The 72,089-nt window shown below is 33.2% G+C and overlaps 5 protein-coding genes, 1 long non-coding RNA gene and 1 pseudogene across 6 annotated transcripts in view; 3 read left to right on the top strand and 4 right to left on the bottom strand.

Annotated features, from left to right (window-relative positions):
* The window catches only part of LOC120165804 (protein DGS1, mitochondrial-like), a 4,956-nt gene extending 2,302 nt beyond the window's left edge, over window positions 1–2,654 (top strand). Inside the window, 7 exon segments of the mRNA XM_039175242.1 lie at window positions 248–339; window positions 717–784; window positions 858–886; window positions 979–1,102; window positions 1,482–1,592; window positions 2,257–2,357; window positions 2,495–2,654. Coding sequence (XP_039031173.1) covers window positions 248–339; window positions 717–784; window positions 858–886; window positions 979–1,102; window positions 1,482–1,592; window positions 2,257–2,357; window positions 2,495–2,615 — 646 coding nt within the window. The 3' untranslated portion in view covers window positions 2,616–2,654.
* A 10,729-nt stretch (window positions 2,655–13,383) lies between these two features.
* LOC120165759 (translation initiation factor eIF-2B subunit gamma-like) lies at window positions 13,384–17,091 on the bottom strand. Its single transcript, XM_039175204.1, has 13 exons — window positions 16,940–17,091; window positions 16,733–16,828; window positions 16,557–16,634; window positions 15,645–15,725; window positions 15,348–15,567; window positions 15,218–15,276; window positions 14,775–14,824; window positions 14,590–14,677; window positions 14,248–14,508; window positions 14,057–14,143; window positions 13,869–13,973; window positions 13,592–13,708; window positions 13,384–13,483 (listed from the first exon to the last, which is right to left on the bottom strand). The coding sequence occupies exons 1-13, from the start codon at window positions 17,003–17,005 to the stop codon at window positions 13,412–13,414; spliced, it is 1,380 nt and encodes a 459-aa protein (XP_039031135.1). The 5' UTR covers window positions 17,006–17,091; the 3' UTR covers window positions 13,384–13,411.
* Window positions 17,092–17,279: 188 nt separating this feature from the next.
* LOC120165763 lies at window positions 17,280–22,698 on the top strand. Its single transcript, XR_005519858.1, has 3 exons — window positions 17,280–17,290; window positions 19,438–19,440; window positions 22,602–22,698. It is a non-coding gene; the product is annotated as an uncharacterized LOC120165763 (long non-coding RNA).
* LOC120165762 lies at window positions 18,311–19,161 on the bottom strand (annotated as a pseudogene).
* On the bottom strand, window positions 22,366–23,654 carry LOC120165760 (60S ribosomal protein L7-4-like). Its single transcript, XM_039175205.1, has 5 exons — window positions 23,325–23,654; window positions 23,133–23,230; window positions 22,996–23,053; window positions 22,637–22,716; window positions 22,366–22,580 (listed from the first exon to the last, which is right to left on the bottom strand). Exons 1-5 carry the CDS (start codon window positions 23,496–23,498, stop codon window positions 22,400–22,402), a joined length of 591 nt encoding a protein of 196 aa, XP_039031136.1. The 5' UTR covers window positions 23,499–23,654; the 3' UTR covers window positions 22,366–22,399.
* A 13,923-nt stretch (window positions 23,655–37,577) lies between these two features.
* On the top strand, window positions 37,578–40,866 carry LOC120165823 (GTP 3',8-cyclase, mitochondrial-like). The gene is made up of 7 exons (XM_039175261.1): window positions 37,578–37,750; window positions 37,966–38,532; window positions 38,628–38,795; window positions 38,899–39,090; window positions 39,215–39,283; window positions 39,577–39,661; window positions 40,506–40,866. The coding sequence occupies exons 1-6, from the start codon at window positions 37,679–37,681 to the stop codon at window positions 39,658–39,660; spliced, it is 1,152 nt and encodes a 383-aa protein (XP_039031192.1). The 5' UTR covers window positions 37,578–37,678; the 3' UTR covers window position 39,661; window positions 40,506–40,866.
* A 1,036-nt stretch (window positions 40,867–41,902) lies between these two features.
* LOC120165781 (dof zinc finger protein DOF3.2-like) lies at window positions 41,903–42,995 on the bottom strand. Its single transcript, XM_039175227.1, has 2 exons — window positions 42,868–42,995; window positions 41,903–42,733 (listed from the first exon to the last, which is right to left on the bottom strand). The coding sequence occupies exons 1-2, from the start codon at window positions 42,892–42,894 to the stop codon at window positions 41,918–41,920; spliced, it is 843 nt and encodes a 280-aa protein (XP_039031158.1). The 5' UTR covers window positions 42,895–42,995; the 3' UTR covers window positions 41,903–41,917.
* Window positions 42,996–72,089: the final 29,094 nt, after the last annotated feature.

Raw genomic sequence — 72,089 nt, 5'->3', positions numbered from 1 at the left:
AGACAAATGGGCCTCCATATGTACAAAACGATGAGTACACTCATCACTCTAATCTTTGCTTGTGATATCAAGAACAAAGGAAGTTGGATTCTAGGTTGCTTGAAGTTTGTTTTATTTGGCTTTAAATTGTCTTCCACTCCACTATTTGATCTCCTTTTTTCTATGGTGATTGGATGTAATGAAGTTCTTTTCATTCAAGAGTAATTGCTATATTATTGAAAGCCATAGCTGCTTCCATGGTTTGCAGAATGTTATTGGCCTTCAGTGAGGAAACAAAAGGTAAAAAATTCCCAGAGAATGCATCAGATAAGGAAATGCTTGAGATTGTTATGTTAAGGTGCGACTTTCTTTCTAATATTATGGTAACACTAGCCATGTTTGCACTTAATGACTTATGATGCACACCTTAAATGTAAAATTTGAACTTGTTCTTTTGTTCGGTATTTTACCTCTATGAAAGCTTCAGGTACAAAAGTTGCTTCAGATAAAAAAACATAAGTAATAGTAAGTTCTTATAGATTCCAATACATAAGAAACCTAGGATTCTCGATTTTCACGCTTTTCTGTTCATAGACAATATTTTAGAATAACTATGTTCCTTGGATTGCTAATCTGATATATTGCTTTAACTGAATTGCCATGCAGTGCTGTATATCTCTTAAGTTTGCCAAGATTCTTCTTTGAGAGACTCTAATTCATTGGGATTTATAACGTAGATATGAAAATTATTCATCCTATCCAGAATCTTCTCCATGGAGAGCTTGCTCGTGCTCTGCTCATCCAGGTAATGCTCGTTTTTACTACACAGTTGCTGCCTTTTGTTCTGGTTGCATAACTTTATGCTTTTTCTAGTGCAGGTTCAGAAGCTGAAACTAGATGTTGAGATGTATGTTCAACACCAGCTTTTTCCTACATAGTTGCAATCTGGTTTATTTCAATTCTCAATGTTCTTACTTCTTAAGGTGCTCATTGAACTAGGGCAATGCTTGAACTGGATCAGATTCTCAGAGCAAATGAAATCAACTTTGCAATCCTAGCTGCCTTGCCAGCATTCTTTCTGTCTCTTGGTCTGATAGTAGCTGTGCGTGCATGGTTTAGACAGGTCTGAACACTTTAAAGCTATACAATATCTTAAGTGAATTCTGTTTGTTGACGACTACATGAAGAGACAAGATGCTAGGTATATATATATACCTTCTAAATGGTTCTGTCTCTTGGTCTGATCGTGGCCTTGCTTGCATGGTCTAGGCAAGTTTGAACACTATACAAATTTATATTGCCACAATTTCAATCCAACCTTGAACCTCCAGCATATATATATGCCTTCTGAAGTTTAGTGTATTTGACTGTCAGTTTCTTTGTCTAGAGTAACTAAAGCTAAAGTTCCATCAAAGAGCATTTCCACAGCGTTCCATTAAACAAATTCTTCTTTCTTTTGTGTTTCTCGTGCATATGATTATCTGGTTTGTTATTGTATTCAGGATACTAAAGCGGAAGGCAGGGGGAGAATCGCTCGTATCCAAAGGAGGCTACTTATTGTGGAGGTTGAGAGAACAATTTTGCAGTACCAGGCTTACCTTGACCAAGGGCTGGTAAGAACCTCACATCTCTGTTTGGTGCTTGGATGCTCCTGATTAATTTCTCTTTTCCCCTCATCCTCGTAGGCTTCTTTTTATTATTATTTATCATCATTTGAAAAGCAAAGGGCCTTGATGAAATTTAGATTCTGGCCTAGCCATTTACAAGATCTTGACTTTATTTGCATTCTCAACTGAGACCAAGTTCTAACTAGCTTTAATGGCCTTGTGGTAAGGTCGGAGATCGAGTTAACTGAAAGCATCTTTCTCTGAGACCAAGATCCGAGTGGTTGTGTTGTTTTTGCTTTCTGAAAGCATTTTCGCCCTCCATCCTTTTCCCATTGATCCCTCTTTCAAAATAAGTATATCATCTGCTATCCAGTGTGATTTCATGTGCTCGATATGTTTGTGCATTTGTGCTCATGGATTAGGCACCAAGAACGAAGCTTGATCTGTTAGAAGAACCTTTATTTAGTTCAAAAGCTCTATGTACTTTTACTTTTCTGCATTCGGTCTCTCTGGTGACGAATTAAAGTACCGCTGATTTGCAACTCTTTTTGTGTGACTAATCTGAAATTCCTTTTGCTTCGACTCGATGCTGCACATCACTAGCTCTTACTCACATCTATGTTCCGAAGGGTGAAAATGGATGTAACATATTTAATGGTCTCTTTCGCAGGAAAACGATGCACAATGCATGTTCGGGCTGTTGATTTATTGTCTAGATCGCTTATACAATTGTGTCAGAAGACATGCAGAGGCAGCTGGTGAATGACAATGGTTAGTGATTTATCTATTTCTTGAACTATTTAAAAGTTAAACTACGTCTCCCGTCTCTTTTCAGCTTTTCCGTTGTATAACGATGAAGTTGAACCAAAGATGGCAACTAACAGATAATATATAAATGCGATGAACAGCTTGAAACAGGATATAATTGAATTGGGAAAGCCTGGTCTTCAAACTTCTCACAAGCTAATCGTGACGGCACGAATGGAACGCTTGTACGACTGTTTGCTTCCTTCCATAAAACGCCAGTAGATCTTTACCTTTAGTCCGAAGGGCTAATGCAAAATTTCCTTGGCCGTTGGTTCAAATTTTAGGAGATTGTTTAATTTTGGTCCGAGTTTTCCTAACGTTACTCGGATTTGGATGTGGATGTCATACGAATATATGTCCAACATGTGGTGTATGACAGTTTCTAGGTCATGTCCTTATGCCCATGTGCGTATGTGCCTAAAATGGTCTCGAACACAAGGACCACTCTTTTTTAATGAAATGTTGTTTCAATCGAGTTTTTATTTGAAAATTTGTGATTAAATAAATTCTTAAAATCGAAAAGATATCATTATTATTTGAAAATTCTAAGGTCAATTTTTTAAGGTTTATTTGATCGTGAATTTTAAAATAAAAATTCAATTGAGATAATACATTTGGGGATTTATTCGATTATGGATTAATTCGTGGCACTTGTAAGAATGTACATAAAATAAATTCTACAAGTGCTTGTAGGGTCAAGTGGTAGAAAAATGGATGGTTTTGGATTGGCAAAAGGCATCAAAGGTTGTCCAACTTTAAAAAAGAAAAACGAATTTTGTCTTGTGCGTTTTTCTTTATCATTGTAACCTTAAATGGTTGTTCTTTGTTGAATCAAAATAGAGTAAAAACTCTAATTGATCTAAAAAAAAAACTCTCTTTAGAATAATCTCACAAAATTGCAAAAGGGAAGAACTCTTAAGAAAGCTTTCAAATGCTTATAATTAAGCTTTGATTGTTGGATGATAAAACTCAAATACAAGTAGGGTATTTATAGGTTACAAGAAACAATCTAAACCACTCATTAAAATAAACACTAAATAATCTAAATCATTGAAATTAAAACATGAGAAAAATACTTAATTTTCACCTAACTAAATTGATGTAAGCAATGACATCAAAACTAAATTGATGTAAGCAATGACATCAAATTAATTTAGGTGTGAACATATAGGCTAATATTGAATTTTCAACACTCCCCCTCAATGTTAGCCTCCATTCTTTGAATCACGCCATGCTGACGACGGAAATGTTCAAACTTTCCAACACTCAAGCTTTTTGTAAACAAGTCAGCAATTTGCTCATCTGTCTTGATTTGCCTCATCTCAATCTCTTCTTGCAAAACTTTTTCCCTAACAAAGTGGTAATGTACTTCCACATGTTTAGTTCTTGCATGAAAGACAGGATTCTCCGCTAGCCGAATTGCCGATTGGTTGTCACAATACAACGGAATTGCATAATCTACTGGTTGATGTAGATTATTCATCAACTGTATCAACCATGTACTCTCTTGAGCTGCCATTGCTGCTGCTCGATACTCAGCTTCAGTGGTTGACAATGATACCGTTGGTTGTCTTTTGCTACACCAAGAAATTGTTCCGGAGCCAAGCTTAAACACATACCCAGTTGTTGATCTCCTGGTGTCATGATCTCCTGCATAATCAGCATCACAATAACCAACTAACTTGCAGTCTTCACCTTTCTTGTACAAAAGACCATAGTCAATTGTATTCTTCACATATCTCAGTATTCGTTGAACTGCTTCCAAATGAGGCTTCTTTGGATTTTGCATATACCGACTCATCACACCAACTGCATAAGAAATGTCAGGTCGGGTCAAGGTTAAGTAGATCAGACTACCTACCAATTTTCGATACATTGTTGCATCTTCCAAATCTTTTCCTTCATGTGCACACATTTGATATTTGGTTCCATTGGCGTTGAAGTTGACTTGCATTCGAGCATTCCAAACCTCTTCAGCAAATCTTTAGCATATTTCTGTTGACATAGAAATATTCCTTCGTGTGTACGATCAACCTCTAGACCAAGGAAGTGCTTAAGTTGTCCAAGTTCCTTCATCTGGAAACGAACTGATAAATTCTCCTTCGTCTGAAGAATTTCTGCCTCATCATCACCGGTTATGATTAAGTCATCCACGTACACTAGCACGATAGCTAGCTTACCTTCATTGGCTTTGACAAACAAGCTAGAATCTGCAGGTGTTACTGAATAACCACTTTTCGTTAGAAATTCAGCAATCTTACCATACCACGCCCTAGGTACTTGTTTCAATCCGTAGAGTGCTTTTCGCAGCTTACACACATATTCAGGATGATCTTGACTCTGAAAACCCATTGGTTGGGTCATGTAGATCTCTCGATCTAGCTCTCCATGAAGAAAAGCATTCTTTACATCCATCTGCCACAAGTTCCAGTCTTTGTTTGCTGCAAGTGCAAGTAAGACTCGTACGGTTGTAAGTTTCGCCACTGGACTAAATGTTTCATCATAGTCTAATCCATACTGTTGAGAGAAACCACGAGCTACCAATCGCGCTTTGTACCTCTCGATTGACCCATCTGGACGGCGCTTTATCTTGTAAACCCATTTGCAAGATATGGGTTTCACATCTTTTATCTTTGGTACAATATCCCAAGTTTGATTTTGCTGAAGTGCATCGATCTCTTCTTTCATAGCTGTCATCCACTCAGAACTCTTCGATGCTTCTTCGAACGTCTCAGGCTCCGTTGCTTCTTCAATTATGGCTGCATTGGCATATTTGGGATTTGGCCTTCGTATTCTTGTTGACCTTCGAAGTTGAGATTGTGGAATTGATTCTTCTGTTTCACTAGGCCCACCTTTTTCGTTTGGTTGTTGATACACGCCAGTTTGCCACGGATTCTGAGTCACTCTTTGTTCGACATCATTGCCATTTGGATCTTATGATTCATCTGAACTTGTTTGAAGTTGAACATCATGCTCCCCCATCTTTTGTTGTAGTTTGTCTCCAAATTCTCTCGAATCTGGCAACACCTCCTTCTCTAAGGACCACCAAGAAGATGCTTCATCAAATACCACATTTCGTGACGTGTAGCATCTTCCACTAATTGGATCACAACATTTCCACCCCTTTCTCTGGCTGTCATATCCCACAAAGATACATCTAACAGCTTTCTTGTCAAATTTGCTCCGTAAATGATCAGGAACAAACACATAACATACACAACCAAATACTCGAAAGTAGCTAACTGTAGGTTTTATGTTCCATAGTTTCTCAAAGGGTGAAACAAATCCTAACCTTGGTTGAGGAAGTCTGTCGATCACAAAGGCTGCAGTCCTCATTGCTTCAGCCCAAAACCTTCCAGATACGTTCTTTGCATGTAGCATACTTCGACAAATTTCTGCAAGATGCTGGTTTTTTATTTCCGCTACACCATTCTGTTGTGGCGTGTTGGCACAAGTGTACTGATGACGTATTCGACATTCCCTTAGGTATTGAGAGAACTCGTTTGATCTATATTCTCCTCCGTTGTCTGTGCGCAAGCAGCATATCTTCTTTCCCACTTCTCCTTCAGCTGAGTCTCTGAACTCTTTAAACTTTGAGAAAGTATCAGATTTTTCTTTCATAAAGAAAACCCACACATACCTGGAGAAGTCATCAATGAATGTTACCATGTACCGCATACCGCTAATTGACTGTTGCTTAACCGGTCCGAACACATCAGAGTGAACCAACTCCAAAGGTTCTTTTGCTTTAAACTTCGACTCGTCATATGGTAATTGGTGTGCTTTACCATACTGGCATCCCGCACAGACCGTGTCTGTTCTCACGTCTAGTTGAGGAAGCCCCTTAAGCATCGACCTTTTCACCATCACACTTAGCTTGGAATAGCTAACGTGACCTAACCGCATGTGCCATAGATCTGATGTCTCATTTTTCCTTATCCTGTCCACATATGCAGACTCTGCTGACATCACGTAAATTGATTCCAAACGTCGTCCCTCCATTGTTGGTGTTTCTGTGATTTTGACGTCACGATAAACCTTCACGTCTTGGGGACCAAATAAGACATAATGGCCTGATGATGTTAGTTGAGCCACAGATAGCAAATTTTTCTTCATTCCTGGGACATGGTAAACATCTTGGAGTTGCACCTGGTTAGTATTATATCGAGGAGTAACTATTGTCTTACCGATGTGAGTTATCGGTAACCTTGAGTTGTCAGCTGTCACCACCACACGACCTCCATTGTACTCAGACAGGTTTTGCAACTTCTGTTTGTCACCCGTCATATGATTTGAGTAGCCAGAATCTACGATCCAATCATTCTTGTAGTCAATCCGTTCTGGTGTTGTTACCGTTAGAGCTAATTCTTCTTCCTCCGTAGCAAATAACGCTTCAGCATCCCAACCATCTTCACTATTCTCCTTCGAACAAGAAGTAGCAGTATTACTTTCAACAGGCTTTTTCTTGGTCCAACAGTCTTTTGCCATGTGGCCCATCTTCCCATAATTGTAACACTTGCCATCGAACTTTCTACTATTACCGCGATTCTTGGAAGCTCCCCCTGAATGAGGGCCTCCCTTTCCTTGGTAATTTTTCACCTTGTCACCATCCTTTTTAGATCCATTGCCAGTATACCGCTGAAAAGTGCCTCTGCTTTTGCTGGTGTAGAGCGCTTCCTCTTCACCCTTCAACGAGACTCCTCCCATTTGCTTGGCCATGGCTTCTTGACCTGCAAGCAAATTTTCGAACTCAACAAGCGATGGTTGTGTCGGCCATCCCTGTACAGCGGTAACAAACCCTCGATATTCGGGTCTCAAACCATGGACAATTATTCTTTTTATCCTGGCTTCCCCAATAGCAGCTGTCGGATCTAATTCTGAAATTTCACGGTATATCGACTTCACCTTGTGAAAGTATTGGGCAACCGCCATGTCGCGTTGCGCCATTGATAGAAGTTCATTCTCGAGAAGTTGCAATTTTGTATCATTCCTCTTCGAAAAGAGTGTAACAAAAGTGTCCCATGCTTCCTTTGGTGTTTTAGCATCCCGGATGTGCTCCAACATTTCTTCTTCAATTGTGGTCTTTAAAGCAAACATTGCTTTGCCTGCTTTAATTTTCCACTTTCGCAAGATTCCATTGGCATCTTCTGTCGCCGGTTGTGTAACTTCATCACCACCGACAACCTCCCAAAGGTATTGACCTTGTAAGTATGACTCCATACATGTTGCCCACGTGTTGTAGTTTTTGTTGTTGAGCTTCTTGATTCCTCCAACTACTTGAAGATCACCCATCTTAACGGCAAGGCTTTGACTACACCGAACAAGCTTGAGTAACAAACGTGCAGAGTACTAAATTACTCTAAACACAAAGAAGCTCCACAAGGTTTGTAATAACCTCGACAATAACTCAAGAAATATTTTCTAATGTGGAAGATCAGTTAAAAACTGCAGCCACAGAGCATACTCAGAATTTCAAGAGATCTTAAAAAACGTGGCTCGGATACCAATTGTTGAATCAAAATAGAGTAAAAACTCTAATTGATCCAAAAAAAAAAACTCTCTTTAGAATAATCTCACAAAATTGCAAAAGGGAAGAACTCTTAAGAAAGCTTTCAAATGCTTATAATTAAGCTTTGATTGTTGGATGATAAAACTCAAATACAAGTAGGGTATTTATAGGTTACAAGAAACAATCTAAACCACTCATTAAAATAAACACTAAATAATCTAAACCATTGAAATTAAAACATGAGAAAAATACTTAATTTTCACCTAACTAAATTGATGTAAGTAATGACATCAAAACTAAATTGATGTAAGCAATGACATCAAATTAATTTAGGTGTGAACATATAGGCTAATATTGAATTTTCAACATTCTTTATTCCCATATGTAATGGAGTAAGAGAGATATAAGATAGTAGGCTGTCCCCGACACTAAATTGAGAACAGCTTACGTAGGAGACTTCCGAATTATAAATTTAATTTGACTTTTTGACCGATATTTTTAGTCGTCGACCAACAGATCCGATGATTTGTGCTGAAGATAAGGGTACTTTGTTTAATGCTGTTTAAATTGGGTAAATTATACCATTCATCACTCAATTATTTTCTCTCTTCATTCTGGTCACTAAACCTTGAAAATTTTCAATTTAATCACAATCAAAAATCCTAAAAGACACGTGTAACAATTATAGAATTTTTATTTTTATTAAAAAATAATTATAGAAAATCCAAAACCTCGCCTCCGCCGCCATCGCGTTCTTCTTCTTCCAAAACAGAGTTCATCACACCCACGTCCTTTGTGAACAATGGTTACTTCTTTCATATTTTGTGAATATCTAAAGCAAACAAAGTGAACCAATGTTTTCCCATTTGGGTAGACGGCGAATACACTTGTTCCGATTTTCTTGTTGCAGAGAGAGCACATACTATCACTCGAGAATTTCAGCACACCTTTTCTTTGGTTGTAGAGTTCGTCTTTCACATATGATAATTTTCAACAAACCCACGCCCTCCTACGCATTAATTTTCAAGTCAATTTCACAAATGATACTTTCATATATATATATATTCAAACAGACTTTGTCTTTGCATCTTTAAATCTTTTAAACAGGGAAAAAGGACATTTGTTGAAATTGCTTGTACTTGGAAGGAAGAAGAAGAAGAACAAGACATGGAGAAACAAGTTGAGATTTTGATTTTGTTGTTCCTTTGCTGACGAGTCTTAAGTTGAAAGTGAATGAACAAATGAGAACCAAAAGAGGGTACACATTTATTGAAGCCAACAGGGCTTGGTTGCCCAAATTTCTGTTGCTTTGGGTAATGGTGATTTCAGCCAAGAAAATTGGTTTTGAGCTTTTGTTTTTCTTAGTTACAGAGAAGGGGGTGAGTTTTGTGTTTAAAAGAAAATGGTTTAACTGCAGCTTATTCCCTGAAGTCTGTAGAAATTGAACCTTTTAGAGTTTAGTGATTAAAATAGAAAAGAATAAAATAGTTGAGTGATAAAATAGTATAATTTACCCAATTTATAACGGTAGGAATTAACGAAACTGTTAGTTAATGACGAAAAACGTTAGTTAAATGATCACATTAAATTTTTTTTCGAACTGGAAGGTCACATTGATCCAAAAAAAAAAAATAGGGGTCACATTAATTCTTTTTTTTTTTTTTTTTGAAAGTTGGAGGGTACTTGATGTCTTTTTGCCTTTGATTTGAATATTGTAAATGAAGAAAATAAGTGTAAAAAGGAAATTTGCTCTTTGATTAAGGTTCGGTTTAGCTCGATTGTTTTTTTTAGTATGATTTCGAGTTTGAATATTTATATTCTCAAACTATAAACTTTATTTTAAATTGGTCTTTAATTTTTTGAACATTTCAATTTTATTCTTAAACTATGACTATCATTTTAAATTAGTCCTTAAATTTTTGAACATTTCAATTTCATCCTTCAATTATGATCCTATTTTTAAATTGATCCCCAAACTTTTTTAAATATTTTAATTTCATCCCAAATATATAATTAGCTTCAACTATAATTTAACATAATTTTTTTTCAAACATATAATAATATAACCTTGCTTGCCGATTTTAAGTCAAACTTTTAAAATACAAATAATTTCTGAATTATTAAATCATTTCTGCTCAACCAAAGAGATGATTTCGGTAGCTCCAACTTTCTTCCTCAAATCCGTAGTTAACTTGACAGCATCAAATCCTTCTCCGATCACCACCACTTTCTCTCTCTCTCTCTCTCTCTCTCTCTCTCTCTCTCTCTCTCTCTCTCTCATTACCTTCCAATCGTTCACCCCTGTTTTTACGACATGATACGAAATCCCATATGTGTATCACTCACCCTCTTGTTTTGCAGCCACCTTGAGTGCCTCGCTCCTGCATTTTTGGCACTTCATGCTCACTTTCAACACCACTGTTTGCTGCGTATTATTAAACACGGGTGTCGGACAGCGTTCGAATAAACAATTCGATTGCATAAACCAAACATTTTTCTAAAAGAAAGTGTTCACCTTCATATTGTTGCTTGTTCTTCAAGGAAAATGTTACGGGGAGGATATCAAACTCAGCAGCTAAGAAGGAACAATGAGTTTGTATGCAGTAATTCCTCATTTATATAGTGAAATGCAATGACTTGGTCCTTAAGTTACCTTCAATTCAGAAAACAAATCTAATCTGGCCCTTGATCCATGTTTTTCATTATTTGACTGTCATGGTGCTGACGAGACGATCTACGATGCTGAATTTAATTCATCTTCCATGTTATCAATAACCGTGAACTACCATATCAACATCGGTAACTATCATGTCAGCACTGTGAACTATCATGCCGATATCATAACTGAAAAAAATGAAAAACATTGATTGAAGGGAGACATTCAACTAAAAAGTAACGTTCTCTTATTATATTAGGGATACTGAATATTTAATTTTTACAACATTCTTTTTATAATCTTTTAAACTAAATGAAATTATATTATTTATACGCGGCACTACAATCATTTTAAATTTTAATCATACTGTACAAATTATAATACAGTTATGTTTACTATTGTACTTTTATATTACATTTATACCAGTCTAAATCATATTTTATTATGAAACCCATATATTATAAATTAGATAATCATAAATTACAAATAAAAGTCAAACATTTTCCGGTAAATTATGCATGAATTTATTTAAACAGAAAAAAAAATCTTTTCAATAAAAACCCCATTTGTATATTTACGTAAGAAACTAATCGTTTCAATTTTTTTTACTAAGTCAAGATGATTATAAAATAGTATTTATTCTAAATATTATGAATCATTTGATAATGAACACTTAATCGCTCTTACAATCGCTGATGCTTTAACTCGAAACCTCTAAGAACAACAACGATTCATGCAAATGTCTCAAACTTAACACTTCAAATTTTACAATTTCAATAATAAATACTTCCATTTTCCTATTAAATATGTTTCTTGTTGATTTTTTGGGTCAAATTTTTTAACTTTGACTCATAATTATTTAAAATTTATTATTAATAAAAATATAAAAAAATAAACTTTCAATCAAATAATTTTTAAATATATATATATAAATTAATTATTTAAAATAATTATGATCAAAATTTTAAAAATGTATGTTTTAAAAATTAAATTAATAGTGAAGGAATGGGACGGAGAGTAAAAATGTTAATAGTATGCCACGGGCAGCCGAAGACTACAAAGTTGACATTAAATCAACTTTCAAGTCTTTTTATTAAATATATTTAAAAAATAACTCCTTTAAGAGAATATTATTCTTCTTTCCATATTTAAACAGATGTATTTATAGAATGTGAGTGTGTTATGTCACAAACTAAATCTCTCCACCTATACTTTCTTACTTAACTAGAAAATTGGAGATGTTAGTGAAGTGTTCTATAATATAACATAAAATTATAGAACACAATAGAAAGATCCAAAACCTTATGGAATGTCGTAGAATACTCTAGAACGCTTTAGAATATTCTAGAATATCTGAAACACTCTAGAATGTTTTAGATCATTGTGGAATGTTCTAAAACTAGGAATAAGATTCTAAAATATTGGAAGACCTGCGGAAGATTATAGAAGTTTATGAATAATTTTCTAAGCCTAAATTATACTAGATTTGTATAGAAAGTTATGGATGCAAAATATAGACTGTATGGTTAAATTAATCTTCATCGTCCATTGAGGAGGTGGAAGGCTATATAAAGGAGCCTCGGTCGTTTGCTAAAGATCCATCTATTGAAGAAAACCTTTTAAAGCATTCTCCAAAGTGATAAAAGTATATTTGTCTTATTTTTACTTTGCTTAGCTTCCACCAATTACATATTTGAAAGGTTCAGGCTCACTTAGTCATTAAAAAGAAAGTTATTCAGAAAGCAACTAAAATGGAAGCAACATATGACAATATACACATACTCATTTGACATTGCCATCTCTTCTGCATACAGCTATTATTTTCATGAATTTTGTTCCAGATCACGCTCGTTATATTTTCAAATAAGCACGAAAAAAAAATAAAGAACACCAAAATTTACTTAAAAAACTCAAAAGAAAAAAATTATGAGCAAATGAGAAGCATTTCACTAATATGAAAGAATAACACCTCTTACCCAAGTATTTATCTATAGGGATAGAAACAAGGCTTCTAAGATCCTGACGCCAGAAGAAGCCCTAAGACTAAGGCAAGTACTATGCAATTTCTTTAATAATGAATAAAATCATGATTTAATTGTCTATACAATTTTATGGAAAATGTAATGTGCCACTTGCAAAGAAATGTCAATCTTTACTATAGGAGAAAAAAGTGTACCCTAGGTTCTTGTTAGATTCTTAGTGTTTATATATATATATATATACTTCTATTTTCCTCGAAGGACAGAAATAGAAAAATATGTTGTTTCTCGATCTTGTTGAATGGGATACAATCGGTATTATCATTGAGCATTTAGGTTGTGAATAGGTTTCTAATATTAAGTTAAAACTCAAAAATATGGAATACCAGTGCTTGTTTGCCTTCTTAGTGTGATCAGATGATTTGTTAATTGAGTGTTGGAAGCCCTACATTTTTTAATGTAACGTTTAATCATTTTGTAATTGCATGAACTAAGAAGGCTGAATGACAATAGAGAAATTGTAGACTGTCATATAACTTGTTTATTGATAATGAATCAATTTTTTTCCTTCCGAAAAACTATGATATCTAAAAGAATCTTGGTGTTTATTTAGTTTGGGGTTGGTATTATATCTGAGCTGGTCATGATTAGGTGTTCTACTTCCCAACCAAAGTATCGATTGTTTATTGGTAATATTCCCATGAGCACCTTTGACAATTGTATAATTTATGGCTAAATGTTCCTCCTCAAGATCAAACTCAGCCTGTCTCTCTATCTTGTTTTCAATTTAATTTTAAAAACTCCTTACTACATTTTCTTTATTTATCGATCGAAAAGGCATTTTCTCGAGCAATTCGGGGGATACAACTTTCGCTCATTTCTCTTTTCTAGCCAAAGATTCTGCCTTATACTCGCTTCCGGCAGTGACGACAAAACCTGCCCCGACCTATAAGAAGCACAGTGTGATAACCATGGATACGAATACTAAACGGTACGAAAAACAACTTGATTCTTTAAGTGTGTGCAAAGTTTACGACAGAGCTTAGAGAATTACTTGGCAATCTTTCAAAACAACGCGGTCTTGAAGCTGTACATTGCTACAAACCACAGAGCCCTGTATTATACAGCCATCGCCGATTGTGACATGATTCATTACAACCGAATTGACAACCTGCATATGCAATGAACGAAATTTCAAGTTACGACGGGAAACAATTACCAAATCTCGAAACAGTTAAATATCATAAATGACGAAACCGCAAGAGGCAAGTTTTACAGACTCTCAGGTACTTTCTGCTTTACCTTAGTTATGGTAAGAGAAATAATCATACCTTCACATGGGAACCTATCCGGCAGTGACGGCCTATAACAGACCGTTTTACTTGGCATTTGTCACCGACTTCCGAACCTTCACCCAGCATGCTGTGCGGCCCCACCTAATCATAGATTTATAAAGCGTTGATATTATCCAACTAGTTTTTGAAAATTCTCAGGGCGTGTGTGGATGAAGTGGGCTCACAGTAGTTTTGGTTCCAAGCTTTGGTGAAGGACCTATGTTATTATTGGGATCTGTGCCGCTCAGCAGATGATCCGCCTCACCAGTAACCTGAAACATTAGTAAGAGAAACAAGTCAACTAGACGACATAAAACGTGGACTAAAAACACAGAATGGCAAACAAGAAAAAGCATAAATGTGAAATACAACTCACATCTCGATTGATGTCCATAAATGCTTGAATGGAATTCAAGCGCACGCAATAACTGCTGCTACTTGCAATATAAGCACAGCATTTATGGGTTTTCCGAGTAGGGGCAGAACCATCAGGAGTCTCAGAACTGCGGTCATGAAAGCTTGGGATAGATGCGTTAGCAAGGATTCGAGAGACAAATACTTGATTGTTCAGGGAAGTAACCTTCTCGTTCCCATTTTCTTCTCCTTGCGGAGTCCTATTTGATAAGGCCTCTGATTTCTGGTAATTATAAAAGAATCGGAACAAAATTCGATTATTCTGGTCAACAGTGTTGCTATTTGGACATTTAGCGATACTAACCAGCTGGCTCCGGACAAGATAAGGAAGTACATCCTCTTTCAAGCTTTGAAATGCATCCTTTAGCTCTAAAACTTCTTGCAGGACAGACCTGAGTGGAAATACAACGAGGAATTATAACAGAAAAAAGGGGATACCGCTGATATCTAAGCAGGTAGGGATGGGGATGTCACGTGGAGGGAACCAACCTCTTGAATGCATACATATGAGCATCCATCAGGTCCGATCGAATTTCCATCTATATAAAATACAAAACAAAAATGACGCTGACAAAAGAATATCTCACAAATTTTAAGCCAATTGATGATCTAAAGGCAAAAGAGATAATATATGCATATATACACACATATAGAGAGTAAGGGACGAGATATACATATGTATATAGAAAAAGATTTATAAAGGCGATATATTATACATGATAAGCTATTACAAACACAAATACTTCAATCTTAGCTTTTTAAATTATTCGCCAAAAAGAATATTAGTAGCTTTAAAATTGACAAGTGCCTCTAGACTTGTGTGTTGCAGCTCACAATGCCATCAGTAATCGATTTCACCATACTGGGCATCCATTGTCATTTGTTGAAGAGTGCCGAGTGGTATAAGTAAACAGATTGATGGAAAGCAATACCTGGCCAACTGCACGGAGAATGCGCTTTGGAAGTCGAGCATCTTTCTCAATTTCAGCTCCTATAAAGCACAAGATTATATGTAAGGATCCAATAGAAGTAGCATGCTGAATAGGAGAATGGAAAGCTAACCTGTTGCTATGTGTAATAAAAACTGTTTGCCAGGGTCCAGTCCGATGATGTTGTATCGTCCTAATTTCTTGGCTTTATCTTTTCCAACAGAGGATCCGGACTCTAGTGGTCCACTAACAGGAATAGAGCAAAGCGTTGCAGTCACTGCTGCATCATGTCGCCTATGGGTGGCAGCAACTGCACCAGGAGGAACATCAGATACAAGATCACCACTCACAACCTGCATGGTGAAGAAGCAACCGTAAAGCAATTACTCCATTAGGGAACTGGAACACAATTAACGAAACAAAATCTAACCAAAATGTCTTTTGTTGTGAGGTGATGTGAGATTTCACGAATTGCTCCAGCTGTTCCAATGTCCTCGGGGACTGCAGCAATCTGCAAAGTAAAAAAAGAGGAAACTAATTTGCAGTCTTCATGAGAAAGGACTATTTTCATTTTTTACATGATTAACTTATCCATTCTCTCTCTGAGTAGACGAAGAAAAAAAATGCTACTCTAGTTCATTTTCTCGGTCGTGATTGTTAAGTCTCTTTTTTTTTTTTTTGTAAAAACAACTATATCCAACATACCTATCTAACACTTGATCAAACATGGTTGTGGGATATGATTCTTCTAATATATGAAAAAAAAACTTTTGAAACTGAACTTGACTTTTATAGATACACATCCATATCCAATACTCGACCCGAATTCAAGTGATAGAGATCCTTCTCCTTTTCCCAATACACTTAACATTCGTTACAATCAAGTAATATAACATTATAAAACATGGACGAGTAATTGATTAAGCAAATACAATGGCATAGTTTCTACAATCAATCCTAAAGTTACATTGTAAAAGAGGAGAAATATATATATATATATATATATTGTAGTAGACCAAATTTATCAATTTCGTCCTTATTGTATTTTCGCCTCAATTTTACTCTCGAAGTTATTAAATTTCATCAATGTCTACCTTTGACCGTCTTGACTAACAAAACCGCTAGTTTATGCTGACATGGACGCTAGCTATTTCCACCTCAGATAAGAGTGTTGACGAGTCGAGTTGATGATGTGGCCTTTATAGAAAAAGGTAGACATGGATGAAATTAAACAACTTCGATGACAAAATTGATGTGAAAATACGACATTAGCGAAATTGATAAATTTGGTTTAGCAACTGTGACCCTTTAAGTGTGTGTATATATATATATATATAAGAACCTCGACGTGTAGACGATCAATGAAAGTCCCAGAAATCCAAGCACCAACAACAAGCGCAGCATCTTCCCCTTCAACCACCTATTTTGCCACCCCAAACAATTCAAAACGAAATCAAAAACCCTAAGAGCTATAAACAAATTTCAAGCCATCACACAAAGGAATTTCATTTTTCTTACAACAATCAGATCTTTAAGGTTGCTTTGTTCCAGTTGGTGCAAAACGTAGGTAAGAACAGGGCGGTTGGCAACCGGAAGCAGCGGTTTAGGCAATTCCTGCAAGCATTTGACAGATAAAGCACGGGAAAGAGAAGAAGATCAATGAAATTATGAATTGGGTATTTGCAATGAAATCATAATCGAAAACGAAAAAACAAAAGGTAATACCTTGGAGACAAGAGGAGTTAAATTCTTTGAACTCCCACCGGCTAACACCACTACTTGGAAATCCATTGCCAAAGAGACAGAGCTGATGAAGAAGAAACAGTAATATATAAGGGTTTTTTTCCCTGGGGTTTTGGTGAATCTGTGAATGATTTTGTTATGTGAATATGTGCAGTAATCAATATATATATATATATATAGTATTTTATTTCTTCATGTAAATTCTGGTTTTTATTTAATTTATAATTATAATTACCATCAATACATTCTTATAATTCAATTTTACAATGGGTAAAGTACACAAATGGTCCCCAACTATATGATACTATTTTATTAAGTCTTCAACTATTAAAAGTTATAAAATAATTCTATGATTATAGAGTGTTGTTTTGTTGATCATAAAATATGATCACCCAACTATTCATTATGTTCCAGACTCATCATTTTCTGTTAAAAATTAACCGTACTTTGAGTTGAACGTTAATTTACTGACTGTAATATTATAAAATTTGATCTCAGAATCTCAAACGACTATCATATTTCAGTCATCATGTTAACGACTAGCTTAGAGAACCGTCATTTTTTTAACGAAAAAGATGAGTTTGGAACATAATGAATAGTCGGGTGATAATTTTGTAACTTTTAATAGTCGGGGACTTAACAAAGCAACATTCTATAGTTGAAGGATCATTTTGTAACTTTTAATAGTTGAGGGACTTAATAAAGCAATAACCTATAGACATAGGACCATTTGTGTACTTTACCCTTTTATAATTAATATTATGTATTATATTTATTTTATAATGAACGTTTATAATTAGATTAATTTTATAAAATTAATATTAGAATATAATTATAAAATAGTGGTTTGATATTAAACATGTTTAGTAATTAGATTAATTTTTTCAAAAAATTTTAGTTTATAATGAACGTTACCTACAAAAATAATTGTTCGAATTTCGATTTTTGGATATTCTAGAAAATAACAACATTCTCTTTTATCTTAGATGGATTTAATATAATTATTTATAAATATAAAAAATTTTGAGAAAATATAATTTAAATATTTTGAACATATTTGAATTTGAATGAGTATAAAATTATTCATATCATACAAAAATTTAATCAAATTTGATTAATGAACACCTTATTTCAATACTTCAAATTCATTGCAGTTATTCACTGATTGAAATATAATTATACAAAATTTATATTATTTTCATATTCCCATAATATTTGTATTATATGTTGTTTGATTGTATTTTATTATTTATATATTATTCTAAAATGTTAAAAATAAATAAATATTAAAATGTTTAAAACAATAAATTATTAAAATTCAACATCCTAATTTAATTTTGAAAAAAAAATAATTGTGAATTGATAAGATAAAATAAAATTTGAGAACAACTATAAAACATCAAATTCTTCTTTGGCGGCTACACTGCCCAATGTTTCCAAACTAGTCCAACTTCATAGTTCAGTACGTACATTTATTAGACGACTGATAAAAAACCTAAATCGAGATCAAAGTCGATAATCGAGACCGAAGTCGATAACCGGGACGGAAAAGAGTCCATAAGCTTAAAAGTGATTGCATGAATCAACTGAATTAAACTCGGAATTTGATCGATCGTCTTTAATTAACTTAGCTAGTTGCTGGTATCTGCTACTTCTTCCACCTTGACCCTGGCTTTGCAGCAACCCTTTTTATCATGTGCTTCGGTCTCAACCTTCCTTCGGCAAGAGTCGCCATCCTTACCGAGTAGTTCCGACCTTTGCTCGAGAAATTCTGCATTCTCCTTCCAGACCTCTCCGTTAGAATAAATCTCCTTCTTCGAAATCGGAACAGATGCCTTCAACTCGTTGATCAAGAACTTGCATGCATCTAGAGCATCAACACGATGAGTAGCCGTTACTACAACGAACACACTTGTTTCTCCTACAGGATTCGTGCCTCAACGGTGGACAACCGCAATAGAACTGAGATCCCAGGATGATCTAGCAGAGTAACAGATAGGCTTGAGGTTACGAATCGCCATCGGTACATATGCTACGTATCTTAGTTCAACCACTGTTTTCCCTTCAAAAGTGTCTGGCATTGTGCCGGAGAACGTGGCTATGGCACCAGCTTATGGGGCACTGACATAGTCTATATACTAGGCAAGGTCAATCTTCTTATTCTCATCTAAGATTTCAACAAGAGCTCTCTCCTCGGAATTCATTGCTATTTACAGAGGATTTGTGGTTATCTCGAGACTTAACGGGTCATTTTTCGGCACAAGAGTTAATGGAGCCCCGACAGTGGTTACGGTCTAGACACCAAGACAACATAATGTCAAACACAACCAATAGACCAAACTAATCTAAAAAAACAAATCTAAACTAATTCAAAAGGAACAAGATCATGAGTGAACTAACAACATAAACAACTTGATACTACCAGGTTCAGATTAATATGCGACGACAGAGTATCGTGTCAGACACCTACATCGGACCAGGGGGTTGAGGCCTTGAGAGTCTCATCCTCAACATAAATGAAAGATATTATGGAGAAAAGGCATTCTTAGACATATATTCATATCAGATGCTTATCTTTTACACTTTTGTTTAGCATGAACAAAATATAATTAATATAATTGTATTTTCAAAATGTATAATCCATATAAATAAAGTATATCAGAAATTATTTCATGCTTTAAGGTGATTGCTTCATTAACCGGGAAACTCATTCGGATTAAACGACGGTTTCAAGAAAACGTGTTGATTGCATGACAATTTTATCATGTCGCTGCCAGGAATCGTGCTCCCATGCGTAGCCGGCAAGGTTCCCTACCTTCGGACTGCATCGCTGCTTGCTAGCATGCAAGCGGTAGGGGGAACTCGATATGCACGCATGGCGCGTCAATACGTTTTCTTAAAATCGCAATGTAGTCCTACAAGTTCTCGATTACCGTAGCAATCGTCTTAGATCAAATAAATTTTGGCATTCCTTATTTAAATAATTTTTGGATAAACTACGCATCTAGTATTTAATTTATTAATTTTAATTCATTTTAATATATAAACTTTTAATTTTTTTCAAAATTATGTCTGACGTTTAATTTTATTTCATTTTAATAACCAACGTTAAAAATTTAACGTGTTTAGTAACTAAACTATCAGTTTTAGTCCATTTTAGTACAACAACAACAATAACAACAAAATTCTATTCCCATATGCAATGGGGTAAGAGGGAGGTAGGGTAGTAGGTTGCCTCCAACGTCAGGTTAAGAACAACTTCTGTAGAAGACCTCCGACAGTCAGAAAATTTAAAATAAAGATAAAATACAATGTATGTATATATAAATAAATAAATACATAGTTGAACAGTCTTCATATGTCGTCTTTATATGCACGTCTGTAATGTGGAGTAATCCCTGCAAATAAATTCCTGCGAATAAATCTCTGCATAAAAATTTTTGCATATAGACAAAAACGTAAGATCCGACTAAATTTAAAAATAAGAAACATGAAGAGAAGGATTTTAGTCCATTTTAATACCTAAACTTTTAATTTTTTCAAAATTTATGATTTAATTTTAGAAAAAAATACTAAAATAAAATAAAAATTAAATTTTATGATTTTAAAAAAATTAAAAATTTAAATATTAAAACGAACCAAAACTAATAATTTAAATACTACACATTTGATTTACCCTAACTTTTTTCACCACAACATTCAAACAATATTGCCAACAGAATCATTAGTTTTACTGCCGCAAGGATTCCTCAATCGGAAACGAAAATCACCGTCGAAGCAGCGATTTCCGATCACAAACAAAGGCTTAGATGAGGGAAATTAAGGAAGCAGTAAAATTCTTCAAAATTCCTACAAAAATCGCCATAGTAATTAAACACAAGTAATTCATTTCCAAAACAATAACTAAACAAGATCTCTAAAAAAAGAAGGGGGAAAAGATCAAACAGAGTAGCCAAAGAAACATATCAAACACTGGAAAATTCAGCTCCAGCAAAATTCAGGAAGGAAGAAGAGAGAAAAATCAAGAACTGAAAAAATTGAAAACAAATACCAAAAGGAAAGCATAGTTCAGATCACCTCGAGAAGGCGTGAGAAGATTAGCTGTTGCTCATGAGCGAAAATAAACGATAAAGAGAGATGAACAAAAACCCGGGGGAAGAAGACAATGAGCAAAGAACAGAAGATATTCGAGATAATTTAAGGGTAAATTACCTTTTTCATCATTTAACTTTGTATCTATTTTTACTTTGGTCACTAAAATTTAACAAGTTTTATTTTAATTACAGATTTTCAAATTACTCCTATTTTAATCGCTTGTTGTTAGATAATCGACCAGATTATGATATGGTATTTTATAATAAAATGAAATCATTTTGAATCCCTATTAAAATTAAAATTTAAAACAAAACAACAACATTTTAGATTTATATAAGAAGTTATTTTTTAATTTTTTTCTTCTTTTCTTTTTCCGCTCTTTTTTTACCCTTTCCTTCCTTTAGTCTATACCAAATTTATATTTCGATCACTGTTCTAACTACCATCAGCCGTCATTAAAAGTCGATGAATCTTAAAATTTTCTACTAGGTTCAACTCACACTTCTAAATACGAATTCAATGTTCGTTTAACCGATAAATAGCCTAAAGTTCACAATTTATCGTGTCAACTTCAATTCATTGAATCACCATCGTTTGACATCAATTTCAACCAATAATAACAATTTACTCATTTTTTTCATATAGAAATATTTCAATTTAATTTTTCATAAATACTCTACAAAAAATTCATAATTTCTCTTGAGCTTTTGATTTCCCTTTTATCAATCTCAACATTTAACTACCTAATCACCAAGATTTTGAAATATAATATTTTCCTCATCATCATCTATCTTTTCACCGTTGAGATTCTCCACCGGATCATGGAAGATATAACCTAAAATGGGGTTATAAGGTTTAGATAAATTTAAATTCAAATGTTAATACTCAAATAATTTACAAATAATAGTTGAATTTTAAATATTCTATTTTATTATTCGGATAAAATTTTATTTGAAATTAGCACAGCAATATTTGCACTAGGGATTCAAAGGAAACAAATTGTGAGTACTAATAAATGACAATCCCATATGCTACCAACAAAATTTCTTCACGGCCACAACTTAAAAGTCTAATGAAAAAAACGAGATCAACCACTTAATTAACAACAAACACAAAACACTTCAATTCATTCTTCTAATTAGCTCATTGATATAGTTCTCATTGTTTCCGGCATCTCCACCCTCAACGTAGTGGTTTCTCTTCTTCTTCAGACCACCCAATGGCGCTTTCAGCTGGAAGGGCCAAAGGAAGTTGTTGGTTTCCTTAAAATGAGGTCCCACCGTCATGATTTCATGGATGAGACTTTAGACGCAGATGATCCCGAATTTGCCGAGAGCCTGCAATCGGTTACGAAAAGAAACAAGGATGCTCCGGAAACATTTGGCACGAAAAACGAAAACCTTGTAAATGGAAACAAATACGGCCCTGCTCCACGATTGCATTGTCGGTCAAAGCAATTCTCTGGTTCTTCAACTTACCGTAGCCTCTTTTGTAAATCAATTCCCTCACACTCTTGAGATTAGGGTATCTAGAAGAATATATCGGTGAGAAATAAGACATGGCACAAGGAAAAGCAAATGATACCCGTAAGTCACGTAAGGTTCGACAAGGTGAAGCATGTTCATTGTTGCCTTGTTTACTTTAAGGAAAACACCATTGAAGATCTGCATTTTGTAAAGAGCAAACATGACAATTTTAGGTTATAAGCTATGCAAATCAACATTAAGTTCACAATCAGTAAGAAGCTACCACCACCTGTATTACTCAAGCTCAGGTGCGTTTTGAACACCGATAAGTCCATTGTTTCCCAATATTTTCATGTTAGTCAATGGGCAATCATGCCTCTTCATGCACACAACATACACACGGGAAAGTGGGATATTGAATCTCATAAGTCATAACCAATATTACTCTTAGTTTACGAAAAAGATTTGGCAAACTACCCGTCTCAATTGCAAGAGCAGCAAGATCTTTATTGTCCTCGGATGCATGGCATTGATGCTGAAAACAAGCATTCACAACATGTTACTATTTAGAATTTACATTCAACAAAAAATTAAATGTCACATTCAACACATACCCACGAATTCGAACGATGAACAAAAGCTTAGCTTCTGGATCAACGTAGAATCCTCCTTTCAGCTTAGCCTCCCGCTTCAATTGAATCAACTCTTCCTCCTGAGAGTTGCAAGCAACACAATATGATTCAGACGCTTTCAAGATTCGATTAAAAACAAATTTACATGAATGCAAACAGAAACAGCATATTCACCTTAGCCTCGTACTCCTTTGCATATTGCTTAGCTCTCTTGATCAGCTTGCCGTTCTCGACTTTCTTCTTCTTCGAGGCTTCGAGCTCCTGCTCCTTGGCGAGCTCCCATTCTTCATTCCTCTTCTGCTTCTTCAAGAGTGATTCGGGAACCACTGCCTTAGCTTCCTCACCCATCTCTGGTCAAAATTATATCAAACCAAAACCAATCAAGAAACAAGTTTTAAACATTTAAGCGATGTACCCGACTCGTCTATTCGATTAAAATATTTCAATCCAACGCATATCCAAACATGTATAATAGATATGGTCCTACAACATAATGTAAAATTCGAATATAACCCCAGAAATTACATGCTCGAATTCGACACTCATCCTACATTTTGATCCGACACATAATTCAACATGAATAATATACATTATCATCCAATATACTAAAAAAACAATAAACTTCCAGCTGATCGATACAAATATACGGCACTTAAACGAATATAATCTTAGAAGAAGAGCATTAACACAAAACAGAGGTACAGTGAAACGTGTTATACCCGTAAATCTCTCAACCTAGTATTAGGCAGCCTACTACCCTACCTTCTCCTTACCCCATTACAATAGGATAAGCTAATTGCTGGGAATTGAATTTTAGGGCTTGAGCAAAGAATCAAACAAATTTATGAATTCCCTGCAGGTTTTAGGGATGGACTTGGGCTAATGAAACGAAATGGGATAAATCCAATCCAGTATCAAATTTCACGGCCCAATTTTATTGTTTAAATAAATCTTTTTGGTATAACCATATTTAGGGATGGTTAAAGTATCTGAATCGAATGATTTTGATCTAACTCTCACTTATGGGTTTATTTTCTTTAATCGAATCAAATACGAGTTTTGTGAAGAAAAGAGTTCCCAATTTTATTGTTTAAATAAATCTTTTCGGTATAATTAATATTTAGGGATGATCAAAGTATCTGAATCGAATGATTTTGATCTAACTCTGACTTCTGGGTTTGTTTTCTTTAATCGAATCAAGTACGAGTTTTGTGAAGAAAAGAGTTGGAGTTAGAGTAGAAGAAGGTAAAAACCCATAACCTATTCTAACTCTAATAATAACTATTACACCTCTTATATATATTTAAAAATAATTACTATAATATTTTTTTATAGTTATCTCTTTATCTTGCGTGGAACATTATCAAATATCGAGGTGTGTTAAGGTTGAAAGTCTTCAATTTTTGGATCGGATTGAGAGTCTTGTGTTTATCCCTTATTACAAAATAAGCATCGATGATCGATTAATTTAAATTAAATATTATAAAATTTCATTATAAATAGAGATCTTTCTGATCTAATTTATTTTATTCATAAAATAATAATTTAAATTCATATCCGAAATATTTAGTTATATCTTCCATAAATTTATAAATCATTTGAATCTATGAAACACAAATAAAATATTTATAAATAATCACATATATAGTGTGAATTGTCATCTTTATATCATATTAAAACAAAAATATAAATAAAAAATAAAGGGTCAACTACTCATTTAGTATCTTATCTATTAATTTTGGTTTGTTTTAGTACTTAGACTTTCAAATTTTAAACTTACGTTAAATTTTGAATAAATATTAAAATGAAATAAAAAATAATTTTTAGATATGATTTTGAAAAAAATTAAAATTTAAGTATTATACTATATCAAAACTAATAGTTTAGATATTAAATGTATAATTTACTTTAAAATATCTATAAATAATCACATATATAATCGGAATTGTCATCTTTATATAATTTTTTTATTAACATTGCGGTAAGTAAGGTATAACATATGTTCATATATAATTCTATACCATCTAACATTGAATATTGTATCTCTATATTATTGATGTTTCAACTCGAAACTTCAAGAAAAAATAATAATTTTATTATTATTGAAATCGATTTATTATATTTATATAATATTAAATAGGTCATTTACCCTTAAAAAAGGCAATCCAAAACATCATTTTTCATTCGGATTCTCGGCGTTTTTTCCGAAAAATCACCCTTACCCTATAATATTCCCAATCAGCCACCTTTCAGACTATATTTCTCGATCTAACACTGTTGAAAACATTTTGATGTTTCGATATAACAAACTAAGTATAAATGAATTTTAAGATTTTACAAATGATTTTCTAAGAATATTCGATATAATTATTCGAATATCAAATTATTACTCCAAGACTTTCAAAGATCAATTTCAATCCTTACTACTGTGTAAAATTGTGTTTTATACTTAAAATATTTTTGAAACAATTTTCACAAAGTATTTCGAACCAAAACCAAGCCAAAAATTCAATTTTCAAAGAGATGTACCGATGCACTAGTCCATGCATCGATACACTCTCAATTAAATTGAATTTCGAATGCATTAAGTGTATCGATGCACTCTCTATGCATCGATGCACTCTCTATGCATCGATGCACTCTTGAACAAATAAGAAACATCGAATGCATTCAATGCACCGATGCACAAGCCATGCATCGATGCACCCCGGCTATTTTAAAATATCGAATGTGCTCTATGCATCGATGCACTCTTAGTGTATCGATGCACTAAGTCTTCCAACGGTCGAAATATTTAAATTTTACACATAGTGTATCGATGCACTAGCCCTATGCATCGATGCATCACACACTCCTACCTGTTTTATTAATTGTTTTCACACAATAACGACTCTATTGACTCCATTAATGATCCCCCAACGTTTAGAAGTGATCCAAGGAGTATTTAAACAAGCTTAGAAGCCATTGATAAAAAAAATAAGAATCAAGAATTAAGAGAGAATCAAAGAGAAAGCATCAAACTTCAAGTTTGAGCACTTCAAGCCTATTTTTCATTCAATATTCATTTTTCTTTCAAGAACACTACTTGTACTCAATTGTATTCATTCTTGAGTGTTCTTTCTTTGTTCTAGAATTGTGCAAACACATTTGTCTTGTGAGGTTTTTCATTAAGTTTGTAAATTTGTAATATTCTCTTTGAGAAAAGAGTATTCTCAAGAATTGGGGTATATTCTTGAGGGAGTTGTAAGGTTATCTCTTTGGCCTAAAAAAAAAGAACAAATTAGTGAATTTGTTGGAAAATCCTTAGTGTGGATAGCTAAGGCAGTGGACGTAAACTTTAGTTGAGAAAGTCGAACAACTCTAAATCGTTGTGCAACTACTTTCAATTTTCTGCAAAAGCTTCCACCGAAATTTTAATTGCCAATTCACCCCTCTTGGCCGAATCCATCAATCGATTAACTCAACAATTGGTATCAGAGCCTCACTCATTTGAAAGTTTAATCGTATCTTGAGTCGATTCAGGAAGAGTTACATCGATATTTAAGTCATCAAATAGCCAGGGCTTCAAACTCCGACTTCGGTCTCGATTCATTGCCCGTCAACAAGCCTCTTTTCTTTAATTAAGCTAATTATGCTTATTGGAAGAATAGGATGATGTATTTCATTCAAGCAAGTGACATGAGAACATGAAATATTATAGAATACGGATACATCAAACCCTCCACTCACCCAAGATTGTGGAGTGAAGAAGAGACAAGAATGTTCAAACTCAACTCCAAAGCTATCCATATTATCTTTTGTGTTCTTGGATCGGATGAATACGGGAGAGTTTCATCTTGCACAACCGCCAAGGAGATATGGGACAAATTACAAGTCACTCATGAAGACACAAACGAGATAAAAGAATCTAAAATTAGTCTTCTAACTCATAACTATGAAATTTTCAGGATGAAACCGGATGAAGATGTAAAAGCTATGACGGATAGATTCTCCACGATTGTCAATAGTTTCAAATCATATGGAGAAATCATTCCAAATGACAAGCTTGTAAGGAAGTTAGTTTACTATCTTCCAAAAGGTTGGCAATCAAAGAAGACGACGATCATCGAGGCTAAGAACTTAAAATCCTTGACCCTCGATGAACTTATTGGCTCTCTCCTTACTCATGAAATGATGCTTAAAGAAGAGGGAGACCTCGAGAAAAGAGACGAGACAAAGAAGGAGACGGAGAAGAAGAAGAACGTCGGAGTTGCTCTCAAATCAACAAAAGATGAGAGTGATTCGGATAAATATGGTGATGACGAGGAAATGGTATTGTTTGCCAAACGGTTCAGAAAAAAGATGAGGCCTAATCGAGGAAGAAAATTCAAACGAAATGAAGGCTTCAAAAATGAACCAAAAGAAAAGGACCCGATCATTTGCTATGAATGCAAAAAACCAGGGCATGTCAAATATGATTGCCCACAATAAAAGAGAAAATGTTAATCAAAGAATAAGCACAAGGCTCACGTGGCTACATGGAGCGATGAAGAAGGTTTCGATGAAGAGAAACAAGAAGTAACAAACTTGTGCTTGATGGCATTCAGGGGAGATTCTAAAGTAACCTCTAACTCATTTGATTTAGATGATTTATCTTATGATGAGTTATTAGATGACTATACTGGGTTGGCTTCGTTTTATGAGAAATTATTTTTAAAATATAAAAAAGATATTTCAAAATTGAAAAATGAAAATAATCTCATATCCAAGACCAACAATGATCTTGAAAGTAAAATCAAAGATTTGTAAATCAAACTAGAAGAGATTGAAAAGAAAATTTTGGATTTGCAAAATTTACTTTCAAAGGTCAATGATGATCATCAAAAGAAAATTGATGATCTTAAAGCTTCTTTTGATAAAGTTGGAACAAAACATTTTGAAAATGGAGAAAATTCAAAATCCAACTTTGTTAGAAAAGGTTTAAAAAACTACAATCATATAGGCCCCCGAAGAACCTCTAATGGAAAAATTGTTAGAAGTATATGGGTTCCTAAAGAACTCATTACTACTAAAGATAAGGATATCCTACACAAATGGATACCTAAAGGTACTAGGATTTTGGAAACTAATGAATATGGACCTAAAAGAATTTGGGTACCAAAAATAAAAAATTAATCTATGTTTGTAGGAAAAGGAGCATTGCTACAAGGCACGGGAAACAAATTCAAATTTATGGTACCTTGATAGTGGATGCTCAAGACACATGACCGGAGACAAAAGCCGGTTCATAGAGCTTAACGCCAAAAATGGAGGACAAGTGACTTTTGGTGATAATTCAAAAGGTCACATTGAAGGTATAGGTACAATAGGTAATACCTCTTCCATACAAATTAAAAAAGTTTTATATGTGAATTGATTAAAGCATAATCTCTTAAGTATTAGTCAATTATGCGATAAGGGATTCAATATCATGTTTGAAACTAATGGTTGTAAAGTTATTGACATTGCATCTAATCAGATTATGTTTGTTGGTCATAGAATAGGAAACATTTACATGGTGCATTTAGATTCCATAGATATGACTAATTTATGCCTAGTTGATAAGGATGAGCATGATAGTTGGTTATGGCATAGGAGACGAGGACATGCTAGTATGAGTGTTTTGCAACTGTTAATTCAAGGAGATTTAGTTCGAGGGTTGCCTAAACTAAAATTTGATAATGATAAAATCTGTGATGCTTGTGCTAAAGGAAAACAAAAGCGAATTTCTTTTAAATTCATTAATGGCGTATTCACTAGTAGAGTATTACAATAGATCCATCTAGATCTTTTTGGGTCATCTAGAACTACTAGCTTGGGTGGAAAACAATATGTATTTGTATTGGTAGATGACTATTCTAGATATACTTGGGTTCTATTCTTAAGTACTAAAGATGAAGCATTAGAAAAATTCAACGTTTTCAAAAGTAATCCAAAACGAAAAAGGTTACTCCATAACTAGTATTAGGAGTGATCATGGAACTGAATTTAAAAATCTTGGATTTATTGAATTTTGTAATTCTAATGGTATTAGCCATAATTTTCAGCACCTAGAACCCCTCAACAAAATGGAGTTGTTGAGAGGAAAAATCGAACTTTAGAAGAAATGGCTAGAACCATGCTTTGTGAAAACAATTTGCAAAAATACTTTTGGGCGGAAGCCACAAATACATCTTGTTATGTTATTAATCGAGTAATGATTAGGCCTATTTTGAAGAAAACTCCATATGAACTTTTTAAAAATAAAAATCCTAACATTAGCTATTTTCATCCTTTTGGATGTAAATGTTTTGTTTTAAATAACGGTAAAGACAATCTTGGCAAATTTGATGCTAAAAGTGATGAATTTTTTTTTTGGGTTATTCCTTAAACTCTAAAGCATATCGAGTATTTAATAAAAGAACTTTAGTTGTAGAAGAGTCTATACATGTTGTTTTCGATGATAATCCCCTTCTGAGGAAGGGTTCTTGTATGAATAATGGTGTAGGCATTATAAACATAAATGACGTTGGACATGACGTTGGAGAATCATCATCAAAGGAAGAAACTAAAGATGAGGAAACTCAAGATCCTCTCGAGAATACAACCATTGGAGAAAGGGAAGTCTCTTACCCAAGGGAATAAAACTATGTCAAGGATGGTGAAATAATAGGTGATCCATCTAAAAGGGTGACAACTCGTTTTTCTCTTAGAAATATTTGTAATTATGTTGTCTTTATCTCATGCATAGAGCCTAAGAATATTAAAGAAGCATTAAATGATGAACATTAGATTATGGCTATGTAAGAATATTTAAATCAATTTGAGAGAAGTAAAGTATGGACATTAGTTGAAAGGCCTAATAATAAGTCTACTGTAGGTACTTGATGGGTATTTAGGAATAAGCTTGATGAAAGTGGTAATATAGTGAGAAACAAGGCTAGACTTGTTGCTCAAGGGTATACTCAAGAAGAGGGCATAGACTATGATGAGACATACGCTCCTGTAGCTAGGATGGAAGCAATTAGAATGTTACTAGCATTTGCATGTTTTCATGAATTTAAATTATATCAAATGGATGTTAAAAGTGCATTTTTAAATGGGTTTATAAAAGAAGAAGTGTATGTGGAACAACCTCTTGGTTTTGAAGATTCAAAATTTCCAGATCATGTTCTTAAATTGACAAAAGCGCTTTATGGTTTAAAACAAGCTCCTAGAGCTTGGTATGAAAGATTGTCAAACTTTTTAATTGAAAAACGTTTTTCAAAAGGGAAGGTTGACACTATATTGTTTTTAAAGCATAAAGGTAAAGATTTATTAGTAGTTCAAATTTATGTTGATGATATAATATTTGGTTCTACTAATGATGTTCTTTGCTAAGAATTTTCTAAGCTAATGCAAAGTGAATTCGAGATGAGCATGATGGGGGAGCTCTCATTTTTCTTGGGACTCAAAATCAAGCAAAGAAAAGATGGCATCTTCATCAATCAAGCTAAGTACGTCAAGGATATGCTCAAGAAGTTTGGACTGGAAAACGGGAAACCTCATGACACTCCAATGAGCTCTTCTACAAAGCTTGACATAGATGAAGGAGGTAAATGTGTGGATGTTAAATTATATAGGTCAATGATTGGCTCTTTGCTTTATTTAACCGCAAGTAGACCATATATTATGTTTAGTGTTTGTTTATGTGCTAGATTTCAATCATGTCCTAAGGAATCACATTTACTAGTTGTTAAGAGAATATTTAGATACCTTAAGGACACTCTTAGTTTAGGACTTTGGTATCCTAGAGACTCTAGCTTCAGCTTGTATGCCTTCTCTGATGCGGATTATGGAGGATGCAAATTAGATAGGAAAAGCACCTCTGATACTTGCCAATCCCTTGGAAATATGCTGATTTCTTGGTTTTCAAAGAAACAAAATTGTGTTGCATTATCTACCACTGAAGCGGAATATATTTCAGCCAGTAGTTGTTGTGCACAAGTTTTATGGATAAAACAACAACTTTTTTATTATGGAATTGAAGTATGTACCATTCCTATCAAGTGTGACAATACTAGTGCTATTTGTCTCACTAAAAATCCCATCTAACACTCTAGAACTAAACATATTGAAATTAGACATCACTTCATTAGAGACCATGTTGCTAAGAAAGATGTGGTTCTAGAATTTGTTGATACTTTGCACCAATTAGCGGATATCTTTACAAAACCTTTAGATAAAGAAAAATTTTGGACACTGAGGAGAGAATTAGGTTTAACTAACCTATCTTCACTTAGTGTTTTAAAATAATTTTAGCACTTTTAAGATTAAATGAAAAATGCTTATAATAATAATTTTGATTGCATTCTTTGCTATTAGTTAGGGGGAGTTTATGTTCTTTGGTGAAAAATTAATTTTATGTTCAAATGTAGTTTAAGGATAAAATTGATTGATTGAACATGATTAATTTTCAATATATGAGCTGCCAACACCACTAGAGCTAATTAATTTAGCATGTTGAGTGTTTAAAACGGATTTTTGACATTTTTGTGCATAATGCATCGATACACTGAATAGTGCATCGATGCATCCCTTTGAAAGTGCATCGATGCATCCATTTGAATGTTCATCGATACATCATGAAGATGCACCGATGCACTCCTTGAATGTGCATCGATGTACAAGGCCATGCATCCATCGGATTTTTGGTTAAAAACCCTATTTCTCTTCATTTTCTCAAAACCCTTCAAACACTCTCAAAGCCTCCGTTCATCCCTCTCTCTCTCTCTCTAATCTCTCCTTTCGCTTCAAATCAACGTATTTTTGACGGATTTCAATCGTTCTTCAACTCCACATCCTGCTTATATCATTAAATCGTGCAAAATAACATCACATTCCTCTCAATCCGAAATTTTTCAAGGTAATATTTCAAAACCTCTGTTTTATTGATTTTTAAACTTAGAACTAGTTTTGATTAATTCTAGGATGAACATTATATCAGAAATTGATTATATTATGATTCTAAACTAGATTTTACAATCAATTTCGTCAAAAACAAACAATTTTTCAAAATTGTCTTTGAATTTCGAAATTAAAAAATATATAAAAAAATTGTTATTTTCGGAAATTATTGATGTTTTTGATTTAATTGTATTGTTTTTATAAAAACTATATGTATTATGATTTCTCAAATATTATTTTCAAATAGTTTTCAAAATCTTGCCCATTAGGATTCGGTTTAGAGAATCTTGAATTATTGCAGACTCTTTTGAGTTTTGGGATTGATTATATTGCATACATATTTTTCAATTTGCAGGTTACCCATCCAATTATGTTTCCTAAACCATGTCAAACCCTAAACGCCCTAAGACTTCTTCTAGTCGTTATAACCGACCTCCTAATCTTATTCCTCCTCAAGCTCCAAATCTAAACGATCCCAATATGACCATTCTAAACTCATGTTTTAATATGCCTGGTCGTCATAGAGAAGAACTCTACCATAGGTACATGAATTCTTTTCAATCATACAAAATCCGGGAAGAACGTATTCCCTCTTTTCAAGCAATGGTAGATATCAACTTTGAATACCTACCAACTCTCAAATCTTGGAAGTTTGATAAACTGTTTCACTTTAAACCAATTTTCTATCATCAGTTAGTCAATATTTTCTACTCTAATGCGGCATATATTCAAAACGAGAGTCAATGTGGGACTATAGGAATCATATCCTATCTCTTAGGATAATATATTCATATTGACTCCGAGACTATAGCTAAGCAACTTGGGCTAGATGACAATGGTTTATATAATGAGAAAGAAACTGTGGCATATCCCTATCTTTCTAATGCTAGTGTTAGTAACTTACGTACACATCACGATCGTTTTCTACATTTAATGATCTCTTGGTGGTTTCGACCATCCGGAGGTAGGTACTCCACTCTTCGTGTCAGGGATTTATGGTAGATGCATTGTATCCAACATAATAGAAAGATAAATTTGCCACATATTATTTTTAGTGAACTAGTAGATACCATAAATGTTGTCCCTTCTAAACATGTCAAAACTTTAGTTTATGGGTGTCTACTTAGTAATCTTTTTATCAAACTTGGCCTTAGAGTCTCTCTCGACAATCCCATCCCTCTTCAAAACCAGACCAATCTAACCTCTTTGAAAAAAGCTGATTGGAAACAAGATGAGAAACTGGTCAATGGGTCTTTCGACCCAATAAGCAAACTCCGGGAGCCAGTTCTTCACGAGTTCCTTCTGCTCCTAGTTCTTCTCGTGCTCCACCTCATCCGGCACCGGCTGCAGACGATGATCCCAAACTTCAGCAGCTCATGAAAGATATTGATGAGGAAGTACCTGACGATGATCCTCCGACACCGGAACCAGCATGGCATGAGGAACAAATGCCTCCATATTTTCGAACATTTATGGAGTCATTTGATCTGAGGTTAGTCTCCATGGAATCTCAACTGACTGAGTTTCAACGGGAGATGCGTGAACTTATAGATGCTCTCACTCTTGAAGTGTGAGCACATTATCCTCCTCTTCCCGACCCTCCGATGGAGTAGATCTTTCCTTGCTATGCTTTCTTGGCTTAAGAACTTGGATTGATAAACATTTTGTTGTTTTTGGATTGTTTTACTTTGGTTGTTGAATGTTTAAATTTGTTTGGATTTATGGTTTGGATGCTTGGATATTTTAGAACTTATTATATATTTGGTTGATGAACTTATATTGGTTTAATTAGATTTTTGCATTATTTAGACATATATGACCAACTTTTCATTGCATATCTATTTATGAATATTGATTATGAAACTAATGGTTAACCTTTCTATTGATTGTGATCTTAGCAACTTAAGCTACATTTATAAATATCAATTGAATATGTTTTAAAACTTTTTTTCTTCAAATGTTTTTATTAGAGTCTTTTTGATTTAACAAAAAGGGGGAGAATATGTCTAATAGTAAGGGGGAGTAATTTCAAATTTGATTTAAATTTGATTTTCTTAAAAATCTTAAAATTACTCAAATGTTTTGTTATATAAAAAATGGAGAGATTGTTGAAAACATTTTGATGTTTCGATATAACAAACTAAGTATAAATGAATTTTAAGATTTTACAAATGATTTTCTAAGAATATTCGATACAATTATTCGAATATCAAATTATTACTCCAAGACTTTCAAAGATCAATTTTAATCCTTACTAATGTGTAAAATTGTGTTTTATACTTCAAATATTTTTGAAACAATTTTCACAAAGAATGTGCTCTATGCATCGATGAACTCTCAGTGTACCGATGCACCCAGGCTTTTTCAAAACATAGAAGCATATTTATGCATCGATGCACTCTCAGTGTACCAATGTACTAAGTCTTCTAATGGTCGAAATATTTGAATTTTACACATAGTGTATCAATGCACTAGCCCTATGCATCGATGCATCACACGCTCCTACCTGTTTTATTAATTGTTTTCACACAATAACGACTCTATTGACTCCATTAATGATCCCTAACGTTCAGAAGTGATCCACAGAGTATTTAAACAAGCTTAGAAGCCATTGATCAAAAAAACAAGAATCAATAATTAATAGATAATCAAAGAGAAAGCATCAAACTTCAAGTTTGAGCACTTCAAGCCTATTTTTCATTCAATATTCATTTTGCTTTCAAGAACACTACTTGCACTCAATTGTATTCATTCTTGAGTGTTCTTTCTTTGTTCTAGAATTGGGCAAACACATTTGTCTTGTGAGGTTTTTCATTAAGTTTGCAAATTTGTAATATTCTCTTTGAGAAAAGAGTGTTCTCAAGAATTGGGGTATATTCTTGAGGGAGTTGTAAGGTTATCTCTTTGGCCTCAAAAGAAATAACAAATTAGTGAATTTGTTAGAAAATTCTTAGTGTGGATAGCTAAGGTAGTGGACGTAGACTTTGGTTGAGAAAGTCGAACCACTCTAAATCGTTGTGCAACTACTTTCAATTTTCTGCAAAAGCTTCCACCGAAATTTTAATTACCAATTCACCCCCTCTTGGTCGAATCCATCAATCGATTAACTTAACAAACACCCTTTGCAGAAAGGCGCCCCCCTGCAGCACGCTTTACACTGATCTGGCGCCACATGGGGAAAGGCGCGCGCCCTGAGGCGCACCTTATGGTAACATGATACACTTGGCTAAAGCGCGGCCCCTAGGGTGCGCCTTACGCCACGTAGGGCTATAGCGCAAGGCAGGGGCCGCGCCTTCCTGAAATTATGACACGCATCAAAAAGGCGCGCCCCCTGCGGCACGCCTTAGGTTTAATTACCCATCTACCACCGCCCGTTCACACCCCATCCCTCCCTATAAATACCCTCATTCACAATCACTTTCATCATACCAAATCCTTTCAACTTCTCTCAAATACTCTCTTATAAGGTATATTATATTATATTTAGTATTTTGTTAGTAATTTATTTAAATTTAAATTTTTTAATATTTTATTTAATTAATTTTTTTACATATATAAAATGGAAGACGATCTACTTTGCTTGGATGGAAATCATATATCTCGACACTTTGTTGATACGGTAACATTTTAACGTTTTAATTTAATTTAAATTATTAGTAATAATTTGTTGATTTATTTAATGCATGATTATTAGTTTAAGAATTAATTTTTGTAATTATTTATATTTTAGGAGAGAGACTGTATATTAGATCCTTTTATTAGGAACCTTAAGTTAGCGATACCTACCCGTGTCTGGCCGTATTTAGCAGAGGCTGAATTTAGTTACATAGGTAGATATGAGGGTCACTGTAAGATATAACCAGACCTTATTGATGCCTTAGTGGAGCGGTGGAGACCGGAGACCCACACATTCCATCTTCCGTGCGAAGAGTGCACGATTACATTTGAGGATATTTCTATGCACCTGGGGCTTTCGGTGGATAGAGATGTGATATCGGGGATCGCGTAGGGTTCCTGGACTACTTTGTGTCGGATAATCTAGGACGTGTCCCGGAAAGTTTTAACGGTGGTAGGATACCGTTAATTTGGTTATATGCCAATTTTTGGGAGTTGAGCGAGGACGCGTCTGATGATAAAGTTAAAATGTATACACAGACATGCATACTACAGCTGATAGGAGGGTTGCTGATGCCGGAAAAATCGCGCAACCAAGTTCACTGTATGTGGTTGCGACATCTTGTCGACTTTCGTATGGCCTGATCACTCAGTTGGGGCTCGACAGTTTTAGCTTTCTTGTACAGGGAGATGTGTCGAGCCACTGACTACAGGTGTAATGCTATCGGCGGATGTCTCCTGCTACTGCAGTCTTGGGCATGGTATCGATTGCCCTTTTTATGTCCCGTTGTGAAGAATCCATTTATATTTCCACTACTCTTGAGATAATTATAAAACTGATTTCATATATTAATCATTTTATACAGTGTATAATAAATTTTTTCCCTTGAATAGGTGGTCTACTGACAGGAAAAATCATCAGGAGCTACATGATGATTTAGAAAAAATGAGGGTGCTAATCGATCAGAAGGCTGACACACAGGTATGAATTTTAATGTTTAAAAATTAATTTTAGATTATAGTTATATAATTAGATTATTATTTTGATAAAAATTATACATATTTGTTTTAGTTTGAATGAGTGTCATATTCTATTGATGATGTGAGGATAGTGATCTCACCTGAGTTGAGAGGCCCATCAAATATGAGAATATTGTCGGATTGTTGTATTAATTTTTTTTCTGTTGAGAGGAGATGTGAGGAGATACCGGGGGAAGATTATTTATAGCCGAGAAAAGGAACAATAATTATACAAGGCACGGTATCTACATCGCGCCTTACATAATTATATCAGTTAAAGCTAAGGCGCGTCTCCTGTGCCGCGCCTAATATAATTGTGTTAGAATTAAAGGTAAGGCGTGACCCCTGCCTCGCGCTATAGCCTTACATGGCGTAAGGCGCGCCCCAGGGGCCACGTTTTAACCAAGTGTATTTATGTCGACATAAGACGCTTCACAGGGGCGCACATTTTCCCACGTTGCTCCAGATCAGTGTAAAACGTATTTTAAAGACACGTCTTTCTACCAAAGGTGTTAAATTAAAAAATATAATTTAAATTATGCATGATCAGAAATATTATAGGGTATGAGTGATTTTTCGGAAAAACCGACCAATTCTCCAGCTTTTGACAAAATTTATCTGACCCTATGGAACAATACACGTTCAATTCTCGGGTGATGGTGCTCTTTGAACAAACGTCACTGGGAGCTTTTCAACTACCAAATAAACCCCATTCTTATCCATAGATAAATGAAGTGTTTTTTCTTCTTCATAATTCCGAGTGCATGAATCGCAGAAAACAAGATAAATAAATAAATAAATAAAGTTCCATACTTTACATACGCGTGTCTATTATATATATAAACAACGAGCAGCATTGGTGGCGGCTGGCCAGCCTTAATTTGACCTCGGCCTTTATTCCTTTGAATTACTCCACCGTGTGATTGCTTGCAGCACCGCCAATTATTATCATGAAACGCTACATCTCTAGAATTACCAACTGGCCTTCGCCTTCCGCCTCTCGTGGCTTCAATTTCACCTGGGTATCTTCTTCTTCTTCTTCAATGTTCTTTCAGTTCTTTCCTTTTGAAAAAACGTGTTTTTGGTTCTTTCTGTGTGTTTTTTTTGTGGGAAAACCCCCCATTTCTATCGTTGTTTGATTTGACAAATGGATGTCTAAATCAGATGTTATTATAGCAAAACTGGTTTTTTTTGTCTTAGTGAATTGTAATCTGAGACTGGGTTTAAATTTGTTCAGGTGGATAAGAGGTATAGGAATTTTGGTTCAAAGACGGCGGAGGATCTGATTAATGGAGAAGAAGTCAATGATAAAGAGAAAGGGAATCAAGTTTCCGATATGTTGATTGATAGCTTCGGAAGGAAGCACACTTACTTGAGAATCTCCTTGACGGAGCGTTGCAACCTCCGGTGTCAGTACTGTATGCCGGCGGAAGGGGTGGAGCTAACGCCGTCTCCGCAATTACTCACCCACCGCGAGATCATTCGTTTGGCCAATCTTTTTGTCGCTTCCGGTGTCGAGAAGATTCGGCTCACCGGCGGTGAGCCGACCGTCCGGAAGGATATTCGGGATATTTGCTTGGATTTGTCGAGCTTGAAAGGGCTTAAGACTTTGGCAATCACCACTAATGGAATTACTCTTGCTAGGAAGCTTCCATTGTTGAAACAATGTGGGGTTACCAATCTGAATATCAGCTTAGACACACTCGTTCCTTCGAAATTCGAGTTTATGACTCGGCGTAAAGGACATCACAAGGTTATTGAATCCGTTAATTCGGCCATCGATCTTGGTTACAACCCTGTGAAAGTATGTTTTTATACTTGGATCATGCACTATCTTGTTTTTATGTTACTGTGTTTTAACTTTTAAGTGTGTCTGGGTCTGTTTCTGCTTGCTTTCAGGTCAATTGTGTCGTCATGCGTGGATTTAACGATGATGAGATGTGCGATTTTGTCGAACTCACTCGTGAGAAACCGATTAACGTTCGATTCATCGAGTTCATGCCTTTCGATGGAAATGTATGGAATGTCAAGAAACTCGTGCCGTATGTAGAGATGTTGGATACTGTGGTAAGGTACAGCTCTTATGGCTGATCTTGCTTTTGCACATTTGTTTATGCTTGTTTCTAAACTTCCACAACTAACTAATTTCTTGTTCTCTGTTATTGGACAGATGATAAAGTTTCCGGCCCTCAAGAGGTTGCATGATCATCCAACTGAGACTGCGAAGAATTTCCGGATTGATGGCCACGCTGGCACTGTATCTTTCGTGACATCGATGACTGAGCATTTTTGTGCCGGTTGTAATAGATTGAGACTTTTAGCTGATGGCAACTTAAAAGTATGCCTCTTTGGTCCTTCAGAGGTGAGCCTATGGCCTTTAAACGTGTTTTAGACCCTCCCGAGTTGATTATTGATATGTTATTCATCGGTATCCGTTCTGCATTTGATATTTCTTTCGATATCTTCCTTGTGTTGATTTCTCTCAGGTTAGCTTAAGAGATCCTCTTCGATCCGGTGCTGGTGACAACGAACTTAGAGAAATAATCAGAGCAGCGGTATGGTTTCTGCTTAAGAACACTTTATTACTTGATGAAATTGTGTTTCAAACTTGTTACCATGCAACGAAAAGCCCTGCTTATTTTACTCGTTTTCATGTTTTTTTTATGGATTTTTTGTTATCGTGCTCATTCTTTCTCTGTTTTCTTCGAAACCGGTGTGGTTAATGAGTTATATGGCTAGTCGATTAATCATGGTAGATCGATTCATGCTCAAAGTTAGGGGAGAAATCGGTCGAGTCTTCTTTCCTTTTCGTGTACCTCATGCATATGCATTTTCTTCTTTGGATCAGGTTAAGAGGAAGAAAGCTGCACATGCTGGGATGTTTGACATTGCAAAGACAGCGAATAGACCGATGATACACATTGGTGGCTAAGGTACTTAACATCCTTATATAATGTTTTAAGAAATCTTGTAGCTCGGTTTCTTGTTTGTCGATCTCGTTTTCCGTTCTTGCCCATTGAGGTTGAACAATTATAGTACTTTTTAAAACTTAGATTTTTTTCCTGTTTAGAACTCTGCTTCGCGTGTATGGCTCGGAGTAGCATAGGACCATTATAAATTTGTTCATCGTTATAAGTTCTCGATCGGTTCATGTTGAACATTATCTTTTTTGAGCAGTTTCTGTCTAGTTTTTACATTGGTCAAACATTTGAAGAGTCTCATTATTCTTATCCCCAAAATTTCATCATATTCAAGCAGCTGCTCAAGCAGTTTCTGTCTAGTTTTTACATAGGATGAACACTCAAAGAATCCCATTATGCTTATCATCCAAAATTTCATCGAACTCCGGCCCCTTATATCGGCAACGATCTGAGATATCAGAACCCCTGTACTTCATTCGACTCTTTTGAAGTGTTGAAACTCTTAAATCAGGGTAGCTTGTGGATTCATTTGCTTCAATATCCCTTACTTTCTTCATCTAAACCACGTCCGTCCTTTCGAATGGTAAATTTGATATCAAGGATAACGTGCATAAAATGTCACATTTAGTAGGGTTTTTATCCAAGGCACATTTTCATCTTAGTTTTCCTCCTATTGTACAATGTCGATGCGAACGTAAATGGCTGCAAAGGTGGTTTGATCGAAGCCCTCTATGTTACCTAGACCCAGAATGAGTGTCCGATATATGTTTGATACCAACTTGCTCGAGTTTTTCTGTTTATTCGGAGAATGATGCCCTATATTGATAACTGAATGTGCCCGGTGTTTACATTGCAGGCATGAATGTAAAGAACATCCTACAGAACCGAAAACGGAGATGAATCTGGTAATTTTCACATACTGTTCTTCTTGCTTGACAGTATACATCTGGTAAAAGCATGAAGTAGTTGAATTCCCGACGAAGTAGTTGAATTCCCGATGAAAAACGGAAAGTTTTGTTGTAACTTACTTGTATTTATAATAAGGTCGACCCGATTTAGCATTCGAGATCGACACAGCTTTTGACCTCAGAAGCTGTATTTTTATCGCAGTCTCGATGCTAGATGGGTATGTGATGCATTACAGCTGAAGCTCAAACTATTTGTTGTTGACTACCTGATTTGGTTTCGATACTCGACTTCGACACGATTATTATAGAGCTTGAGCAGCTTGAAATATAAAACAAAACATATATATGATTGATGGAAGATATTAGCAACATTTTATATTAAAAAGAAGCCCTTACATTAGATCGATCCAAATCTAAAATCCCTACCTCGCCTGGTTTAACCATAAAAAGCGAGCAAACCGGAACACCATCCGATTTGGTTTCGATACTCGATTTCAAACTGATTATTGTAGAGCTTATGGAGGTGAAAAAGATTGATGATATTAACCCTAGAACTTGAGAACTTTCGAATCTATAACGTCCTTTTTTTTAATTTATGTTTTTATCATAATATAATACTACATTATCATTAAAAAAATATTACATTAGTAGTTCTGTTAATTTTTTAACAGCGGTAACCAAAATGAAATCAAAATGCGATGTTAGGTATGATTTTGAAAAGAAAATAATTGGGTGACCAAAACTAAATTACGTGAATAGTTAGATGACTAAATATGTAGTTTACCCTAACTTTTATTTTTAAGATAATGCTAAATATGTCACAATGTTTCAATTTAGAAATATGTAAAATTAAATTAACTTTGGCTGAATTTAGTAAAAATAATGTAATAAATATAAGAGTAAAGTACACAAATGGTTCCTTGATTGTAGGATAATGTTTTACTGAGTCCTTTGATAATTAACAATTTTTAATAGTCAAGGGACCATTTGTGTACTTTACCCTAAGTATAAAAAGGAAGTCTTAAAATAGGCAATAAATTGAGCAAAAATATAGTAAGCAATGTCCTTTCCTAAATCAACTTGGATATCGTAAAAGAGCGTTAACCGCATTACGTCCTTAAACTGTAACTCAAATTCTAAATTGATCCTCAACTTCACATAATTTGAATTAATTGAAATTTTTTTAAAATAGGTTAATTTCACAGGCATCCCTAATCTAAGACCAACAAAATAAATTGATATTTGACTAATCAAAAGATATAATTGATGTGATATTAATAGTTTATGGACTTAATTATAACATTTTGAATTTCCGAGATCAATTTAAAATCTAGACCAACAAAAAAAACCCTTCAATTTACTACATTAGAGGGCTATTGATATGTCCATGCCAATATGAACTGAGTCCACCCCAGCTTTCTCTTCCAAGGTCATGATCAGCTATGTTATAACTCCCATGGTCACCACTGAGTTGCCACGGGAAACCCCATAACACGGATCGATCTTCACTTTGTTTCATCATCGTCGAGACCGTTGCATCCGATGTCGTAATCGCAGTATTGTTGATAATGTCTTCATTGCCATCGTCGCTGTTGTTATACGGTAACATCGTCATCATGTCACCACTAACACCGGCGACGATACCGCCGCAATTGTCGACCTCCCCCGGGATCGCGTATCTATAAAAGCCCTGAAAATCATTTCGGTCCCCGACGTAGGTGAGGCCACTAGGGTTCCCGAGCATGGAAAGCTCATTAGCATCGAATCCTAAAGTAACATTGGCTTGCTTCTCGAGCCTAGCGAAGGCTAAGCCGAGGTCGTTTGTGTCGTAACTCAAAGGTAGGAGGGCGGCGTTGTTGTGTGTTAGTGGTTGATCTTGGGTCCTCTTTGACGACGACGATGATGTCGATCTTCGATTTTTCCGACAGCCTCCGCCGACAGGGACGTTCCTCAGTGTGCCACCTTTGGTCCAATATCTCCGGCATGACTTGCAGAAATACCTCGGCTGAGACAGGCTGTAGTTGTTGTAATAACAGAACTTCGTGTTGGTCGAATCACATCGCGGACACTTGAGAGCCTGGTCCGGCTGCGGCCTTGGTTTCCTCTCTTGTTGTTCGTTTCCGTTTTGGGTAACCGCCATGTCCACCGCCGGAGGGTTCGTCATCGCCTGAAAATTCTGGTATCGATAGCACCATGATAAGTATCAGAATTCGAGTCTCGCCGGTAATTCAAAGACTACTAATCAAATTTAAAACTCAAATCAGAATAACCATAACACAACACACATATATACTATGATCATATATGTACCTGATATTGTCTGCTGGAAGGATCCATCCATGCAACAAAAAAGAACCCAACACACTGCTGCAAGAATTCCAACTTGTCCTCTTTTTTTTTTCTTTTACAAGAACAAAGCTCTAGCAGATGAAGAAGAAGAAGAAAAGAGGAGTGGAGAAAATAAGGGCACTCCCCCATTATATATATATGAGAGAGAATTGGGGGTGGGGATATATATTATAATATGAGTTAACTGCATATTATGTCCTTAAAGTATGCCACTCATTTTAAATTGGTCCCTAAACTTTAAAATGTTTTAATTTCATCCCTAAACTATGACTATCATTATAAACTAGTCCTCAAACGTTTGAACATTTCAATTTCATCTCCAAACTATGACTTTCATTCTAAATTAGTCCTAAAACATTTTGAACATTCCAATTTCATCCCAAACTATACGTATATACTAATCACTTCTAAGTTGTTTATAAAATTGTTAGGCCAAGCTATATTATTATATGTTTTAAAAAAATTAGGTTAAATTACGGTTGAAAATAATTACATATTTAAATGTATTTAGGGATGAAATTAGAATTTTCAAAAGTTTGGGGGACTAATTTAGATAGAGTCATAGTTTAGGGATGAATTTAGAATATTCAAAAGTTTAAAGATTGATTTAAAATGAGAGTTATAGTTTAAGAATGAAAATAGAATACTGAAAAGTTTAATGATCAATTTTAAAAATAAGAATTATGGTTTGGTGATATACAATTAGCTCTTATAGTATATATGTGTATGTATGCATGGGTAAATTATAAATTCATAATTTAACTTTCTTTTTACTCTTATTTTGATTTTAAAGTTTAAAATTTTTAATTTAACTATTAAACTTTCGATTTATTCATATTTGATCACTCAAGTATTAAATTATAAATAAAAAGGTGACATGGCAGTCATGTGTGCTGATGAGAAATTGTTTTCTATTGACATGGAATACATAAATCATCCACATCACTTTCCCTTTTTTATCTCTTTTTTTATTTCATCTTCTTTCTCCAAAGATTAAATTTTTATAATTTTATCCTTGTATCACATCGACACTATAATTACATTATCTAACATCTTCTTTGACTATTTAAGATACATATGAACTTTCATCATCGTCTCCTATCAATCAATCAATTTAATTTTTTTCAAAATCACTTTAAAACTCACGAAACTCAACTTAGATCTAAAAGTCATAAAACCTTAAATCACTATAATCTAAAATACCCATCATTCAATCTATGTGAATTTAAGACATATAGCTCGCTTCCTCCTTTCTCCATCTCCTTGCTGTTGAGATTTGAAAGAAGATAGATCAAAAGTTTAGTGAATAAATTTAAAATATTTAAGCTTATTGACCAAAACAGAATAAAAAGAAAATTGAGTGATGAAATTATAATTTTCCCTATACATATATATGATTATGATTGGCTTGCACGCAGAGAAAGCTTTCATAACTTACTCATCTGCAAAAGGAGGGAAAGACAAGCTTAGCTTAGCTTTAGTTACGGCAGGTTGTTTCTTTGTGGTGTTTGTGTGGCCCGCCCTTTATATGGGGTTGGATGCAACTATGCACTGTGGGGTCCGCCGTAGGAGGAGGAGGAGGATGGAGGGGGGACCCACATGTCCACCACCCATCGCCACCGTACGTCAGCCATAACCAGGCTGATGGGGTCCACCGGGGAATGCATGCAGCACGGACAGGGAGGATCAAATCCATCCATCCACCTCCGAGGTCCACTAACTCTAAAAAAAGAAAAAAAAAACATGAAAACGGTAAGCGTAAACCTCGTGTTCCCAAAACATCACGACAAACAACCCAACACATTGTTCTTCTCCTTTGGGTAACAATACCATTTGTCTTTGTATTATAGATAATAGCAAGGATTTAAATAACATTATGTTGTTGAAACAACGGCAGTATATAACGATAATGGTATCTTCGAATTAGTAATTAAATGATCATGATACTCACAATGATCGCAATAACACTTCTATATCTGTGATTGTAATAAACTTAACACAATCAAAAATGAAATTACAACCTTAATTTAAATCTATGGTTTGGAGTATATAAAGTAGATTACACCTTTTTAAAGATATATATATATATATATATATATAATTTGTATGTTTACATTTTTAATATAAAATTATGTATATGTCTTTTGAATTTCAAAACAGATAAAAAATGTTATTAAAATTTATTAAATTATTATAAAATATCATTAAATCTATAGAAACTATTATATAATAGTCCTTAAATTTATCGAAATATATTATTATTTATAACATAATTAGGATCATTTTGTAATATTTCGATAAACGTAAATATAAAAATATGTGTACCGAAAGAGTTGGACTAACAAATATGAGATGATATTAAGCAAAAAATTTTAAATTATGTTGTAACAATGTATAAATGATTTTTATACATTACTCAGATTACAGATATTTTTCGTCCTCAATAATTGGTTAAAAGATATTTAACGTTGAAACATATTCCATTTCATAGTTTCTTATATGTTACATTGATATAACCTTTTTCATATTTCGACCTATAACGTCATATATATATAAACATATTCAAGATTTGGACTGATTATCCATATTCGGTCAAACTTGTATAAAAATTTAAATTTGAATCAATTTGATCTAAATTATAATATTATAATCAATTAATATAAAAATATATTGATGTTTTTAATAAAAAAATAAATTAATTTAGAGTTTGGAAATTCAGAAAATAGTATCGACCATGACTTGTTTTGACAATGGGATAGGGACATAAAAGTACACTGACTGTGGACAATGATGGTAGATATTTCATCATCTTCAAATGCATGTTTCACATTCACATTGTAATAAATATTAAATTAAACCCACCCTTTATATCAAAATCAATTACGATACAAATAAATACATTCATCGACAAAGGTGACATGTGATAGGATTTTAAAATTTAGGAACTCGCATTTTAGAAAAATATCATAATTCTACTTCTAAAAGCATTCTAAGAATAATACTTTTAAATAAAATGCCGCAATTATAGAGTTGTTTTGTAACATTGTCTTAGTTTCGTATGTTGGGAAGTTATTCATTTTATTTTATTTTATTTTATAAGAAACAATCGTAATATGATAAATTTTGGTATTTTATAATTTCGTTTTAATATAAAATATTGGGTAAATTATGTTCTTGATACCTTAATTGACAGTTTTGACCTGTTTTAGTACCTAAATTTTTAATTTATTCAAAATCATACCTAAAGTTTAGTTTTTGTTTCATTTTAGTACCACTGTTCAAAATTTAACGTTAAGTTTTGACAAATGTTGAAAGTTTAGGTATTAAAACGGACAAAACTTATAATTTAGATATTAAATGAGTAGTTTATCCTAAAATATTTTAAAATCTCATTTTAAAAAATAGCAAAATGCGTGCGCATCTTTTCGGTCAGCCTGGATATGAAAATATGAATTAAACTTTATGAAAATATGAATTAAACTTTATATATTATTAGAACTATAAAAGGTTTAATAATGTTTTCGGCCCATAACTTTATAAGAAAAGTTATTTTAGCTCCTAATTTTTTTTTTGTCTCATTTACTTCTTGAACTTCTTTTTTGTTCAAATGGAACATATTGACGACAAAGATAATGATCTATTATAGGAGTTAACAAGGGGGTTTGGCCCCTACAATAGTAAAATTACATGTAAATTCTTCTAAAAACAATGAAATTATAAATTAATACATGATAAATTTATATTCTAATATTTTAAAATAAATTAATACAACTTTATCTTCATAAAATTATACGTTAAAGTTTGATACGAATATGATTTGATTTAGACTAATAAAGATACAAAATTAATAGAAGCTTCCAAAAATAGGAAACTTAATTTGATTGAAAGTATACGTATATTATATTTTTTTATTTATTGAAAGTAATAAACGGAGTTCAGATAATATTTTTACTATATAAGTTTCTTTTATAATCAAGTAATTATTTTTTATAAATAAATATTAGAGATTAGAGTTGAATATCAAGTTGTTTATAAAGTTTCTTTTTTTATTTTTTTATTTTCGATATTAGTAAAAATTATTCTCTTCAACCGTATTATTCATGAAAAAAAGTCATATAAAATCTTAAATTTTTTTATTATATAATTATTGTGTATGTAATTATCTTCTTGCTATTAATATGCACTAATATAGTGATGACCAAGGCATAAAAAAGGTGTATTATAATGATTAAAAGATGAATTTTATATCCTAAAAGAAATCCATAACAAAAGAAGTGAAGCTTGTGATCCACATGCAATCCACTGAAAATTATAATGATTCAGTCAATCCAACAAATTAAAATTAAATTATAATTTAATCCTTATTGTTGTTATTCATGGACCAAGATTTTTGGACCGGCGAGAAAATCAAATCAATGTTACCAACCAAAGGTGTAACATGTCATGTATTATACGTCAGAAGCCATAAAAAATATTAAACAAACAATGATCGGCGATGATCCCTCTTTTCTCATCATATCCTTTGTGGATCCTATGAAAAAAATCCCATCATATAATATTACAAAAAATAAAGTAAAAACTATGAGAATGTAGAATGTGTGTCTATATATATATATATATATATGGGTTATGATTCATTTACACCGTGTAAAACTCTTTTAACTTTACACCTTTTTAGAATTATTGCATTGAAAAAATCAAAGCACGAGATTAACGCATTATCTTTTTCCAGTGAATATATTCTCATTTTCTACTTTTAATCTCGGCCTTTAATTTCTTTCATCCAATAGTACTAAAAAAGTTTTACACAGTGTAATTTGATATTGCCCCTATAAATATTATAAGGTAAATTACGTGTTTAATACTTAAATTATTAGTTTTGATTCGTTTTAATACATAAACTTTCATTTTTATAAAACCATACCTAAAATTTAGTTTTTGTTTCGTTTTAGTATCCTTTTCAAAATTTAATATTAACTTTTGAAAATTTTGAAAGTTTAAGCACTAAAACATGCCAAAACTGAAAGGTTAGGTACTAAACGTGCAAGTTTTTAACTGTGGGTACTAAAATAAAACAAAAATTAAATGATAGGTATGTTTTAAAAAAAATTAAAGTTTAAGTATTAAAACAGATCAAAATTCATAGTTTAAGTACTAAATACATAATTTACCCTATATTATACAAGGTCTATAATTAATACGTAGAATTTTATATTAAGAGCATAAATTTTAAAAATTTAGAGGATATGGAATTTAAGAGAACATGAGATAATTACAAATTATATAAATTTTAATTTTATTTAATTCATATAACTATATTTTTCAAATTTTTATTTCATAAATTATTCAAACATTATGATTTAATTTTCGTTTTGATTTTTAGCTCATCCCTATGTGTTGTTAACAATGGCAGAATTACGTGAATTCTCATTAGACCCTTCGAAGTTTTTTAAAATTTTAATTGACTCCTCTCAAAATATTTGATTTTTTTTTATTTTTCTGCCTAAAACTTTAAAATTCGATGTTCGTATGAAAATCAATCTAGTTGACTGGTCAAATTTATGACAGTCAAAGAATTCATTAAATTAAATATATATATTTTTCTTTAAAGAAAAGAAAAAGTGAAAGTCGAATAGGAAACCGCGCCATATTGATAGCATCTCCAAAAGAAGGGTAAATTACATGCTTAGTACCTAAAGTATCAGTTTTAGTTCATTTTAATACTTAAACTTTAGTTTTTATTTTATTTTAGTACCCACCGTATAAAAATTATAGCTTTTGTTTCATTTTAGCATATCGGTTAAAAATTTAATTTTAAGTTTTGAAAAGATTAAAAAATTTAGGTACTAAAATAGACTAAAACTGATAGTTTAGGTACTAAACGTGTTAACTTTTTAACGGCGAGTACTAAAATGAAATGAAAACTAAACGTTAGGTATGATTTTTAAAAAATTAAAAGTTTAAGTACCAAAACATACTAAAACTGATAATTTAGATACTAAATACGTAGTTTATCCCGAAAAGAATCCAGTAATATGCATTCCCACTCCAGAGAATCTCCATGACTAACTTCGAATTTTATATGATTTTATTTGAAAATTTTATGATTTAATCTGTTTAACTAAGAAATAAATTTAAAGAAAAATGAGAACAATAATTTATTTCGTGATATGTTACAATTTTATTCAATTAAAGCTATTGTGTTCTTCTCTTGTAATGTTTTTCATGTCAATTTTATGTTATTGTCTTTTTTTGGGTTTTTTACATTAAACATTAAGGTTAGAGTGATTCCTTTAATTCGGGTCATGATATATTTAAAACCCAATTGGATTTACATAAAAATTTAAAAGGTTAAATTTCTAAATCTAATCATTTGTGTTAACACTCATTCGGTCGACGTAATTCCCAATAATTTTTAATTTAAATTTAAATTTTATACAATTACATATATTAAAATTTGAGTTTGGTTTAATTGTATCAATAAAAAGTTGATTTTAATTTAATTAATCGTACACTTTTAAAAACAAATAAATTCACCGTTTGGGTTGGATAAATATAATTGTTTAGAAATATAAATTTAGAGTATAAAAAGGAGTGTCACGTGAGGGACGAGAGAAGAGTGGACGGTGGTGGGACCGTGGGAGTAAGATGACGTAACCGAAACGGTTGGTAACGGACTTTGATTTTGTCTTTGTTTACAAGTAAACGACAGAGAGTATCCCGTAACGGAATTGCGAAACAAACTGCCGTTAACAATAATTGCTAATGTATGCTATTCTAACGCTTCATAAAACTACGAAACGAATCATATCCCTAATGGGTAACGTATGTGGCACGTGAGTTATTTTGTTAGCTTCCAAAACATGACAACTGCATGCACTTAGGATTATATGATTTAAAAATTAAATTTTGGATTTTATATTTTAAAGTTTAAATTTTGAGGTGGAGTATATAAGTTCTTGGGTAAATTATGCATTTAGTATTTAAACTATTAGTTTTGATCTATTTTATTACTTAAACTTGTATTTTTTTTTTCAAAATCATATATAATGTTTAGTTTTTATTTCATTTTAATACATCGCCATTAAAAACTCAATGAATGGACTCGTCGACTGCTACATCTACAGTTGTCGGCCATCGCACCCGTAAGTCGATGAAATCCAAACTTTCCATCTCGCACTTTTTCGACCCCCTGGACGTGATAGCGACCTCCGTTTCAACGAAAAAGGTCGTAGTCTCCCAAAATTGATGATGAACTCTTCAACTTCTTCATCCTTCGATCTCCGTCATCAACCGTTCGATGGGCCTGAAACTAAACTATGTTGGTTGACTCATCATTTTCTCGTGGTCTACCGTTCGGATTGATCATTTGTCCATTAGAGCTATGCCCTAGAAACTAAACGTTGGGTATGATTTTAAAAAAAAACTTAAGTACTAAAACGAACAAAAATTGATAAGTTAGATACCAAATGCATAATTTACCCTAATATTTTGTTAAAATTTTGTGAAGGCAATTTATTTTTTTAAAATTTTAAGAGTTGGATATGTCATTTTCTAGGGCCGAATTGAATTAAGTTATGTTGAAATTGAGATTAGATCAAGGTCAAATTATACTTTCTTTTTGGATAAATCGAAAATCTTTATTATCCAATAAGTAGACTAAACCTGATACAAAAGAATAAATACAAAACCCCCTCAAAGGAAAAGAATTACAGCCCTCAAGCTACACAAAGGTTCTGATTTACAATATCACATCTAATACTCTTCCTATACACCTTAATACGAACAATATATTTAATAATATATACAATATAACATTCCTAAACTGTTTATAATTTCTTTATTCCTAAATGTAATAAACAAAAGAGAACCAAACCACTCTCAGCACATACACCAGGAGAGATTTTCCCTTAGACCGAGAGACAGTCCAATCAAGCTCCTCGTTCTACAGCTTCTCACCACCCTAAAAGTTTTACACAACCTTAACACAGCCTCCCAAACCTCCCTAGAAAAAGGACATTAAAAAAACAAATGATCCCGAGACTCTTGCCCCCCCAACTCATCACAATTCCTACAACATGCATCCACATTAATTCCCATCTTAAGCAATCTATCAGTAGTAGGAAGCCTGTTAATCACTGGTATCCAAACGATAGCAAAATGTTTAGGGACAATCATGGAGAATCCAACAACTATTTACTACTCATCATTTCCTTTCTTATCCCAAAGCAGCCTCATCGTTATCTCACCCTAACCAGACCTACAAAAGAACAAAGCCCTGGCCTCATCCCTTAATCTCAATAACTTTTTTAAAATTCAGGTGAAATGGGGCTTACAATCAACTTGTCAAAAATCTACACCCTTAACATATGTATATATCCAACCACCCATAAAGATGCTTCATTCATAAGAACATTCCTCATCAATAAAAGCATATAGGCTTTATTCCAACTCTTCAGATTTTTTAAACCCAATCCTCCCTCAGACTTAGGAGTACAAACATACTCCCACTTAACCCTCGCCCCCTTAGTAGGTATGTCTACACCCTTCCACAAGAAATGAGCACAGAGCTGCTCAACTCTTCTGATAACAACAGAAGGTAACACCAGCTTTCTACATCAAAAGTTTATAATATTGTGAAGAACAACTCCAATCAATTGCATCCTACCAACATAGCTAAGCAATCTACTAGACCATCTCCTCAACTTAGCCTTAATCTTTTCCACCAAACAAATACAGTTCCTCTCAGATAGCTTCCTAGGAACTAGTAGAACTCCAAAACATCTAACAGAAACAGATCCAATCTTGAAACCAGTAGCCTCATGAACAAGTTCCAACTGTGCCTCAGTTGTAACACCCATAGCCCATATATGTCTTGATATATGAGCTACATATATCACATCAACTTGACAATTATTTGTTGAACATAAAGGCTTAAAATATCGTTTCTTTTTAAACTTTCATTGTTTTAATTTAAAAACTTTTACCCTATTCGTATAAAATCATAAAAGAATATTTAATCATTATAAATAAATCCAATTTCAATCAGTAAGTAGGCACTTCAGAGCTGATCATAACTATATATCACTACCTAAATACTGCTTAATTTAAAAATCATTTAAAATATAACATTTATACTATTCATTCAAAAATATGATTAAATACTAAAATTAGTCAAAACTAAAGAAAATAATCATAGTTACTATTAAAGACCCTTTTAAAATAAATTCAATAAAGCATACCATCAGGTGTAATGTACATGCCACTAATAAGTCGAAGAAAGGATGTCTTACTGATTCTATAGGTAGGTTTGACTTCCATAAAATGCTCAGATAACTCCTTACTTCATATTCTTTTCTTTACTCGAACCTACGCATAAAAATTTTCACGCGCTAAGTAAAACTTAGTGAGTCTGTAATATAACTAAAATGAGATAAAAACATAAATTTCATAAAATATTATAAACATAAATCTGTAATTTAAATAAAAGCATTAAAATTTTCAAACCAGGATATTCATGTTGTTTTCATCTTGAAAACCTGAAAAATCATTATCTCATGATTTTATCAAAAATCATGCAAGTCAATATCAAATATCATAAACAACTTATGTTCTCTTCATTCAAACATATTTTAGAAATTTCTTTTCAATTCCATGTTCATTTCTTTCATATTTACTTTTATAGCCCAATGTATATGTAAGAGAACACAAGGTACGTGAATCAAACGAGTGTACACAGTAAGCACTTCAGTGCTATCATCTCAATTAGAACATATTAGCACACACAGTGCTATCATATCAGAATCATAATATGCACACAAAGTGCAATCACATCTTAAATATACTAGTGTACCTACCGGTAACACCACTGTATATCATAAGCACACACAGTGCTATCACATCGAAATCATAATATGCACACAAAGTGCAATAATATCGAAATATACTAGTATACCCACCGATAACACCACATTATATCAATCACTCCACCTCATGGCATGCCAATTGTACCTACGACTCTCAATGTAATATACAATATGCTTTATTTTAAATTCATATCATTTATAATTCAATGTTTCCAATCAACAACATTTTTCCAATATCATTTTAAAAAAATCATAATTTGGGCAATTCATACCCTAAACATTCATAAAACATTCACGCAAACATTATATAAATAATTCGTATTTAAAATAGAAAACATACTTTAAAATAATACGATGTTGACTTATCACAAGTCACCCTCAATCAAATTAATCAAATAAACTACTACACTCATTTTACAATTTACTTATAAATAAAAATATAAGCCTCGCCAAGCTTTAGGCTTAATCCTTTGTTTTAAATTGCTTTAATTACACAATTTATCAAAATTTCATATTATGGTAGTTTGCACTACCTTCAAAGAAATATTATTATGCATTAATATACATACTGAAAAATTATTCCGTTTGTACCAATGAAAACTAGACTTGAATATGAATCTAACCATATAAGGCACTTCGTCTACTTCCACTTGTACAATTTATAGCAAATTTTCAAAGTTAACTGACAGAAGTTTTTTTGAGCAGAATCTGCTGTCCTATTTTCTGACCTATCACCGATTAAAAATTCATATATTTTTGTGTACTATTCGAAATAGAATTTCTGGTGATTTTCTAAACTTATTGTTCATAACATAATTTCTAGGCATATTTCACCAACTTGCATCCTTAACTTATTCACTAATTCTATCAGCTTACCAATTAAACATATAGGCTTGAATCACACTTCGCATATACTATGAGTCACTTATTAACTTAACTCCGACATTGGCTCATCGAAAGTTAATGCTTGTTCGATAATATAAATACAAGTTAAATGTACCTACCTTTGCCTCGGTATTGAACCTTTGTTCCAACTCTTCAGATTTTTCAAACCCAGTCCTCCCTCAGACTTAGGAGTATAAACATACTCCCATATAACCCTCGCCCCCTTAGTAGGTATGTCTACACCATTTTAAAAGAAACAAGCACAGAGCTGCTCAACTCTTCTGATAACAACAAAAGGTAACACCAGCTGTTCACACCAAAAGTTTATAATACTGTAAAGAACAGCTCCAATCAATTGAATCCTACCAGCACAGCTAAGTAATCTATTAGACCATCGCCTCAACTTAGCTTTAATATTTTCCACCAAACAAATACAGTTCCTCTTAGACAACTTCCTAGGAACTAGTGGAACTCCAAAACATCTAACATGAGGGGATCCAATCTTGAAACCAATAGCCTCATGAACAAGTTCCAACTGTACCTCAGTTGTAACACCCATAGACCATATATGTCTCGATATATGAGCTATAGATGTCACATCAACTTGACAATTATTTGTTGAGTATAAAGACTTAAAATCTTGTTTCTTTTTAAACTTTCATTGTTTCAATTTAAAAACTTTTAACTTATTCGTATAAAGTCATAAAAGAATATTTAATCACTGCAAACAAATCCAATTTCAATCAGTAAGTAGACAGTTCAGAGCTGATCATAACTATATATCATTACCTAAATACTGCTTAATTTAAAAACCATTTAAAATATAACATTTACATTATTAATTCAAAAATACGATTAAATACTAAAATTAGTAAAAACTAAAGAAAAATAATCATAGTTACCATCATATACATTTTTAAAATAAATTCAATAAAGCATACCATTAGGTGTAATGTACATGCCACTAATAAGTCAAAGATATGATGTCTTACTGATTCTGTAGGTAGGTTTGACTTCCATAAAATGCTCAGATAACTCCTCACTTCATGTTATTTTCTTTACTCGAACCTACGCATAAAAATTTTCACGTGCTAAGTAAAACTTAGTGAGGCAGTAATATAGCTAAAATGAGACAAAACATAAATTTCATAAAATATTATAAACATAAATCTGTAAATTAAATAAAAGCATTAAAACTTTCAAATCTGGCTACTCATGCTGTTTTAATCTTGAAAACCTAAAAAATCATTATCTCATGATTTTATCAAAAATCATGTAAGTCAATATCAAATATCATAAACAACTTATGTTCTCTTCATTCAAACATATTTCATAACTTTCTTTTCAATTCCATGTTCATTTCTTTCATATTTTGTCATAACTTTCACATTTACTTTTATAGTCCAATGTATATGTAAGAGAATACAAGGTACGTGAGTCAGACGAGTGTGCGCAGTAAGCACTTCAGTGCTATCATCTCAATCAGAACATATTAGCACACACAGTGCTATCATATCAGAATCATAATATGCACACAAAGTGCAATCACATTTGAAATATACTAGTGTACTTACTGGAAACACCACTGTATATAGTAAGCACATACAATGATATCACATTGGAATCATAATATGCACACAAAGTGCAATCATATCGGAAATATACTAGTGTACTCACCGATAACACCACATTATATCAATTACTTCACCTCATGGCATGCCAATTCCTACGACTCTAAATGCAATAAACAATGAGCTTTATTTTAAATTCATATCATTTATAATTCAACATTTCCAATCAGTAGCATTTTTCAAATATCATTCTCATAAAAATCATAATTTGGGCAATTCATACCCTAAACATTCATGCAAACATTATATAAATAATTCATATTAAAAAAACATACTTTAAAATAATACGAGGTCGACTTATCACAAGTTATCCTCAGTCAAATTAATCAAATAAACTATTGCACTCATTTTAAACTTTTCTTATAAAGCAAAGTATAAGCCTCACCAAGCTTCAGGTTTAATCATTTGCTTTAAATTGTTTTAATTACACAATTTATCAAAATTTCATATTATGGCAGTTTGCACTACATTCAAAGAAATATTATTATGTATTAATATACATACTGAAAAATTATTTTGTTTGTACCATTAAAAATTAGACTCGAATATGAATCTAACTATATAAGGAACTCCGTCTAGTTTCACTTGTACAATTTATAGCGAATTTTCAAAGTTAACTGACAAAAGTTGTTTTGGGCAGAATCTGCTGCCCTATTTTCTGACCTATCACCGATTAAAAATTCATATATTTTTTAATACTATTCGAAATCAATTACTATTTGTTCTAAACAAATCTAGACTGATATAAGAATCTAATTATATAAGATTCATCCTTTGTAGAATTTCTGGTGATTTTCTAAACTTACTGTTCAGAACATAATTTCTAGGCAGATTTCACCAACTTGCATCCTTAACTTATTCATTGATTCTATTAGCTTATCAATTAAACATATAGGCTTGAATCACATTTCGCATAGACTAGGAGTCACTTCTTAACGTAACTCTGACATTAGCTCATTGAAAGTCAATGTTTGTTCAATAATATAACTACAAGTTAAATGCATTCACCTTTGCCTCGCTATTGAACCTTCTCCACGATATTCTTCTCGATCCCACACTTTTTCCTCCCTTTTCAAGCTACTTGAATTACTAGATTTACCGTGGTTTGATGACATTATATAATAACATAAAATATCCAAACTATACGTTAGTATTAACCAAACATAATCTAAACTTAAATATAAAATTCAATAGAAATAAATCTGATACTTAAATCGATATAAAACTAAATCGTATTTTCATTGAAATTTTCAAACTTCTCAAAATTCTTATTCAGTCCCATGAATATTTATTTCTACTATCAAATCAACCCTTTAAGTTTTTCCAATTACACCATCAAGCCATAAATTATGAATTCTTTTTAGAATTCATATTAATTTTCCTATTTAATTCATAATGGCCCTTCACCATTATGATCATTTTACATTAATCACGTAAAATTTCCAGCACCTTACTAAAATGTTTAAATCAACACTTAAACATTCAAGAGCTTAAGATTCCATCCTAAACTTTCTTAGACTTTTCAAATTCAACCTCACAACTTGATAAACTTGCAATTTGGTTCCAATCAACTTTCTAATTTAAATTTCCAGCATTCAACTATAAAAAATCAGCATTGAACCCGTCAAATATTACATTCTTGCAATAATTTCCCACAATTCTCAATACTTGTATATTAACCCTTTTACTAACTCAATGCTCCAAATTGATCTCCAAATCACATATAACACTTCTAATATCAATTCTAGATCATAGGAAATTTTTCAATATTTTTCTATAATTTTTTCTTAATGGTCGAATCTCACTATGGTCTTAAGGCTAACTTTTCATTCAATTCCAAGCATGAATTCGACTTCCTTACTTCAAATTCATGTTGTTCTAAACACAATATCAAATTGAACCAAAAGAAATCGATCACCAAAACCCTAATTAGGCCAAATCAACTACAAGGTTGTACACATCACTTTAATTATCACACATGCCTTATAATTAATCTCAAACATCAAAAACATAATAATCTTTCATTAAATCTTCAAAATCCAAAAACCGTACATAAACCCTAACTTTCAACCTCAACACACAAGAATCTTCACCATGAAATGTTTATACCATATAATAGAGAATTTTATGTAGATTAATTATCTATATAATAACTTAATCAAAAAATCAAGTATATAGCTTCAAAAATCAAAAATAAAATCTTACCTTTGCAAGCAATGAAGTTTCGGCCAAGAGAGTTTTGAAGCTGAAAATTTGTTGTCTCTTGATTGCTCTAGTGTTAATTTATAATACACATGACATTTAAACTAATTAAATTGAATTTAAAATTCAATTCTTGAGAAATTTCATTTTTACCATTAACGAACCTTAACAATTACCAAATGCCATTGCATTATCTTCCATTAAAATATTCCATAGTCAAAGATGTACCAACTTGGCTTTGACTTTTTATTTTAGCTATGAAATTTTTGAAAATTACATTTTAGTCACTAAAATTCCACTGTTCAACCAAATATGAAAAATTAGGCTGATCTGAGTTAAATTTATCTAACCTAAAATATGGAAATAATATTTCCAACCATTTTCTAACATTCTTCAAATTTTCGTAAAATTTCGGTTTGATCCGATTATTTGATTTCAATACCGAACTTTATCGCTTTATATCTTTTAATACAAATCCCGTACCGAAAATCTGATTCCCAGGAAATTCCTTGTTTTAAGCCAAACTATTCATTTACAGGATAAAATATATAACTTTTTAAGATTACATTTTTATCCCTAAACTTTTACAAAGTTTATTTTTTAGCCCTAAACTTTCAAAACTTACATTTTAGTCACTAGCCAATATTTAGGGTATTACATCAATCATACCAGATGAAAATGTCTCCGACTTAGTAGCATTGAACCTTGACCTTGAGTATACATAAAACTGATCAAGAACACACTTGACCCCCAAAACAGAGCCAATATCCCCTTTACAAAAAATGAGCAAATTATCTGCAAATCACATATAAGTAAGCCCAATTTTTTGACACTTAGGATGATACTGGAAGTCCTTATGTGCAACAACTTAGTCAATATACTAATTGACAACACAAACAAATAGGGGGTAAGTGATCTCCCTACCTTATACCCTTTTTATCCCTAAAATATCCAAGTAAACTTTCATTAAAGGACATAAAAACCTTAAATCCAATGATTCAAACAGTAATCGATTTTCTAAATTGAACAGACATCCCTAAACTCTCCAAAATCGTTAAAATAAAATCACAGTTTAGGGAGTCAAAGCCTTTTGCAAGTCAGCTTTGATAGCACATCTAGGGGACAAGTTTTTCTTACCATACCTCATAACCAACCCCTGGGTTAGGAGAGTGTTGTCCACAATGTTTCTGCCTTTCAAAAAGGCAGACTGATTCATAAGAATCATTCTAGGAAAGAAAGGAGTAATTCGAGTCACAAGAATCTTGGTAATTACCTTGTAAATTACAGAACAACAGGAAATTGGTCTATAGTCATTGGTCATACTAGAGTTATGAATTTTAGGATAAGAGTAACTACAGTATAGTTGAAAGAAAGGTACAAGACAAAGGAAGTAAAGAAGAATTGTAAAGATGCAATAGCATCTTGTTGAAAACATTTTGATATAAGTTAAATGAATTTTAAGATTGTGCAATAAGGTTTTCTAAGTATATTCGATATAATTATTCGAATATCAAAACATTACTCTAAATCTTTCAAAAATCATTTTTAATCCTTACTTAAGTGTAAAATTAAGTTTTAATCTTAAAACAATTTCAAAATAATTTTACAAAGTATTTCGAACCATTTCAAAGCCAAAAATTCCAGATTGCTCAGAGGGAACCGATTCCCCCCCCAAGGGGGTACTGATTCCCCCCTGAATGGTTTGGCTCCGAGAATTCCAGTCTCGGAGGGAACCGATTCCCCCCAAGGGGGTACCGATTCCCCCCATGTGTAACGGTCGAAATATTTGAATTTTACACTTAGGGAACCGATTTCCCATAGGGGGTACCAATTCCCCCCACGCTCCAAGTTGTTTTATTAATTGTTTTCACACTAAAATGGCTATATTATCTTCTCTAATCATCCCCAACATTTAGAAGTGATTCAAGGTGTATTTAAGCAAGCTTAGAAGCCATTGATCAACAACAAGAAAACATAAAGCAACTAGAATCAAGAGAGAATCAAAGAGAAAGCATCAAACCTTAAGTTTGAGCATTTCAAGCCTATTTTTCATTCAATATTCATTTTGCTTTCAAGAACACTTATTGTGCTCAATTGTATTCATTTTTGAGTGTTCTTTTCTTTGTTCTAGAATTGTGCAAACAATCTACCTTGTGAGGATTTCCTTGTAAGTTTGCAAAATTTGTATTGTTCTCTTTGGGAGAGAGTGTTCTCAAGAATTTGGGGTATAATTCTTGAGGGTTTGTAAGGTTACTCTTTGTCCTCAAAAGAAAGACAAATTAGTGAATTTGTGGAAAATCCTTAGTGTGGATAGCTAAGGTAGTGGACGTAGACTTTTATTGAGAAAGTCAAACCACTCTAAATTACTGTGCAATTATTTTCAATTTTCTGCAAAAGCTCCCACCAAAATTTTTATTGCCAATTCACCCCCTTTTGGGCCGATTCTGTCAATCGATTAACTCAACAATTGGCATCAGAGCCTAACTCATTTGAAGGTTTAATCACCTCTTGAGTCAATTCGGGAAGAGTTATATCGATAATCAAAGTCATCAATGGCCTCCGCTTCAAACTTCGACTCCGATCTCGATTCGATGCCCGTCAATAAGCCTCCTTTCTTTAATGGGGCTAACTATGCCTATTGGAAGAATAGAATGATGTACTTCATTCAAGCAAGTGACATGGGAGCATGGAATGTCGTAGAAGAAGGAAACTTTAAGCCTCTCACTCATCCAAGATTATGGAGTGAATGAGAGACAAAAATGTTCCAGCTCAACTCCAAAGCCATCCATATCATATTTTGTGCTCTTGGACCAGATGAATACGAAAGAGTTTTATCTTGTACATCTGCCAAAGAATTATGGGACAAACTTCAAGTCACTCATGAAGGTACTGATGAGGTAAAGAAATCTAAAATTAGTATTCTAACACATAGCTATGAAAATTTCAGGATGAAACCAAATGAAGATATCAAAGCTATGACGGATAGATTTTCAACGATTGTCAATGGTCTCAAATCATATGAAAAGATCATTTCAAATGAAAAGCTTGGGAGGAAGTTAGTATACTCCCTCCCAAAATCGTGGCAATCAAAGAAGACGACAATCATCGAGTCTAAGGATCTAACATCCTTAACTCTTGAAGAGCTAATCGGTTCACTCCTCACTCATGAAATGATGCTTGAAGATGAGGTGGACCTTGATAAGATTGAAGAGACACCAAAGGAGAATAAGAAAAACATTGGAGTTGCTCTCAAATCCACAAAAAATGAGAGTGATTCGGATGAAGATGACGATGACGAGGAAATGGCATTGTTAGCCAAATGGTTCAGAAAAATGATGAGACCTTATCGAGGAAGAAAATTCAAACGAAATGAAGGCCTCAAAAATGGACCAAAAGAAAAGGACCCTATTATTTGCTATGAATGCAAAAAGCCAGGGCATGTCAAATATGATTGCCCACAATTAAAGAGGAATGGTCAATCAAAGAATAAGCACAAGGCTCATGTGGCTACATGGAGCGATGAAGAAGGTTCCGATGAAGAGGAATAAGAAGTAGCAAACTTGTGTTTGATGGCATTCGGGGAAGATTCTAAGGTAACCTCTAACTCATTTGATTTTGATGATTTATCCTATGATGAGCTATTAGAGGAATATAATGGGTTGGCTTTGGATTATGAGAAATTGTTTTTAAAATATAAAAATGATGTTTCAAAATTGAAATATGAAAATAAACTCATATCCAAAACCAACAACGATCTTGAAAGTAAAATCAAAGATTTGCAAATCAAACTAGAAGAGTTTGAAAAGAAAAATTTAGATTTGCAAAATTTACTTTCAAAGGTCAATGATGATCACCAAAAGAAAATTGATGATCTTAAAGCTTCTTTTGATAAAGTTGGAACAAAACGTTTTGAAAGTGGAGAAAATTCAAAATCCAACTTTATTAGAAAAAATTTTAAAAACTACAATCATAGAGGTCCGCAAAGAACCTCTAATGGAAAAATCGTTAGAAGTATATGGGTTCCTAAGGAGCTCATTACTACTAAAGATAAGGATATCCTACACAAATGGATACCTAAGGGGACTAGGATTTTGGAAACTAATGAATATGGACCCAAAAGAATTTGGGTACCAAAAAATAGAAATTAATCTATGTTTGTAGGAAAAGGAGCATTGCTACAAGGCACGGGAAACAAATTCAAACTCATGGTACCTTGATAGTGGATGCTCAAGACACATGACCGGAGAAATAAGTCGGTTCATTAAGCTTAACGCCAAAAATGGAGGAGAAGTGACTTTTGGTGATGATTCAAAAGGTCACATTGAAGATATTGGTACTATCGGTAATACCTCTTCCATAAAAATTAAGAATGTTTTATATGTGAATGGATTAAAGCATAATCTATTGAGTATTAGTCAATTTTGTGATAAAGGATTCAATGTCATGTTTGATATTAATGGTTGTAAAGTCATTGACATTACATCTAATCAGATTATGCTTGTTGGTTATAGAATAGGAAACATATACATGGTGCATTTAGATTCTATTGATATGACTAATTTTTGCCTAGTGGCTAAGGATGAACATGATAGTTGGTTATGGCATAGGAGACTAGGACATGCTAGTATGAGTGTTTTGCAACGGCTAATTCAAGGTGATTTAGTTCGAGGGTTGCCTAAGCTTAAATTTGATAATGATAAAATCTGTGATGCTTGTCCTAAAGGAAAACAAAAGTGAGTTTCTTTTAAATCCATTAATGACGTATCAACTAGTAGAGTATTACAATTGATCCATATAGATCTTTTTAGGCCAACTAGGACTACTAGCTTGGGTGGAAAACAATATGAATTTGTCTTGGTAGATGACTATTCTAGATATACTTGGGTTATATTTTTAAGTACTAAAGATGAAGCATTAGAACATTTCATCACATTTTCAAAAATAATCCAAAATGAAAAAGGTTACTCTATAACTAGTGTTAGGAGTGATCATGGCACTAAATTTGAAAATCTTGGATTTATTGAGTTTTGTAATTCTAATGGCATTAGCCATAATTTTTCAGCACCTAGAACCCCTCAACAAAATGGAGTTGTTGAGAGGAAAAATCGAACTTTAGAAGAAATGGCTAGAACTATGCTTTGTGAAAATAATTTGCCAAAATATTTTTGGGCGGAAGCCACAAATACCACTTGTTATGTTATAAATCGAGTAATGATTAGGCCAATTTTAAAGAAAACTCCATATGAAATTTTCAAAAATAAAAAGCCTAACATTAGCTATTTTCATCCTTTTGGATGTAAATGTTTTATTTTAAACAACGGTAAAGAGAACCTTGGCAAGATTGATGCTAAAAGTGATGAAGGAATTTTTCTGGGTTATTCCTTCAATTCTAAAGCTTATCGAGTATTTAATAAAAAAACTTTAGTTGTAGAAGAGTCTATAAATGTTGTTTTCGATGATAATCCCCTTCCGAGGAAGGATTCTTGTGTTAATGATGATGTAGGTGTTATAAATACAAATGACGTTAGACATGACGTTGGAGAACCATCATCAAAGGAAGAAACGAAAAATGAGGAAACTCATGATCCTCTTGAGAATCCAACCATTGAAGAAAGGGAAGTATCTTATCCAAGAGAGTACAACTATGTCAAGGATGGTGAAATTATAGGTGATCCATCCAAAGGGGTAACAACTCGATCTTCTCTTAGAAATATTTGTAATTATGTTGCATTTATTTCATGCATAGAGCCTAAGAATATTAAAGAAGCATTAAAAGATGAACATTGGATTATGGCTATGCAAGAAGAATTAAATCAATTTGAGAGAAGTAAAGTATGAACATTAGTTGAAAGGCCTAGTAATAAATCTATTGTAGGTACTAGATGGGTATTTAGGAATAAGCTTGATGAGAGTGGTAATATAGTGAGAAACAAGGCTAGACTTGTTGCTCAAGGGTATACTCAAGAAGAGGGCATATACTATGATGAAACATACGCTCCCGTAGCTAGGATGGAAGCAATTAGAATGTTACTAGCATTTGCATGTTTTCATGAATTTAAATTATATCAAATGGATGTTAAAAGTGCATTCTTAAATAGTTTTATAAAAGAAGAAGTGTATGTGGAACAACCTCCAGGTTTTGAAGATTCAAAATTTCCGGATCATGTTCTTAAATTGACAAAAGCACTTTATGGTTTAAAACAAGCTCCAAGAGCTTGGTATGAAAGATTGTCAAATTTTTTAATTGAAAAAGGTTTTTCAAAAGGGAAGGTTGACACTACATTGTTTTTAAAGCATAAAGGTAAAGATTTATTAGTAGTTCAAATTTATGTTGATGATATAATATTTGGTTCTACTAATGATGTTCTTTTCCAAGAATTTTCCAAGCTAATGCAAAGTGAATTCGAAATGAGCATGATGGGGGAGCTCTCATTTTTCTTGGGACTCCAAATCAAGCAAAGAAAAGATGACATCTTCATCAATCAAGCTAAGTACGTCAAAGATATGCTCAAGAAGTTTGGACTGGAAAATGGCAAACCTCATGACACTCCAATGAGCTCTTCAATAAAGCTTGACTTAGATGAAGGAGGTAAATGTGTAGATGTTAAATTATATAGGTCAATGATTGGATCTCTACTTTATCTAACTGCAAGTAGACCGGACATTATGTTTAGTGTTTGCTTATGTGCTAGATTTCAATCATGCTCTAAGGAATCACATTTACTAGCTGTTAAGAGAATCTTTAGATACCTTAAGGACACTCCTAGTTTAGGACTTTGGTATCCTAGAGACTCTAGCTTTAGCTTGCATGCTTTTTCTGATGCGGATTATGGAGGATGCAAATTAGATAGGAAAAGCACCTCCGGTACTTGCCAATTCCTTGGAAATATGCTGATTTCTTGGTTTTCAAAGAAACAAAATTGTGTTGCATTATCTACCACTGAAGCCGAATACATTTCAGCTGGTAGTTGTTGTGCACAGGTTTTATGGATGAAACAACAACTTTTTGATTATGGAATTGAAGTTGGTACCATTCCTATCAAGTGTGACAATACTAGTTCTATTTGTCTCACTAAAAATCCCATCCAACACTCTAGAACTAAGCACATTGAAATAAGACATCACTTCATTAGATACCATGTCACTAAGGAAGATGTAGTTCTAGAATTTGTTGATACTTTGCATCAATTAGCGGATATCTTTACAAAACCTTTAGATAAGGAAAGATTTTGGACACTTAGAAGAGAATTAGGTTTGACCAACCTATCTTCACTTAGTGTTTAAATTAATTCTAGCACTTTTAAGACTAAAAATGCTAATTTTTGATTGCATTCATTGCTATTAGTTAGGGGGCGTTTATGATTCTTGATGAAAAATTAATTTTATGTTCAAATATCGTTTAAAGAATAATTTGATTGTTTGAACATGATTAATTTTCAATATATGAGTTGCCAATACCACTTGAGAAAATTAATTTAGCATTTTGTGTGTTTAAAATCGGATTTTAGCATTTTGGTGCAGAGGGAATCGATACCCCCATAAGGGAACCGATTTCCCCTTTGAAGGGGAACCGATTCCCCCCCACAGGGGAATCGATACCCCTCTGGGGTTCTGGTTTTATCGGGCAAAACCCTTAGTTTTTGTTCAAACCCTCTTCTCTTCTTCTTCCTTCCATCGTTTCTCCTCTCTAACCTCTCAAATCTCCATTTTTGCCTCAAATCATCGGTTTTAATCGGAATTCACTTCAAATATCATCTTCTAAACTTGCTATCGTAATTAAAATCGTGCAAAAAACATCAAAATCCACTCAATCTCATCCTTCAAGATAAAATTTTCTAAACTCGCTATTTCATCAATTTATGAACATAAAACTAGTTTTAATTAGTTCTAGGTTGAACTTTAGATCGGGCATTGATTGTTTAGTGATTAGAAACTAGATATTACAACTAATTTCATCAAAAACACAAGAATTTTCCAAAATATTTAAAATTTTTGAGATAAAAAAATTGTTTTTCAAATTATTGTGTTTTGATTGAATTATGTTGTTGTTATGAAAACTATATATATATTGTTTCTCAAAATCGTATTTTTCAAAAGCTTTAAAAAACATTGCACATTAGGATTGATTTAGAGAACCTTGAAATATTGAGGACTCAATTGAGTTTTTGGATTGATTGAATTGCATACATGTGTTTTCTAAATTGCAGGTTATCCATTCTATTCCGATTTCCTAAAACCATATCCAATCCTAAACGTGCTAGGTCATCATCTAGTCGCTCACACCGTCAACCAAACCCACCTCCAAATCCTCATCATATTCCTAAAAATCCAATTCCTAATCCTAATCCCATTGATCCTAATTTGACTATCCAAAATTCGTGCTTCAATCATCCTGGTCCTAGAAATCATCGTTTTTGGTATTATCAAATTTCGACTCTTACAAAATTAGAGAAGAATGCATTCTTTCTCGTCAAGCTATGTTAGATATTAATTTTAAATATCTTCCTCTTTTACAAGAGTGGAAATTTGACAAACTTTTTGATCTTGAACCCATTGTCTACCATCAACTTGTTCGTATTTTCTATTCTAATGCCGTTTTTGTTAAAAACCGAACTGAAACCGAAACCATAGGAATTCGTTCATACCTCCTAGGATAATTCTTATATATTGACTCGGCTTACATAGCCAATGCATTCGGATTAGATAATGATGGTATTTCAAATGAAAAACAAATCTTAGGATCTCGTTATAAAAGAAGGGATAGTGCAAGTGTCTTAGACCTTCATGAACGTTTTCTTCATCTAATGATTTCTTGGTGGTTTTGACCATCCGAAGGTCGTTATTCTACTCTTAGAGCCTTAGATCTTTGGTGGTTATATTGTTTTGAAAACAGTATTAAAATAAACCTACCTTAGATCATTTTTGCTGAAATTGTTGAAACCGTAAACCTTGTTCCTAACAAGAAACTCTGTTCATCTCTAGTTTACGGTTGCATTTTGAGTAACCTATTTTCTAAAGTCGGGCTTAGAGTTGCTCTAGATGCCTCCTTTCCTCTAAAGAAACAAATTAATCTTCTTTCCTTAATGAGAGCGGGATGGATTAAGGATAAGGAAACTAGTGAATGAATTCGATCGTCTGAAAGTACTCCGGGAGAAATTTCTTCACGAGCACAACCAGAAGATGACGACGATCCCGAGCTTCAACAATTAATGCGATACATCGATGAAGCCGAAGATGAGCCTGAGCAGCCCGAGGAGCAAGCACAACAAATGCATCAAATGCCTCCATATTTTCAATCTTTTATGGAGACATTCGATTTCCGATATGCTACCATGGATTCACGCTTTACTTCTATAGAGTCCCATTTATCCATAATGGGAGCTCAATAATTAGAAATCCTCCGAGAAATGTGCACAAACAACGCTTCGATGAATGAACTTATTGATGCACTCTCACACGAGATGGCTGCTATGCGAGCTCGTTTTCCTCCTCCCGATCCGGATGTTTAATTCTGTGTTTAACTTTAAAACTTTGAACTAAAAGATTATTGTTTCAACATTTTGAATATTTTGGATTGTTTGATTTTGTGGATTTTTAGACTTTGGATTTGTTTGGATGTTTGAGTTTATATATTTGATTTAATTAAATTTATTGCATCATTTACAGCATGTTAGATATATGACCAATTTTGCCATATCACATTGTTTATGAATATTGATTATGAAACTAATGGCTAACATTTCTCTTGATTGTGATCTTAGCAGCTTAAACTATATTCAATTGGCTAAATGATTTCAAAACCTTGTTTAAATTCTTTACAAATGTCTTTTTGATTTAACAAAAAGGGGGAGAAGTGTTAAATGTTTTAAAAGATGAGTAAGTGTTAAAGTAAGGGGGAGTAATTTTTAAAAACGTCGGTTTTTGATTTCAAAATCTTAAAATTACTAAAATGTTTTGTTATATCAAAAAGGGGGAGATTGTCGAAAACATTTTGATATTTCGATATAACAAATTAAGTTAAATGAATTTTAAGATTGTGCAATAAGGTTTTCTAAGTATATTCGATATAATTATTCGAATATCAAAAAATTACTCTAAATCTTTCAAAAATCATTTTTAATCCTTACTCAAGTGTAAAATTAAGTTTTAATCTTAAAACAATTTCAAAATAATTTTACAAAGTATTTTGAACCATTTCAAAGCCAAAAATTCCAGATTTCTCAGAGGGAACCGATTCCCCCCCAAGGGGGTACCGATTCCCCCCTGAATGGTTTGGCTCTGAGAATTCTAGTATGCTCTGAGGGAACCGATTCCCCCCTGTGTAACGGTCGAAATATTTGAATTTTACACTTAGGGAACTGATTTCCCATAGGGGGTACCGATTCCCCCCCACGCTCCAAGCTGTTTTATTAATTGTTTTCACACTAAAACGGCTATATTATGTAACATCCCAAATCAGGGTCAGTGACTAAATTGCAAATTTTGAAAGTTTTGTGTTCAATTTAGAAATGAAATTTAAAAGTCTTGGGATTTAAGTAAAGAATTTTAATATTGGATTAAATAACAAAGATGGATGAACTAATGGGGCAAAATGGTCTTTTCATGGGAAAGATTTTTATTTTCCCTTTTTGAGTATTATAAACGTGGGAAATATGAGAGAGTTCCAGACTTCTCTTCTTCATTCTCTTCTTTTCCACCGTGAAGCCATAAGCAAAGGCAAGTTTCTTCATTAGTTGATTATTTGTTCAACTAAAGGTTTGGTTATGATTATTGGATGATAATTAAGCTTAAGGAAAGCTTAAATCATCTTAAAAACAAAGGATGGTGGAATTAGGAGAGATTAAAGATTAAGAGTTTTTTAATGAAATTCTGGAATAGAGTTCTTTACTCAAATTGGAAGATAAATTTGACTTGTCAATGGTTGAATTAAGAGATATGAAGTGATGGAATTGAATTTAGAACAAGAAGAAAAATTAGTGTGATTCTTGAATTCTATGTAGAGAATTAGATTTTGAAGTTAAAAATGTATTGAATGAGTAGTAATGAGTTTAAGCATGTATATGTAAGTTAAGAATAAGAAAGGGGATGATATATGAAGTGTTTGAGAGGAAATGAAGTAATTTTCGTGCTGAAAAATGATTTCTGGGTTAGGGGGAATCGGTACCCATTCAAAGGGGTACCGATACCCTCTCAAACGACAAAATTCCAGAATGTCATGAGGGTATCGATACCCCCAGTAGGGAATCGATACCCCCTATCACCATGACATATATGCACTTCTACCATGTCACGAGAAATACACATATCATTATATCAAATTATGTTCTCTTTTCAAAGCCCATGTACACATGTGAGAACTATAGATATGTGAGTCTATAGAGGTTGTGCACTATACTGTCACCACAGCTCGTATAATTGCACCGAAGTGCCACGTAGAATTTCACCGGAGTACCGCGTAGAATTGCACCGTAGTTCCATATAATAATGTCCATAAGGACCACATATCATTCCTTAAGAATCATATACATATACTAGGGATCAAGTATGTGTCTCACCAGACTTCACACATGTTCCAAAGAATACATATATGTCCCGAAGAACCACATATCATTCCTTAAGAATCATATACATATGCCAAGGATCAAGTATGTGTCTCACCAGACTTCACACATGTTCCAAAGAATACATATATGTCCCGAAGGACCGCGTAGACCCTCGATTCTTGGCATGCCAACTATACCCCTAGCTCTCAAGACACATAACATGGGCATATTCTTTTATACTTATCATTTCACATAACACATAGTTCAATTACTCATAGAACATTTTCATATGATTCACATTTATATATCACATAACTTATATACTTTCTCACGTTGTTACATAGATCTATGTCATATAACATATATCCCAAAGTGCATATAATCACATATATCATATCATATAGCTTAGATCATTTCTCAGATATTCATATAAACATACATATCGTATCTTGTTCACATATGATCATATATGCTTCATATAACACATAGAAACACCTAAAACATTTTCTCATAGCTTATATTAATTTTCAGAGTCCTTTCATATTACCTGATGACATATATCATATAGATATATAATAACTGATATCATATTATCTACCTTATGCTCCATTTCTTTGTATTCCCTTAGATTATAAATTATGTCATATTTCTAAACATATATCATTTAATAGTATTTTTATTTAGGTACTAATTTAATCTCTTTACTTAATTCAATTTCATATATTCATTATAATCTTTTCATATAGCTCCATTATACTAATTCTCATAATAAATCATACCATTATGTACTTGTCCAACTCATGTTTCCATTATGCATATACTGTTACCCATGTTTACCTAGTTCATATCACTTCTCATAAACTCACTTTCATCATATTTTCCTATTATTACATATTTTATCTCATAACCATGTATTCACATAGTCTTATATTTCATTATCATATTACTTATATTTGTTCTCCTATGACTCTTTATAAACATCTATTTCTATTTCCCTACATCTCTCGACTTATCTTCTATATTCCTATAACTTCATAACTTATTTTATATTCTCTTAATAACGCTTAATCGTGTTTTTACATAAACCACATGTCACATACAAAACATATCAATTCAGATAACCAAACATACATACACTCATATTCAACTCATGCCTTTAATCATGAATTCATATGTAACACTTCAGGAAATAGACTCATCGCAAGTCTTATTCCCATCACACACCATATACTATTGAATATGCACTCACCTGGTCTCACTAGTCAATCTCGATCTCTAATCTTTCCCCTGATCGATCTTACTTGCCAAATGTTCCAGAATTGCCTTATGCTCAGAATCTACATAAATGTACATTTTAAGGCAATTATTAGATACCTACACCTTGTAGTTGGATACTATCAACTTAAACGAACTTATTAAACCCATATTTTCAATTTTCCTTTAGGGGGTATCGATTCCCTACTGGGGGTATCGATACCCTCATGACATTCTGGAATTCTGTCTTTTGAGAGGGTATCGGTACCCCTTTGAATGGGTACCGATTCCCCCTAACCCAGAAATCATTTTTCAGCACGAAAATTACTTCATTTCCTCTCAAACACTTTATATATCATCCCCTTTCTTATTCTTAACTTACATATACATGCTTAAACTCATCACTACTCATTCAATACATCTTTAACTTCAAAATCTAATTCTCTACATAGAATTCAAGAATCACACTAATTTTTCTTCTTGTTCTAAATTCAATTCCATCACTTCATATCTCTTAATTCAACCATTGACAAGTTAAATTTATCTTCCAATTTGAGTAAAGAACTCTATTCCAGAATTTCATTCAAAAACTCTTAATCTTTAATCTCTCCTAATTCCACCATCCTTTGTTTTTAAGATGATTTAAGCTTTCCTTAAGCTTAATTATCATCCAATAATCATAACCAAACCTTTAGTTGAACAAATAATCAACTAATGAAGAAACTTACCTTTGCTTATGGCTTCACGGTGGAAAAGAAGAGAATGAAGAAGAGAAGTCTGGAACTCTCTCATATTTCCCACATTTATAATACTCAAAAAGGGAAGATAAAAATCTTTCCCATGAAAAGACCATTTTGCCCCTTTAGTTCATTCATCTTTGTTATTTAATCCAATATTAAAATTCTTTACTTAAATCCCAAGACTTTTAAATTTCATTTCTAAATTGAACACAAAACTTTCAAAATTTGTAATTTAGTCACTGACCCTGATTTGGGATGTTACAAATCTTCCATCCTTTAAAGAAAATTCGTCCTCGAATTTTCACTGCATGCCTTTATAATATCACGTCTTCTAATATTTTCATGTTGCTTCCCTTAATATTTCCTGCCACCGCTACAACCTACCATTTTCCCATACTCAATTCTTCATATACGTCCACATCTTTATAAGTCCATATAATATTATTCATTATATAGATAGCAACCCCAAATCCTTAATCCTCACTATTATAGATCAATTGATCTTTTCCATCATTCTCTATGTGCTTTGCACATAAATCAAGCTTTTGCTCATTTCTTAATTCTTGTAAGTATTATTATACACACAATCTTTTCATATAACCCTTACATATTTGTTCAAAGAATAATCACCCATTCTCGTTCTTCTAATAATTGAAAATCGTATTATTTTAATATCAACTTATAACTTATATCTCAATATACCTCTTGTCTTACTTGATCGTTTAACCTCCATATTTGTCTTTTCCTATCCCTTTATTCTTTCATTCCTTCCAACATCACAATCTCCTTATAACATAGATCACATCTTTTCTTCAGGCTCTCATACTCTTTTCATATCGTTTATACTTATCCCTGATTACTGATCTTCATCGCATCTTCATAAATTTGATAATCTGCTTTACTTATACAGAATCTCATTCTTTACCATCTCTTGTACTTGTATTTTCTTCCTCAAAGCTCCTTTTTAAACATACCAATACTTATTTCCTTGCCTACATCATATTTATATGATCAAAACCATATCCAAATCCACATCATACTTGATTAACTTAACTTTATATT

Source organism: Hibiscus syriacus, unplaced genomic scaffold (assembly GCF_006381635.1).
Source record: "Hibiscus syriacus cultivar Baekdansim isolate YM2019G1 unplaced genomic scaffold, ASM638163v2 tig00111614_pilon, whole genome shotgun sequence".
In the NCBI taxonomy this organism is placed as follows: Eukaryota; Viridiplantae; Streptophyta; class Magnoliopsida; order Malvales; family Malvaceae; genus Hibiscus; species Hibiscus syriacus.
This window is presented reverse-complemented; position numbering and strand designations above follow the sequence as displayed.

Coding starts and splice junctions, on each gene's coding strand:
- LOC120165759 (XM_039175204.1), bottom strand. CDS start 17,005: ATGGATTTCCAAGTAGTGGTGTTAGCCGGTGGGAGTTCAAAGAATTTA. Junction 14,825..15,217: donor TTCTCCGTGCAGTTGGCCAG/GTATTGCTTTCC, acceptor TATTTTATATAG/ATGGAAATTCGATCGGACCT. Junction 14,144..14,247: donor TTATGGACATCAATCGAGAT/GTGAGTTGTATT, acceptor CTAATGTTTCAG/GTTACTGGTGAGGCGGATCA.
- LOC120165760 (XM_039175205.1), bottom strand. CDS start 23,498: ATGGGTGAGGAAGCTAAGGCAGTGGTTCCCGAATCACTCTTGAAGAAG. Junction 23,231..23,324: donor CAAAGGAGTACGAGGCTAAG/GTGAATATGCTG, acceptor TGCAACTCTCAG/GAGGAAGAGTTGATTCAATT. Junction 23,054..23,132: donor TTCATCGTTCGAATTCGTGG/GTATGTGTTGAA, acceptor GCTTGTTTTCAG/CATCAATGCCATGCATCCGA.
- LOC120165823 (XM_039175261.1), top strand. CDS start 37,679: ATGAAACGCTACATCTCTAGAATTACCAACTGGCCTTCGCCTTCCGCC. Junction 38,796..38,898: donor TAGAGATGTTGGATACTGTG/GTAAGGTACAGC, acceptor GTTATTGGACAG/ATGATAAAGTTTCCGGCCCT. Junction 39,284..39,576: donor GAGAAATAATCAGAGCAGCG/GTATGGTTTCTG, acceptor TCTTTGGATCAG/GTTAAGAGGAAGAAAGCTGC.
- LOC120165781 (XM_039175227.1), bottom strand. CDS start 42,894: ATGGATCCTTCCAGCAGACAATATCAG. Junction 42,734..42,867: donor CTTCCAGCAGACAATATCAG/GTACATATATGA, acceptor TATCGATACCAG/AATTTTCAGGCGATGACGAA.